Here is a 66,257-nt window from a genome sequence, read left to right on the forward strand (position 1 = left end):
TTATAATAGTCTTAATTATGCATGCTATTTCATGAGTTAGCTCCAGACGGCATCGTTTGCCCTCTTAAGTGCTTTCTTTGATGGTTGATGATGGAAGAGCAAGAGATGTCAAAACAGAGACTACCTTTCTACCTGCAGGTCAGATGGCTGAGAAGAGAAAGCATTCAATAGTGCTTCCTACTTTTCTCCTCAGGATTATTTCCTGCAGGTGGAACTTGGCCCAAAGTGGTCAATGGCTGACAGGTTCTCCAGGCTAGCATAAAATGCCTGGAGGCAAAACTATTTTCCAGGTGCCAGCCTAGCTCTAGGAGAGCAGAATACTACTTCTGCATTTGGGTTAGCTCTTGCACTGATGTTCAAATTCTAAAGAAGCTTCCCGTGCTTACCTCCCCCTCCAACCATACCCACACAGCGTTACTGTGGACTAAGCTCTTCTACTTGTGCAGCAGAACGACAGGAAGGGATCTTTTCCATGTGTCGTGCTGACTGGGTCTTCAGGTACTGGCACCCACAGTAGGTAGTGCCTCATTGCTGCAACAGGAGAGAAGCGAAAAAGAACGATCAATTCTTTTCTCAGAACATCTGGGGAAGACATCTGTATTATGTTAGATACTTGGTTTTGCTGGACACTTTATAGCCTTGACAGATTCAATACAGGCACATTAATTGCTTGTTTCTGTAAAGAGTTCTACAGCAGAAAACTGCAGATTATTTTCTTTATTATTTGAATATAATGGTCAGAAAGTAACAGCAGTACTTGGTGCTTTTTTTTTTTTTATTTCTTAATTCAGATCCAATCTGTCATTCTCTTTCCTTGTTATTTCTGTGACAGATGCATCGTACGTATTTCTTTAGACTTTCTGTGGAAGCCCTGATGACTCAGAAGCTTCTGCTGCTACGGCTGTTTTAAAACATGAAATCTTTTAAGTCATACTTTCTTGTGCTTCGTTACTTCAGAGACTGGTCCAAAGCCTGTTAAAATAAAGTTAAAGCTTCCTTTTCAGCTCTGAATTAGCTGGCATTTTGGTCATAATTTTCATTTTGAGAGGAGAAGAAATTTAATTTCGAATAACCACGTTGTCCTCTTTAGAGCATCTCCAAGAAGCACAGAAAAGTGTTAGGTGCTGGATCTGCCATTTCCCGAGCTCCAAAGACACCGAGAGGACCACTTTTATTCTACAACCTTTCAGCTCCCATCCAGCTGTCAACAGGTGAACGCAGTCTCCTGCCAGATTAGTTTGTGGCCAAGGCGACCACGTCCTCAACAACCTGGTCTCCTCAGCAGGTGTAACTTGGTGGCTGGGACCACAGCACTCTATGGGATATTGCTTGCTCATTGACCGTCACATACCCTGCATGAATTTTAATCCAGCAAGAAAGATGTGAGGCCGCGGGAAGGCGCATCCCAGCCTTAAAAACCAAAATGGAGCTTGCAGTCTGACAAAGCTACAGAAGGAGTTCACAACCTCCAGCAGCATCCATAAACTGTCCATTGGCAAATCCCTCGTGTTGTCCCAGGAGGGCATGCTCTGAGATGTATTTTCTGGTTATGTGGTGAGGCAGACAGGACTTAGAGTGTCAACTCCCTATCTATAAATGAATCTTGGGAAGCATATACAATTTGAAAAGCTACTGTTTTCTTCTATTTATTCTGAATATACGTATGTCTCTAATACTTAGAAAAATCAATAATGAAAAGTTTATAAATCTGAACAGGTTCAGTAATGGGAATAGCAATAAATTTCCTTCTGTGTGATGAAGAGATAAAGCTACTACTGCTCTGTGTCTATGGATGGAAGAGATTATTTGTATTTCTGGTTCTATTTTGGGCTGTTCCAAGCAGCTCTGCTGTACAGGGAAGGTGGCCCTAATCAGTGCTGATGTGACTCGAGCAAGGTCACTTCGTCTCTAGGACAGTCCTTAGGCCAATTTTATTTAGCAGTATAGGCACAGCTTCTGGATATAATGTCAGCTCTGACTCAAAGTTGCAGCTAGGATCAGTAATGACATTAGTCTAATTATACAGAGACAAAAAAGTCTGATGCAAACCCTAGTCTAAAGAACAGCTCCAAACGATTCTATTATTGAAATACTGAATCAGCAATAGCAACAGTGATAAACATATGGAGGCAAAGCGTATGGTAGACAAATGACAAAGACACATTACATAGTCTAAAAACACTTGCCAACTAAAAATAGGCCCAGACACTGCATTTGGATCTCTTTGGGCTGACTCTGGCATCCATGTGGAATAAAACTATCTTCAGATGCCTCCAAATTACACTCGTACAAGTTCTCTTTCTTTTTGAGAACTGTTTGTAAATTCAATGAGGGCTACTCAAGCACATAAATTACGGCAGAGCTGGAACATAATACTGCAGAAAAGAACGCTCCCCAAAATGCCTTGCAGTGCTCGACGATACCCATAAGCTGTGGAAAAAAAAACCTCAACCAACAACCCTTGAACTGTGAAGAAAAGATGAAACAGATGTGGGGCTGTGATCCAAAGTTCAGTGAAGATCTGGGTAACACCTTCTTTCACGGAGAAGGAAAGCTATAGGAAGGAACAAAACAGAGGGCACTGCTTTACAAGCAAAGGTCTCCGGCCGGTTTTGATTCACCTTTGCTAATTCTGTGCTCAATCCAAACCACTTTGACTATAAAAATGAAATGTAATATCCCTGTATTTGGTGTTGTCATGTAAATTTGTTTTATTTTTATATTTGATAAATACTGTTGGAATAATGATTCTTGAAATCTCTCTCACAACAGACTTGATTGACAGCCCCCTAAGTGCTGTGCCTTTTATAGCGTAACATAATTGACAACCCTTAGGTAGCTAGCGTATGCAGTCTACGAAAAGGAGTATGTTCGTTCCACGTTTGAAGAAAAGTAGGTGCAATTAAATAGTTGTTCTTATTACTAGCTTTTTAAAATAAAATTTATGTGTTTGCATTTAAGAAAGCATGATTTCTGGATAGATCAGCCTCAAGCCTTTCAATAGTGATGAAAAAGATCAATGCAAAACTATTTCTATGTCAAAAAGAACACACCTGCCATAAAATATCTAGAAATTACTTAACTGGAACAAAGTTAAAATACTGCTGAATTCTCTGCATTTTTAACATGCATTTTGTTTTTTTTCAAACACATACTGATCAGCTTCTGAAACACAAAGCTTTCTGGCAAGCCACCTTTCTCCAGGGCTCTCCCTAGTCAAAAACTCAGTTTTTTTGTTGAATGCTGGACCTGGGTGTTCCTTAACACCAAAAAGTGTCCCTGGTTAGGCTCTGAGGAATGTTGTCAGCATGCAGATGCTGTGTCTCGCATCCTCAGACTCTGCCACCCAACCAGGCAGTCCCTGGACAAGCACTGCTGATTGCTGTCCCTCTTGGCACAGACGCCCAGAACTTCAGCCAAAATACTTACAGCCTAAGGAAGAAAGGCACAGGGGAAAGAGAACAGAAAATAGTTTATAAAAATAACAACATTTGTTCAGAATTCGAAAACAAATCTACTCTTTTATTTCTGTTTAGGGAAAACCCTAAAAAACTCGGGTAGCTCTGCAGAAGTGAATTTAGATTATGGCATCCTGAGAAGTTTTAACGCTCCTACAACTATTTGCTTTGTCTTCTGATTCATGTGTCCCACCTTCTCTGCTGCAGGTTAGCTTGTTCTGTTGCATGGCAGCAGATCCTGCTACATCCTCCATGAAGTCCTGCCTTCTTCTGCATAAGTTTCTTGTGTGTCTAAGCCTATGATACTGCCTTCAGCTCACAGCAGGTCAGGAGACTGCATCAGGGAAGTGCCTCTGTATATTTGCCCTGTCTTTCTACTCTTCTGTAAGCATCTATCATTGGCCTCTGCTAGAGTGAAGCCATCAGGCTCAACGGACCTTTGGTCTGACCTAGTACTGCCATCCTTGCCATCTTCTCGTTTTCACCTATGAGGCAGTGAGCTGGAGATCCATATGTCTCCATCAATGCCACTGGGATACCTGTTCCTCAAGTGGCTGGTTTTTGCTCTATCCATATCAGTAACCTGAACTCACGCTATCTAAAAATCCAATCTCCGATTACAAAAAGACACTCTAAATCTCACTGCAGGACTGTCTGCATGTAGGCTGGTACTGTAAGCAATCAGCAAATTTGGACTGACGCTCAGCCTTACGTTTGTGCTCAAGAATTTGCACAGGCTACAGCTGTGCCCCTCAGGCTGTCCCCTGACCCATGCACATGGCAGGCTCAGCCTGGTTTCCTTATTTTGCATTCAGTGATTTTTCATTTCAGAAACTTCAAGCCCCATACAGAAGCACTGTTTTCTTAATGTCAGGCTGTCCCTGAAAGACAGCACTCCAAAACTTTTATCATCCCAAATAATATGCTTACCCTCATTACCTACTCTCAAAACAAAAGCGGGTAATGCATTGCAGGCAACAGTCCCCAGTTTTGTGATTGCACAGAGTGTTATTAGCAAGTTACAGGAGTATATGGGTGTCCTGGTTTTCGGCTAGGATAGAGTTAATTTTCAGAAGAAGCTGCGAGGGGACACAGCCAGGACAGCTCAGCCAAACTAGCCAAAGGGATATTCCATACCATATGGTGTCATGCTCAGTATATAAGGGGGGAGCTGGCCAGGGAGGAGGGGCCGCTGCTTGGGATTGGCTGGGCATTGGGTTGCGGGTAGTCAGCAAATTATGTTGTGTATCACCCACTTTGTATATTCTTTTATAAGTATTGTTGTTATTTTCCTCTTCCCTTGCTGTCCCAGTAAACTGTCCTTAGCCCAACCCATGAGTTTTACCTTTTTCTTTCAATTCTCCTTGCCATCCCACTGGGGCAGGGGAGAAGGGTGAGCGAGCTGCCTCGTAGTGCTCAGCTGCCGGCTGGGGCTAAAACAGAACGAGTAGTCAGGTTCACAATTTAAACAAGCCCCCAGAGTTGAACATTGCCCAGCTGGGCTCAAAAAAGGACATTCCTTCCACACAAGAGACTAAAGATCTGCAGAGGACTTAGTAAAGCATCAGGGTAGTTTGCATGGATTAGGTAAGCATCTACACTCTGTCAACTAAATGCAGAGATAGAAAGAGAAGCCCTTTGGAGTTAATCCTGGGATAAGTAGATTAAACACGGTTTTCTTGCATTTCCCTCCACCTCTGTCTTAATAAACTTTTGACAGAGGGATGGGGTTGCAGTGGGTTGAGCATGTAAATAACTTCTTCTCATTTTTATCTTACCTTGGCTTGTGCTAAAAACTGATTTTGAATTGGCAAACTCAGACTCCTGCCATTTGAGCAGGAGTGGCAATACTTCCACTAGAAGGAATCTTTTTGGGCACAATAGCCATGGCCGGCACAGAAGTACATTTTCTTCAAAGCATCCCAAGTAAGGACTATGTGCACTCGCATTTAGCTATACGACCAGTCTAGAAACCGGTTACCCAGGCATCTTTGTAGAAGTGTCTTCCAGGGAGAAGCAAGCCCAGGTAAACTCCTTGGCAGCAGCAGGACGGTTGGGAAACATACCTGAAATTTGTGCAAAAGTCTTCCACCTCAAAGGGGCAGTCATTAATTTCTAAGGGCTGACTGCTTTAAAGATTGAAGAGAGACACAACATGGCCCTTGTCATTAAATGCTGGACTCCACATAGACCACATACTACTCCTTCACCTTTGAGAGAATCGTTCATGAGAACAATTTTGACCTCAGATGGAAACCATGGACTGTATGAACTCTCATGTCATTGGAAACATGCTCCAGACTGCCAAAAGCATTTAGGATTTTTTTCACAGTGGGTATAGGAGTCGATAGTTTTAGGGAGTTAAGGGAGTTGGATTTACATTAACCAGTTTCCAAGTGGACAATATTTTATAGGTGGCCCTGCTCTTTCAGTTTAATTGATAATTAATAATATGTGGGGAATGAAAACTGCTCACTCCAGTGGCTCTGTTTCTGTAGAGCTGACAGGGACGAGAGGTGACAACTGCTCAGTGCAGTGAGGACCGAGGAGCTCCTCTGCCACTGAACAAAGCCAAGCCACGGGGCGACAGATAGCAGATGAGATTCACCACGGACCTTGAAGAGGTCGGACCATCTCAAGTTTTCTCCACCCCTTCAGCTTTGCTGGCTGCTCCAGGAGCTGAGTCAGTGGGACTTTGCCCCTAACCCAACCCCCTTTTTTTCTCTTTTGGAGAAACAGCTGGTAACCAAATGCCATCCCTATGCACCCTGTGATCGAAAGCATGGCTGCAGTTCCCAGTGCTTGGCCAGGTGTGCACAGGAGAGACACTCCACCGCTGTCCTTCGGTGTAGTGTTCATTGCATTCACTTGCATGTATCCATGTCAACAAAACTACTGACGTTTTCATTTTCACAGTTGGTAACCGCAAAAATAAATGCACCTTTCCAGGTGGCTTCTCCTTGACCTCCCTGTATGGGTGATTTCCCTTGCCCATGGGCAGTTTTCTTAAACCCTCTTTTATATCCCAGGGAGGAAATCATATTTACATCTGCATGGGGGGAGGCAAGAGCCACCTGTGAAAAAAGTGAAAAGAAAATCCTGGAAAAGCAGAGATTCCCTTCCAGAATTCCCTCTCAAGTAAAAACTGCTCCTAAAGAGAAGGTCCAAATAAGTCTAAAGTAGAGATTTTTTATATTAAATTTTTATTTAATTTCCACTTTTCCTGTGGTAGAAAACACTACTGCTAAAATCCAATCACCTCTAAGGGTATACACTAAGTAACTTGGAGAAACCATGAAAACTCTCAAGCTCTCACGGTTCAGCATCCAGATTAATGTCACGTTGGGAGGTGACAGAATTGACATCAACCTCCCCCTCAGCAAGAGACAACTGCTGCATTTCTAAAAAATGGCATTTTTTTCCATTGAAAAAACCCCAGTGCTAGGGTGAAATATACTTTTTGGTACAACTCTCCAGAGCAATGGTGTTGCACCAGATATGCTGCAATTTCCAATGCTACCTGCTTAAACAAGAGTCTCGATTTTAGCCTTTTCCTTCAGAGGTGGGGATCACCAGGGCAGAGCCCACCTCAGGTGACAGGCACACACCCGGGGCCTGTTGCTGACCTGGTCCCCAGCGCGACCATGATGCAAGTTATAAACCATCATTTTAAACATCAGTCTGAATTTTAATAATGCCGATATGTTTTACATTTCAAATAGATTTTGATAACCTGCCCGAAACACGGCCCCACGGCTCAAGAGCCACGCAGGCTGAGGGACCGGGACGGCACACAGCACACCCGGGGGAATGGGGAGCAGCGCGCAGGCGCAGCTTTGGCCCCGCCCCCCAGCCCCGCCCGCCAATCGGTGGCGCCAGGGCCGGCGGCGGAAAGTCGCGGCGCCGCGCCGTGCCTTCCTCTGGCGGCAGGGGCGGGGTGCTGCGGGAATGGCGGCGACCGTTGCGCGCGTGCTGCGGCTGGGCGGCCGTTGGAGCGCGGCGGCGCCGGGCGGGCCGTGCGCCCAGGTGAGAGCCGGGCCGGGCCCTTTCGTCGCCGCCCAGCGTGCGGAGGTCGCCTGCTGCGGTCCCCCGGGTTCTGCTTGGGGGCGGGAGGGGGTCCGTGCGGTGGCAGGGGGCGAGCATGAAGGTGGCGGCGGGGGGGCATCGCGTCCCCGGCGCGGCTACGGGAGGGGGCGGTGCGGAGCGGGGGTGTCCCTGCCAGGGTGACACCGCGCTCGTTTCGGAGGCCCCGGCTGGGCTGGGGTGTGGGGCTGCCCCTGCCCCTGTCCCTGGGCGGCCCGGCCGGCGGGCCTGCGGCCTACGGGGCGCCGGCGGTGTGTGCGCGGGGCTGGCGCCGAGAGGAGGCAGCGTTGGGGCGGGGAGTGCGAATGTAGAGAAAAAGCGTAGTTAAACCTTGACTTATTATAAATCCTACTAGAATTAACAGAACCATGTATAGACCAAAGCTATACACAAAAGTGAAGTACTTTAAGGTGGTAGTTTTTTGTGTTGATCATCTTGAATAGTGTTTGGTCAGCAGGTCAGTAGATAATGAAGTCTCCCAATTCCTGCAGTGGAGAGAGAAATGTGCTCCACAAGTGCGATAACTTCTGATTACACAGAATTACCCGTTTGTTTTGAGAGATACCAGTGTTCAGCTGACTGCTGTTTAATTAAAAAGCTTAGCTGCTGTCAGCGTTGAGGACAGCCACTGTGTTTGTGCAGTGGTATTTGATACACCTGTATATATATTTAATGAGCGACTAGCAAGTGGATAAAAAGGCATGCTGGTAACGCTTTCAAGTTACAGAGTAATTTAGGATAATAAGGGCTGAAGAACTGTTTGGTGACTGAACTAAACCAAACCATGGGGTAACAGAAGATAGATGCAGTAAGGAAATGAAAGGAAATACTGGAAGGAGCAATTTGAACTGTTTATATTTGTTATTTCTAGATTAACTTTGCCCATAATGAAAAAAGACCTGATTCCCGTGTTGTTAGTTTTTTATGCAGCAGTCAGAAATACAGGTGCTTAAGTTGTGCAAGGAATGAGAAAGAGGGTGAAAATACTCAAAGACTTGATTTTGTTCTCAGTTGGAATAGTTTGTGTTGCTCTGATTATCCTATATCAAAGGTATGATTATGACAGTAACTTAGATTTCCTGTCCAGGCACCTCCTTGAGTTTGAGCTGAAAATTCTTTGTATTGTAAACAAGGAAATGATCTCGAAGGAGGAGTCACTGTAGAAGGGGCCTTGGGGAGATCATCTGTCTATTCCTCTCACTCCCAGAGATGGGTTCAGTACCTGAGCCTATAGCTATATACAAATCATCTAACTGTCTGTGAACCAAAGGATATGAAGGGAACTAATGGGAGGCAGGGCCCAGGAAACTTAAGATACTCTTCTTTCCATTAGGTGTGGTTAACCTGTGGAACTGTTTGATGAGGATGTTCAGGATACTAAGCATTTATGTGAATACAAAAAGCAACCTAAGAAACTTGGAAGAAATTCCACTGAGGACTGTTAAAAACAAGATATTAGCATGTCTTTGAACTGCAGATTGCTGGAAACTGGTGAAGTGCCCTGGGAAAATTATCACTACTTGTTTGTCCTTTCCTTGTGCCTCTGATACAGGATGCTGTTGAGGGCAGGGTAATAAGTTGATGTACGATTGTTCTGATCTGGTATGACCATTTCTTACATCAAGCACTTATCTGTCCTTACTGTTAGGGAACTTTTTTATGATGCCTATCCTAAAAATCACTTGCTGGAGGGATTTTTATTTATTTATGTTTCTTATTTTTATAGAATGAAGTACATCAGTAGCAAAAGGAAGACTAGGGAAAATGTTGGCCCGCTGCTGAATGAGCAGCAAAGACTTTCCCTTGGTCAGGGAGGATTGGGTTAGAGATCATTTAGGCAAACTCAACACCCACAAATCCATGGATCCCAATGGGATGCACCCACGAGTGCTGAGGGAGCTGGCAGATGTTATTGCTGAGCCACTCTCCACCATCTTTAAAGGTCCTGGAGAACAGGAGAGGTGCCTGAGGACTGGAGGAAAGCCAATGTCACCCTGATCTTCAAAAAGGGCAAGGAGGAGGGCCCAGGAAACTACAGGCCAGTCAGCCTCACTTCCATCCCTGGAAAGGTGATGGAACAGCTCAGTCTGGATGTCATTTCTACACATGTGGAAGAAAAAAAGGTTATTGGGAGTGGTCAACATGGATTCACTGGGTGGGAAATCATGCTTGACCAATCTGATAGCTTCAGTAAGGCTTTTGACACCATCTCCCATAACAGCCTCACAGGCAAGCTTAGGAAGTGTGGGTTGGATGGGTGGACAGTGAGGTGGGCTGAGAACTGGCTGCATGGCAGGGCCCAGAGGGTTGTGATAAGCGGCGCAGAGTCCAGTTGGAGGCCTGTAGCTGGCAGAGTGCCCCAGGGGTCAGTGCTTGGTCTGGTCTTGTTCAGCATACTTATCAATGACGTGGACGAGGGGACAGAGCGTACCCCCAGCAAGTTTGCTGATGATACAAAACTGGGGGGAGTGGCCGACACACCAGAAGGCTGCACTGCCATTCAGTGAGACCTGGACAGGCTAGAGAGTTGGGCGGAGAGGAACCAAATGAAATTCAACAAAGGCAAGTGTAGGGTCTTGCACCTAGGGAGGAATAACCCCAAGCACCAGTACAGGTTAGGGGCTGACCTGCTGGGAAGCAGCGCTGCAGAGAAGAACCTGGGGGTCCTGGTGGACAGCAAGCTCTCCATGAGCCGGCAACGTACCCTCATGGCCGAGAAGGCCAATGGTATCCTGGGGTGCATTCAGAAGAACGTGGCCAGCAGGTCGAGGGAGGTTATCCTCCCCCTCTGCTCTGCCCTGGTGAGGCCACATCTGGAGTCCTGTGTCCAGTTCTGGGCTCCCCAGTCCAAGAGAGACAGGGAACTACTGGAGAGAGTCCAGCGGAGGGCTACAAAGATGATGAGGGGACATGAACATTTCTCGTATGAGGAAAGGCTGAGAGAGCTGGGTCTGTTTGGTCTGGAGAAGAGAAGACTGAGAGGGGATCTGATCAATGCTTATAAATACCTAAAGGGTGGATGTCTAGAGGAAGGGGCCAGACTCTTTTCAGTGGTGCCCAGTGGCAGGACAAGGGGCAACAGGCACAAACTGGGACACAGGAAGTTCCATCTCAATATGAGGAAAAAACTTCTTCACTCTGAGGGTGACCGAGCACTGGAACAGGCTGCCCAGAGAGGTTGTGGAGTCGCCTTCTCTGGAGATATTGAAAACTCACCTGGACGTGATCCTGTGCAACCTCTTTATGTGATCCTGTTCTAGCAGGGGGGCTGGACTAGATGATCTCCAGAGGTCCCTTCCAACTGCTGTCCTTCTGTGATAATTCATAAGTTTATTATAATTTATAAATATTTTATGTTCATTACTTCTTGTCTATCTTAATGAGGGAAACAGTTTAATTTCCTGGGATTTTTTTTTGTATTTGAAAGTATCTTGCATTGAGAGAGGAAATAGGAGAGAAACTTTGTAATTCCAGTTCCCTTAGCTTTGACTAAACAACGTTTAGTTTCATGTTCTTCTAATAAGCAAACCACAGAGATTTAGCATAATTTACAAAGAAAAAAAAATCTATTGTAGTTATTGTTTGTCACTTCCAATGTGATTGAATAGCTGTTCTCAACAGAAGAGTTCAGAGTACCATACAGGCTATTTAATTTGATTGGGTCAGATACCTTATCTAAATCACTGTGGATGGTGTATATACTGATATCAGAAAGAGATGGTAGCGCTTTGGTGACAGTCTTTCAGAACTGCGTACTTGGAATAGAGTGGCTTTTTCTGCAGTTGTTAACTAAATTAGGGTTGAAGAGCTCATTAGTGTGCCTAATCATTGTGCCTCAAGACAGCCGGATCTAAATTCTGTTCTCCATTATGCACATATAACACTTGCCATATATCTATACATCTAGAGCTATCTTTTAGTTCCATAGTACACAGTATAAGCAAAACTTAATACATAGGTTTGGTCAAATACGCTCAGAAAGGAGATTTTTCTGAGTGGAGGAGATGGAGTTTTACAACTGTCAAGAGGCTTCATTTTGAGAAAAAGTTTCTCCTGATTAAATACTTTGTGAAATCAGGTATAAAAAGAAATATAAAATCACTTATGCATATTTGCTGACACCTTGTGATACTTTCTGATGTGTTTTACAAAATGCATCTTAAAACATAAACCTGATACTGGTACACCTAAGTAGTTTGTAGGCTGACTGAAATCTGAGCTGATGTAAATATTGTTTAAGAAAATTAATGAAAACACATTTTTGTAAAACAGCACACTAGAAAGTCAAAACTTGCCTGTTGAACAATAAGTAATTCTTTAGAAACTTGGGATCTGAACATTTACGTTCTGTATGATTGCGACATAATAGATGTGTTTTCTTGTGCAACAAGTGACCAGAGGACTGCTGTAGGTATCTTGTATGCCTGCTGGGTTCAGCAGCACTAGCTGTGCCAGTAATCGGAGCAACGGACACAGGGCAGCTTTGGTCCTGCATGCTGATGGGGTTATATGCCTCCAGCTCCACATCTCCTAGTGAAGTTCTATCCCAAAGATAACTTTTTAGTACAGATTTGTTTGTGCGCTGCATGGTTTTGGAAAAGGAGGTGGTTGAAGTCTGCCAGCTCAGAGCATGGAAGCAGCATGAAAATAGTGCAACTGCTTGCATGCCACATCGTTTGGTGTCTTCTGTTTCTGTAACTATGTCATGTTGTAAAAAGGACAATGTTTTTTCTTGAATTCAAGCCTCCTGTCTCAGATTCCTCTGTCCTTCCATTCCAAAAGTATGGGAAGCTTGATTCCTCTGTGATACGTGTTGATTTTTTTATCCATATAACTCCAGTAAAGCAGAATGAACAGGACGAGTAAGCACACAGTTCCTGGTTATTTCTCTTCTTGGAAAAAATAGGCCAGAGAAATTGAAGTTGTCTGAAAATGCTTGCTTTTTTCCTAAGGCAAATTTTATGTAAGCTGATTTGCTATAAATTTATGGTCTCCCTGGAAAATCAGGATTTGCCAAAGTGTTTTAATGCTAGGTTGCTCCGGAAGGAGTCAGGAGGGGAGGGTTAATACCAAGGAATTGTGTCCAGAAGTAAAGGCTTTCCCTTCTCCCCTGTCCTGGTGGAAGAGCCTATTATTTCAGGAGTACTGTTAATAACCATTATTATTTATAAAATGATGAGGCTGCTGTCTGCAATAATGATTTATGAAATGTGTAAGAAGTGAATGCAAACCTCTGTGGTTTTCTCTAGAAAGCAGAGGAGCCTGCTTTCTTATTTGACTGAAATGCCAGAAGCATTTAGCTGTGCTTTGCAGCTCTTGCCTGTACCACCCATGAAATAGTATTCTTATCCCAGAAGAGGTACCCTATACAATAGATATTAATTTGCATAAGAGGCTGTTTTCTAATTATGAACAGTTTGTGTGTCCAGGGATTTTTGATTAGTGACGAATTGAAACTAGGGAAGAATATGAATAGCTTGAGGGAAGGAGGACAAAAATGAGAAAATTACAATAGAAATTGACAGGAATAAGATGAAAGCAATCTTTTTTAAAGTATTCTGTTTAAAGCATAGCAGAGAGAAAGCAATTTTGGGCCAAGTAATAAGGAATCATATGTTCATTAACAAGAATTACAAATAATTAGTTACTATTAAGACAAGTAAGACAGAAGATGAATTGAATTCTTTCCTGAGGAGCGACTAGGAGGGAAGAATAGGGAATATGGAGAGATACCTCTGCTTTCTAAGGAAATCACAAGGGCCTTGCCCATGGAAAATGTGTACATTTAAAATTTTGATTATTTTTCTTTTAATTCTGTATATATCAATGTAACCTTACAGAAAACATGAATATAAAAAAAAAAAAAAAGAGGCAAACCAGGACTAGCATTGTGTTTGATACATATAAGCTGTGGAGAAAACAAAGCAACAACAGCCTCTTCAGCACCAAATTCTGTCTTGGAGCTGTTTTTAAATCTTTTCTGGCAGAGGTATTGGTTACTTTTCTGAGGTACGTACCTCGGGGGCATATCTTTATCTATGTCAGGTTGTAAAAGCATAGAAGGTCTGTTCTTTTCATCTAGTGTGACCTTGTTATTCAAAGATTACTTTACCTTTTATATCAAACCTTATTGAATTTATAGGACCTATCCTGCAGCACAGGCATGTGTAGGTTTAAGGCAGGGTATTGTAGTCTTTATTCCAAATTAAAATTTTAAGTGAGGTGGTTAGTTTTTGTATAGTGAAGCCTTATTCAGTCACGGACAGGTAAATTGATCGTGAATAGCTGTTTACATATGTGCAGCAAATTGGATGCATTGGACCAGTCCATCCTGGGCTGCCAGATGTCGAGAATACCAACTGGGCTCTGTGACAATTTATAACAAGAAAATTGTACAAGAAAAGCTGTGTTTTGTTTCCAGTTCATGTAGGACTTGGCCATGTAATACAGAACACCCAAAGCTTCAAGTCACAGGAGAAGTTCACATAAGCTAACTCATGTTACTAACAGAAGGTGGAACTTCAGTTTGCTTTTGTGTTTGTCTTGCAAATATATCCATGTAATCTTGTTCTGGTGAGACACGTGTGTGTTTGTATCATTGTGGTTATAACTGGGTTTGAATATTACTGTTGTATTTGTATTAGTTACAGGAAGATAGCAAGTATTTTATGTTATTCATATTAGATTAACTCAGAATGGTAAAATCTGTCAAAATGGTCAGCATGTCTAAATTGCGATCTTGAGAAGACAATTCTCACGAGTCGGAGAACATTTAATCATTTAAAATACTAGCTTTATTCTGTTCCTCATAATAAGAACCCCAGCTAGCTCACTTTGTGCATGTTTGGGTTTTAATATTTGGCTAAAGGTAGACTGAGGCTGCAGCTCCAGGAGCAGCAGGGGCAATTTAATAATTTGCTCAAAGAAATGAAGGTAAAGAGAGGACTCCCCCTCTTCTTCCTTGCTTCTGGTTGTGCAGTTCAGCCACCTTCTCAAGTCAGCTTTGGCTCTTCTCAGAGTCTTCTCTGAATTGCTTGGACTTGCCAGCTCAGCAGAGAACTGCCCGCTCATTGGGAGGAAGCAGAAGTTAGTATTCTGCCACATTTAGGGAGCTGAGCTGGCTGTGGAAGAGTCTGAGTGCCAGAGCTGGCACTGGAGGAAAGAATGGGAGCAGGGGTGGGCTGTGAGATGGGCTCGCTTTGCCTTGTGAAACTGCACTGTCTGCTCACAAAGCCAAGCTGTGGCATGCTGAAGGGGCTAGAGAGAAGTGTTTCAGGGTACTGTCTGGTGAACAGAACTGGGCATTTTTCTGATTCAGAAGTGATTCTTTTTCTGTCTTTGCTTTTCTGTCCCACATGCTCTTTTTGCTTTTCTTGTGGATCCCTCCCTCCCTCTGCCCATAGAAGACCACACAAACAATCAGTTCTCATTCAGTTTGTGGCATAATTAAGCTGCAGAGGACTTTAATACTTATGTTGGAGAGACAAAATAGTGCATAATGTTGGCACTAGACCAGAATTGGGACATTACAGCTCTGTCAGCAAAGCTCCTGTTTGTCTGGCAGACAGCTTGGTTGAAATTAGTCATCTTAACTCCTGATCATCTTGATAGAAGAAAAGCCAAACCTGTATCCCACAAAGATCAAAAGGTAACTGTCCTGAGTTATGACTTCTGAGCTGGAACAATGCTCAGTAGTGTTTGCTGGTGACAACTACCCTACTAGTTTTCTGATTGTTCTGAGACAGTGAAAGAGCTTAAAAACCATTCTGGCACTGTGAACAAGGGAGCTCCATAGCCTTTCCAGTATTTGTATTTAGCAGTATTTGTGCAGCCACATGCTTTTGAAAGCCACGAGAGTGCTGCCCCGCAGATTCTTTTCATACTTTGGTATAGGATGCCTTTAGATGAAGGCAAAACCTGCTTATTTACTCATTGATTTTTATTTTCTTTTAAGACTGCATCTGTTCATTAGTGCTGTGTTTTGCTTTTGCTGGATGTTCCTGATGTATGATACTACACTTCTTTCCATCAGAAAAATCTTCTGAATTAATTGTAATGTGTGAAAATGTTCAACTTTTAGATTGTGTTTATCTGTTTATAGCATTAAATAATTGGAAGAAAATGGTTTCATGAGTAATGCTGCTTTTTCTAACTTACTACAATAACGTGTTGAATCTTGTTATAGGTATGAATGGCTTGTTATACTATTCATTTTATTTAGAACTCACTGTGTCAAAAATATAAAATAAATCTCTTGCTTTTCTTCTTTTTGTTAGACGTTAAGGCTAATCTATACCACTACAGCAGTGCAGAGGAAAAATGTAGGAGCCTCAGGACCTGAGAAGTACACGGAGGCATTTATTAAAAAACAGATTGAAGAGTTCAACCTAGGAAAGAGACATTTAGCCAACATGATGGGAGAAGATCCAGAAACTTTTACCCAAGAGGATATTGATGTAAGTACAGTTGCTCTGTTGGAGAAGTAATTTACCGTAGAGTTTCAGATATTGAAAGCACTTTACTTCAGCATGAGCCCCTCAGCTTTCTGTGAATTTTAATCAAACTGTCAGAATAAGAAAGAACGCTACTATACATTGCAAACATTGCAACTGTGACTGTGAATAGAGATTCTACCCCTGCTACCATGTGAGGTCAGACATCACAGTATAGAGCTGTATACCATATCTTGCTAAAGCACAGTAGGTTCTTTTTAAAAGTACTAATGGATAATCCCCTTGATTTGAGGTTATAAGAGGCACTGTAAAGGTTTATGTAGCACTTCGAAACGTTTACCCACAATTTGACCTGCTGTGTATATTTAGGTCAGGTTTTCTTGTACGATACTGTGGTTGCTGGTAATGCAAATTAAATTTTATAGGATGTTTTACAACTAACACTCTGATTTAGCTTTGGGATTTTAATATAGACGTGAATTTAAGCTCGTATCAGTAGCTCCAAACATACTATTTTATTGCCATTCCCTCTGACAACTGACAGATGGGTGGCCTCCTCTTTCTCTGTGTCATTTCGGCTCATGTATAGATACGCTCCCTTTCACTCAGAAAAAATGTTTTGTTGCATGGATTTATTTTTTTTTTAACATCCCACCTGGTCTTCAGTTCTGTCATTTCTGTCTTATTTTATCACACACCAGAGGTAGGGAGGAGAAATGTCACTTGGTGACATTCAGTCTTAGGTGAAGCTGTATGAAGTCTCATGGCTGAAGCTTTCTTTACACAGCAGCAGCACTGTTACTATAGCCATGGCAGCACAGTATATCAGCAGAGCCCTTAGGGTAGACATAGTAATGTGGTACGTGCCAAGAGAGAGGTGTGTGTGGTTTAGTTTTTTCAGGGTGAGGAGATTGTTTGTTGCCTCTCTCAGTGGCAAAATTCTGTCAGCATAGCTGTGTCCACATAAGAGGTCTTGACAGCATGCTTATGCTGAGAAAGAGCTACATCTGTAGGGTGGTGATACAAGCTGATTTCAAACACATCTGACAGGTTTCAAAACTAAGTTCTGAAAACATCTCTGAAAATAGACAGCAAAGTAGAGAAGAGACACATGGTTAATGGCCTGCTGAGAAAAAGGCTGAAATGAGACTCGAGTTTTATTGGGTATCAGAAAATCTATAAGGGAAGCTTGACTTTAAGTCACAAATCTGTAGGAAGTCAAGCTCTACAAGTACAAAGCTATGCACCAATACTGTAACAACTTTAATTCAGAATCATAGTTATCGCTTTGCTCTTCTACAGACAAATGCCAGTGTAAAGACCCTTCCAATTTCAGTGTAGAGTGGATAAGGTCCTGTCAACTGTAAAAGTGTTCATGGAGGCATCTGTGTCAGCAGTAATAGCAGACTGGTTCTTTACATTGGCTTTATTATTTTTGTACAGGCTACAGAATTTCCTTTTCCTGTATTTTTCAGATCTTCACCTTTAATGACCTTCACGTTTTTGAGTTACTTTCTTGTAAAGTATTCATGCACAGACCTGCCACCAGAATACCTCCCATGTTAGTACAGTATGATGATGATCCTAATAGTTCAGTTGTTCGCCCGAAAGGTGAATGGTAGGAGAATGCATTAATCTGCAGTCTGGCTTCCTTCCTTGATAGGGTGTAGGGGCGAAGGCTTACAGACAGCAAGACTGCAAGAAATGGAAAGTGACCATATCAGAAGTGATTTCTTCTTTATGAATCCACAGCACTATAATCATTTGCACAAAATTAACTAAGATCCATCAATAGTAAAAGCAGATTCATTCTGGAAATTAGCTTTTACAAATGCAGTGCAGGTGACAAGTATGGGACTGCTTTGCAGACTCCGTTTCTGAAAAGATGGAGAAATGGAGCCAAAAGAGTAGTGTTTTGGTGATACCAAGTATCTGTGGTACGTTTGATTTCTTCATATTCCATCAGGTGTTGGGAAATACTTAGAGTGTGTAATAGTGTCTGCTATGCATAATTAAATTTCTGTTATAAAAATATAAAAGCTGCTTAAGCACTGGCAGGAGAATTATCAAGCTTTACATTTCGAACGGTAATAATTCTTTCTGATGAGTGCTTATATACCTCCATGTCTTCTACTATTAATCAGTCTGTGCAGTGTATTTCAAAAGTAGACATCATAGGATTCTGTCCTTCACTGGAATTTTACGTATAGTTTAATAAAAGCTAAACCTTGTGAAGTTTTAAACATGAAAATAAGTTGACTTACTTGCTAATCCTTCTGGATGTTGTGGAAGCAGAATTGCCTCTTACTGATGCTTTTATTTAGGAATGAAAAGTTAAGCTGTGCATTACAACTGTATTTCTGGAGGAGAAAAAAATGCAGCAAATTGATATATAACTCTGCAGAAGTCTACCAATTGCTTTTTAATTGGTATTGTAGACCTCACTCTGAAGCTAGGATGTTTTATTCTCCTATGTGTGAATATGTGCTATGAAGTTTTTCTAATTGATTTGCTTTGCCCATTCCATTTGATGTATCATTTTTCACAATATTTCATAATTTGTGCTCATTTCTAATGAACAGAGTCGTTAGGACAGGCATGTCTAAGTACAACTGACAGCTAACATTAGGTGCCAGATGCAGTTTATAAAGCTATGTAGAACTGCAGAGAACAGTTTAAATAAATTAGCACCTGTACATTAGTCTCACTTGCTGGTAATTTATAAGCGAATCAGTAGAGATGACATTTAGGTAAGTCATTGATCAAGTTAACAGCTGCATACCCACTGCCCAGCTGGGATACCTAATTAATAGAGATTGCAGTCCTGACCTAGTGCTTTTCCCCGGTTGAGTCTGTAATCCTTTTATTTTGTGATTTAACTTTAACTTAGCGTTGTAGTAAACAGCCCACCTTCATTTTCCACTGTCAGTTCTGTGATATTCTACTTTAAAGCCTGGAAATCTAAGTAAGATTAATATAAGAAAATCGTGTTAATCTTCATGACCTATTTATATGCCAGTATTTTTATTATTCATTTTTATGCAGTCAGTAAATGCTCTCGCAGATATGAGCTCATCATAAAGCAATAGTCTTTCCCCATAAGAGTTAGTAAAACTCAAAAGCTAGAGATCTATGTTCATTTTCTCTTGTCTGCCTTTTGACTTAATAGATTGTTGTCAAGCAGATGGAATAATTTGAATCTAAAATATACGTTTATCTTCACTAGCGTATATATTGTTGCAAAAGTACCAGTAAGGTTGTTAACTATGAAAATGTTAAATGTGTAAAAACTTCATTCCTCATAGGGTAGTTTTTTTAATGAATTAAGACTTCTTTTAATAAAAATAGGTTGTATTCAGTTGCTTATAAAAAGTGGCTCAGCACATCTGATTTCTAAATAACATTCCAATTTTAGCAACACAAAGTTTTAGAAATGAGTCAATATTGGCATATGTGAAATGTCAAAAACATTATTTGGAACAAAATGCGTTTCTGAACTTTGTCTGCAAGAAGAGTGTGTTGTCTAGCATTATCCTTATAAGAAATATCGGATTTTGTATTGTTTTATAAATAGTTGAAGCTAGAATGTTTTCTTCTAGGTTTTTTTTTTTCCAATGGAGCCAAACTCTGCATTGATATTTTCTTCTGTATCAAAGTCCATCTGAACTGAAGACTGCTGTATTTTTTTTCTTTTTTAATATTGTTCAGTGTTTTGACAAGTTGAAATGAAGATAGAAATAATGACAGTTTCTTTCAACAGGTTTTTGGCTTTTTATTTTTCTCAGCAAGCTCTGGACAAGACAGTAATTTTTGTTTTGAAAATGATTAGTTAGTGTAAAAATAATGTAATATGAAAAGGTGGGTTTTTTCCATATAATGCTAGTGGGTGGTTGTGTTGTGGGGTTTTGGGTTTTTTTTTTAAATGATGAGGCTAAAATGATATATCACTGTGAACTTGAAATTTCTTTTTGTCCAAGCTAGAATTCAGCTTTAGATAAATAGTGACAAATGATCGGAGTGGTTTCAATAAATTTCAGTAGTTAGTTGTTAGAGGAGGATTTTGTTTTACAAGGTAAACTTAGGTGTGTCACTGATTTTTTTTCTTTTTTTTTCCCCCCGGTTAACCTGTTCTGTCTTGTTAAATTAAAAAAAACTATTTCAGAGTTAACATTTCACATCCCATTGTTTCATTCATTCCTGATTGTACCCCAAATATTCTGCATTTTGGATGCTGAAAACTTTTAAAGAATACTGCTAGTGTTGTTAGAAGGAAAACCAGCTGTTCCAGCAAACATCTCAGTCTGAAAAATGCTGAAGTACAGTGGCTAAATAATGTGATTCAAGAGTCAGGGTTTCAGAAGGGAAGTGGCTCTCGTGTGATCAAGTTGAGGAGTAGAAGCTGAAACAGCTATTGCTCAGGTGCGTCATTAAAATGTTACAGCATGAAGTGTCACTTCGCACCTCAGTGTTTTGATGATTAAAGTTTTGTGTATATTTAAAAAGGAATGAGCTGGATTCGTGAGCCCTCTGCTAAAAATGCATGCTGCTGCAAGGGAACATCAGGGTGGAGGTTTTTTGATTTTTATTTTTTTTTCTTCTTTTCTTGTTTTCTACAAAATACCTTTTCTTACTGGATGTTACTTAGATAACTATCTTTGCACGTGATTTGAGCAATGTAAATTAATGAAATGTTTTAGTTTTGAGCTGTAGATTCAACAAAAGCGTGGGAAGACACTTGGGCAAGATCAATTTGCCCTGCCAAACCTCTCCTACTTCTGGCAGGTTATTTAAGGACTGAACTGTCTCAGTCTCCCCCTATCCCAGTATGACTTGGTCAACTCTATTTGAATTAAAGTATTGAATTCTCAATTTCTCAAGACATAAAAAAAAAATAAAAATAAAGTAACACTTACTGACCCAGCTGAACTTATTTGATTCAGAGTTAGTCTCTGACATTCGAGAGAGTGAGCAAACAAAACTTCTTGGCCTGTAGATGGAGAGGAAGGGAAGGAGGATGAGAAGTCAGCATGTGCAACGTGCATAATAAAGAGGGAAACTGGGATCATGGCAGGGATACTGAATTTGCATGACATGTCGTGTGCAGTGCTGGACAGATTATTTAATGAATTGGTTTGCATGTTTGAAGGACTGCCAGACATAATTTTTTAAATAGGTCGTTCTCATTATTCCAACTGGCTTGAATTCAAACTTATAGCTGCAGGTGAAAGACATTGTGGTTCTGTGGGCAGTATATTGAATCATCTGGTCACTCAACATGTGATGATATAACAGGATTCCTTTTAATTTGTGACAGGAATGTGAAGTTTACCAAGGCAGTTTAAGAAATGTCTGATGTAAACCATCTGGTTACTAACATGTATTCATTAGGATCTGCTATTTTTAAAGGTGTGACTACTGGATATTTTTTTTTTCCTGCATGGATCAATGGTGGGGTTTAAAAACAAACAGTTTAAAATCCTGAAAGGAAATGGCTACAATTTTTTTTAGTAACTCATAGAAGAAGCAGGCTGTACCCATTCCACCTTGTTCCAGTAGTTTACGTAATTATTTTTGGAAACACCATTGTGTTACTAGGAACCAGGATTTTCAGTTTTGTTTCTGCTGAAAATAATTACTAATATTTCCTTTTTAGAAGGACAGTGGCAACAGTGTGATTTAACATACAGAATTGTCAAGTAGCAGCCTAGAACCTGTGAAGGCTAGAGTGGGGTGAATTAATCTTCTATAGTTGAAATGATGACCTGAAGAAAGTAGTTCTTGGTCATATTCAGCACATTTCCTTTCTCGTCTAGAGTTCAAGTCAAATTAAGCACTAGAAGAAGGATATGGGCCGTGACCCTTAAGCTGAAGACCCCTCCTGGAATGGAAAACTGCAGTTAAATCTAAAAGCTTTCTTGGGAACTTTACTGCTAGCATTTAAACCTTGATTGTAAAGTTTTAAGAGGGACGTTGACCTGCTTTTTGTATGTTCAGGAAAATGCAGAATGTGCAGTGAAGTCTCCACAAAATTTTGACTTGAGACATGGAGATTTCTGAAAGGAAGCCTGTGTTCCAAATCTGAAGACATTGTCAAAAGATTTCAGGAAAATATTTCATGGGGGTTTTTTATGTGCTCCAGCTGCATTCTCTCATTCTTAAGGTTGATCCACCGTCTTATTTTAATGCTAGTACACATGGGTATTGAGAATTACAGTTTTTCTGAAATACCCGTTTTCTATGAAACAGAAACATTTGCATAGACAAAATCAGCTTCTATACATGAAGCTTCCAAGATTTGTTATGTAGTTGCTAAAAGTACAGTCTGAGGACACAGCTATTTAAGAAGGAACTTTTGAACAGAGTTGAGCTGCAGTCTGTTGCATCTCAGGATAGTTCCTAATGGGGTGTAAAGACAAATGCCCCATCCTTGATTACATTTCCATAAAAAGGGTGAAGGTAGGAAGATTCTATTTCTTTCCACTTTAGAACATCAAAAAAGCCAACTTATTAAGTGGGCTATTATTCTCTGACTTGTTGTGTGGGGAGCTGAAAGTAGATGTTAGGATTTCTTAATGCAGGGTTTGTTTATGCTTTAGCGGGAAAGACATGAGGATACACTCAAGCAATATAAAATAAACTTTCTAGAAGTAGAAGGTCTCAGATGGCAGTCACTCACTTCATTATAAATGTTAAATTGTTATATTTGGCATTTATTAAGGTGTCATAGTTACAGTAACTGTTTTGACTGAGATTCTGGAAATGCTTGTATAAAGACTACGTCTTAAGTACACACACAGTCATCATGTAATAAATTCTTTTAATATATTATATAAGGTGTTTGTTTAACATCATTTGGCTCACAGCAGATTTCTCTATTGTCATCATAATTAATCCCCATTTGTTCATAAATAGGTGTTCACCTACTGTGTGTATGCATAAAATGCCCATTGACTAACAAATGGGAATACAGTAGTCACTAAGAGAAACAAAATTACCATTTCATAAAATCAAGTTAAGCCTTTTGTTCACTTCAGAATTCTCAAAATTTCTGTTCAGAATGCCGGTAGGGGATTAATGAAAGTAATAGGTTAGGTCTTATTACACTCCATGCATATTAAATTGGTTGAAGCACTGACAAACCACTCCATGTCCATGGAAAAAATTATCAGCAAGTTATAGCCCTGAGGTAGCCTAACCAACAAAGAGCCGTTCTTCTTAAGAGAAGATTTTAAACTCTGATTTTTGTTGTAATTCTTCTTTTCCATACTCTTTAATGGAAGTATAAATGAGACCACTGCCAGAGGGGTTTATTCGGTTAGTCCATGTTACTGTACAAGCATGAGATTTCTATTCAAGCTCTACTACCCACTGTCTGAAGTTGGCTACACTTGCCAGACCCCTACATCTGCGGTTTTTTGATGGCTACCATTTTCTGGTTTGTTTTTAAAAACAAATGGAAATAAGCAGCTCTCATAAATGCATATTTTTGCTGTATTAAATTATGTTTTAGTCACATTGAAGAGGGAGAGTAAGATGATGTTGGACAGAAATGCATGCCATTGGGCTTAACCTTACATTTTGCCATAATGATTTGGAATATTGGTATATGTACTTTGTTGGAGGCAAATAATACGAACTGTATACATCACATGAATAGTGGTAGATATTAGTTAAGTAAAAGTGAATGATATATCTTGTATTTAGTGAAAACAGTGGTAAACAGTGAGTGTGTAATGAATGTCATACTTTTTTTACATTGTTTTAGCAAACCTTTAGGTATCTGAGGAGAAGAAAGATGGCTTTTAAGAGTCTTCTCTGAGCAATTTGTTCAAGTTCAGCAAAGGTTGTAATGATTCACAGTTGTGTCCAAATGCAGTGATCAATGAAATGCTTATTTAGGCTATGTAAAATATCTTCTACTGCTACAACAAACATGCTTTTAGACTTGAGGAAACGATGTCTGTAGAAACTGGGATTCTAAATGTGTAAAACTTTTTGCTTTGTCCAGTTGCTTTAAATAAAATTTCCATGCTTGGTCTGTCAGTAAGCACTGTTAACAAACATTGATATTTTCAGAAAGATAAATTAAATGTTATGATTTCCTCTAGAAGTCGCAGCACTTGAAATTTTAGGAGAAAATCACTGTGTATAAAAGTGGTCTTTGCACTTGAGTAGTTCTGGTAAGTTACGATAAATGCATACCATAAAAACTAAACTTTGCAGAAGAACATTCACTTACCCTGATAAAGTGCAGCCTTCAGAATGAGGCTTTACTTTTCCTGAGGAAATGATCTGCTTTTCTTTTCAACACAGCACATATGCGGCACTCTTTCTTACTGATTTCGTTGCCTACTGTACTATGCTATTTTTCTCTACAAGAAAGTACCTAAGAAGTGTTTTGATAATGCTTTTGTGGAAAAAAATAACATATATGATCTCTTTTTTTTTGTTTTCAGAAAGCTATTGCTTATCTCTTTCCTTCTGGCTTATTTGACAAACAAGCCAGGCCTATGATGAAGGTAGGATTTTTTTGTTGCATTTCTGAATAACTGTAGCATGATATTTAAGTAACTTTTTCCTTTTGCTGATATTTGTTTGTTTATTTACAGCATCCTACTGAAATTTTTCCAGAGCAGAGGAGTAAGTGTTCATAGTTTTTTTTTTTTTAAATTACTATTATTTCTATGTATTAGAATTTTTGCATATGTAAAATTCCTTATTTTCAGATTTTCTTTTTTCCCTTCTGTTCCTAATAACTGCTAAGACATGAACAATAAAAGCCTGATCTGATATTTGAGTTTTTAGGATAAAAAATTCTACCGGATTCTGGAATACAAGTGGTCTTTTCAGACATCTTCTTAACTGACTATAGAGAAATGTTTTTCATTATTTAAAAATAAACAATGGGTAGGGTGACGTGCAGAATCTGTTGAAGTCACGGGAAAACCTTTTGTTGAATTCAGTAGCTTTTTGTCAGAGCTGTCTATCACAGCCATAAAATATTCATTAATACTATTTTAAACCAAAAGTTTTCCTGGTAACTTCATTGCTCTAAAAGTGCAGAAATTCCAGCTTTGAAATTGCCAGTTGAAAGAATAGGGAGAGTGGAAACTCTCCCAATCATGTCTCAGTTTTGACCCGAAAGTCCAAACTCTGCGCTTGCATCCATACTGTGTCTGGTCTTGCTCCTGAGATGCCATATGAAGTCCCAGTTGTCATTGATATGCTAGTATGTTGGTCAGTGGGAACTTTACTGAAATCACCAAATCAGTTTTATGTAGAATATTTAAAAGAGATGCTAAAACTTGCTGTCCACTTTGGACTCACATTTAGTATGAGCTAGTAGCATGGGTGTGAAATTCTACATTCACTGAGCTGTCACGTCTGAAGTGGACACTTCTGATTGTCAGCAAAAGCTTATCATTTTTCTTCCTTTTACTGTTCCTGGAATTAATTGATACTTGATGTTTTTGGGGCTTTGTGTGTCTTTTAGAAAGCCGTCTGAATTATCTGAAATTTTGGAATTTCAGCTTTCAAATAGTATCATGCATTATTTTTTAACTTCACAGTATTGTGAAGTACAAAGTAGAAAGCGTGAGAGTTAATCATTATGCAGTTTTAAAATGGAAGGGCTGTTTTATGGCAGAACTAAGCTACTATTCCATATACTTCCAGGACTAAAGAATTTTTTTTAAATGCTAGCTATGTCCTGAGAAGTGTAAGAACTAATTAGTATAAATGTATATCTTTGTATTTACTTCTAAAAATAACACTTTCATTAAGTATCTCTTGTAAGGCAGCTTTGTCTTGTCAATGCGTTATGTCTTTGATAACTTGGAAGTACAGAAATGTAAATTTATGCTTCAGAATGTTCCCCGAACAGTAATTTTAACAAAATATGCTTTCACAGCTGCGTACGTGGAAATTCACACATTCCACTAGCAGTATGCATGGGTAAAAGCCCCCTGTATTCCTTCTGTTCTAGTAAGTTTTGCATCCTTCCATTCAACTTCTGCCGTATTATGTCTTTATGTTCCAATGCAATACATATTGTGCAGATTAGGTTCTTGGAGTCTCATCTCTATCTACAGCTTATAGATTGCTTCATTTGAACTTCACTGGATAAAATGGCTGGCAGTTTCTTTACAGTTCAATTTGTAAAAAAAACTCTGAAGTTTTTATTTTTGTCACTTCTTTATTTGGAAAAGTTCTTTGCCATGTTATATTTAAGCTGATTTTTTTTCTGAAGTTGAAATTTATTTGTCTTTAGATAACATTTTAAATGAGTAAAACCGGATGTGTTGAATGATATGGAATGTATGTTTTCTTGCTGAGCTAATTATGTAAACTATAGCATAGGTCTTTTGTATTTAAATATCCCAAATGTATTAACATGAACAAGTCCTAAAATCACCCAAGTTCTGAATACAGTTATGTTACCTGCGAAAGACAATTGTATGAATACTTAGTTTAGTTTAGACATATTATACTAACAAAAAATTTGCTCTGGGTTTAAAGTACTGTTTTCTGGAGCTGTTAATCGTTCATCTTTCACAGTCATTATGTAGATTTCAGTTGTCTCTTCATATGTACTTCTTCCTATTCTAAAATGGATATTTCTGTCTGTAATACCAACTATACAGTCTTTGAAAGTTTATTTAAGATGTACATGAGGGATTCCCTCATGTTAAATGCTATTTAGAAATATTATATTAAATATTTGGTTATAATTGCAGATGGAGATTAGTTTTTAACAAGGTAGTCTAAATCATTAGACTTCCAGACAAGTTGAATACATGTAAAATGTCTTTGTTCCCTGATATTTAAAAAGGTAATCAATATTATGAAAGAGGTTTATAACTGCAATTAAATACAAGGTGTCTTTCTTTAGTTAGTGTATATTGCTTTCTTGTCTAATCTTGCTTTTCATTAGAAATCCAGTGGGGAGAAGATGGCCGACCACTTCACTTTCTTTTTTATACTGGCAAACAGGCATATTATTCATTAATGCATGTAAGTATGTTATAATCTGTAAGAAATAATGTGTATCAGGAGCTCCTGAGTTTACTCATGTTTTCATGGTAGGCCGTGATATCACTACTGAAGCTAAATGCAATGTATATTTTTATGTCACAATATCTGTTATTAGGGGCATTTTTATGTCACATTTAAGAGAGCGGACTGCATAATAGTTCTTGCTTTAATTTTTGGTCTATTTTACAGTTTTGGCTATGGACTGGGTTTGAATAGTCTGAACGCTTTATTGTAGGCTGTATCTTCTTAGTGGCATAACGTTAGTAGTGGACAATGCATATACAACAAAAATGGCTAGTTCTAGGAAAATTCATTGTAGAATAACAAATAGTTTGGTTTTGGTGTTGGTTTTTTTTTCCCCCTTGAAGGGCAAAGCTATAGGAAATGTTATTTGTGCTGACATTTAGTGTGAAGAAAATTTGCATTTAAACTGCTTAATTGATTTTTTTCTAGGACTGTTCCATTCATGCAAACTTAAGGCTTTTTCTGATTGGTATGGTTCCAGGAGTAAAGGATCTGCATCTGTTTACCTTTATGAAAAAAGCTGTATCTAATAGAACATCACTAGACCCTGAGTCTTAACATGGATTATGAGCAGACATTTCATATGTATGACCATCAATGGAGCAAGCAGTATCTACCTCTTTAGAAGAGTTTATAGAAAGATGTGCACGTTTCTTACCTGTACTTACAGAAGACAAAAGCATTAATAACACATGCAGAAATATTTAATTGGACAATCGTGTCAGATTTTGTTTCGTCATTAGGTAGTCTTAAAAATTTAGTTCTATGGTTAGTCTGTTGTCAAAAAAAATACATTTTATGTTATCAAATTCAGTGCACAGCGTTACTGAGTGTAGTGTTTTTATTAGAATTATCTGATATTTATTTGTGTTCTGTGTACCCAAAGGACAAAATCTCCACTTGTCAGGTACATTTATTTCTTTGGGAGAATAAAAAAACACCCCTCCCCTCTTGGTGTGGGGTTTTTTTGTTTTTGTTTTTTTTCTGTTGTTGTTGTTGACCTTGGGCAAATGAGCTTCTTGCCCTGGCAGAAATGAAATGAATGATAAATGTAGAGTGTGTCTTTGCTGAGTAATGGAGCTGCAGCATAGGCTTTCCACAGAGGTTTTCTCCTGCACAGCCTGAGGCAGCCCGAGGACCCCTGCTGTTCATTTAAATAGGTATGTCAAATCTGCCTCGAAACGCCGCTGGTTTGATCTGTGGTAATATTTGTGAAGGTTCCATATGGACTTGAGCCCCCTGCAGTGCTAAGAAATAATGTACAACGCTTCATGGTGCAGACGCAAATTTTCTCTGAAAAGGGATGCAATGCTGCGTTTTAGCTGTCGGAGAGGATGATGGAGCTGACGCGCTAGGCCTGTCAACTTGTTACACGGATGGGTTGCACGCAGCGAGGCTGTGGAAAATCTGTGCCTTTTAACTTTTCTACTTAATCACGGTTGTAGCATTGCCTTTAGACTGTATGCTACATTAATTCTCTTCCTGCCTTCTGCCTTTCATCCCAAGTTTCACGGAAAAAAGTAAAGCATGCAGGTCTTGTAGAGGAGCCTTATCAAACAGCTGTCATCTGACAAGCCATTTGCATTTGTTTTGGCTGAAACAGAGCAACCCAAGGGCAAGATGTTTTGTTGCATTCCATCATAATGAAGAAATTACAAATTTTACAAGGAGCACAAGTTTATTTTTAGCTTTTCCTAGCAGTTAGGAAGAGTGTGCAAGCTTGCCTTGGAAATCTCTAAAAGAATAGTGTGCATCTTGTTTCAAACAGCATGGCAACCACCTTCAAACAAATCAGTTTCACAAATGCATTTTTCATTAGTATAGGATACTTTAGTATTTGACTGTTTCTAAGTATTTTCATGAAATGGGCTTCTCTAAACCAAAATCTGTTAAGTGAGGTTTAATAGGGCTTTTTTTAGTGAGCCAGATGAAAGCTGAAATTTGCATTAAATTCCCAACATTGTTTTAACCTCTTATTAGACTAGTGTGTATTTAAGAAAATGTGTTTTTAAGTCTCAAAGCTAATTAATTTGGCTAGGGTTAAAAAAAAAAAAAAGTTGTATGTTAATACAGTCCAGTGTAAGTCATCAATCCCATTTGAGGATGTCCTTTAAATTGCTACATTAAGTCTAATAAATGGATAAACATAATATTTAAGTTAAACTTGTACACCATTAATTACTATATAGACTCATGTGGAACTTGAATTTTATTAATTACTAGTAATATAACTGGTCACAGCATTATTTTAGTTAATCCTAATAAATAGTATTATCCACTTACTAAAAATAGACTATATTTACATGTATTATAACTGCCAATATATATGTTGTTATGACTTGAATATTAAATGAACTTTCATAAAGGATATTTGCTTTACACTCCATTGTTGTCTTTGTTCTGCCTGTTGAATAAAGTTTAGCTGGAGGGAAAAGGACAATTTTTTTTTTCTTTCTGACACACAAAAGAATGTTTATTGCATGAAACACCATGAAATGTTTGATAGTATATTTGATCATCATTTAACTTAAAAGTTTTTTAGAGTAATGTCATATCTTTGTAATGTGCAGAACAAGACAAAATGATCTCTTCATACCATTCTGTCTAGCAAAATAGTAATTTTGTGTAATTGTGCTTCTTGTACTTCTTTAGAAATATCAGAGGCTGTAGATGTGAGGTAAATGCTCTAACAATAGAGCATTTTAACTCTTAAAAACAAAACTTAAATACTCCGAAGTATATGCCGAAGTAAAAAACACATAAGAAGCAAAGACAAATGCAAACTGTCATGTAAAATGATGTAGGCTCTACAGCATATTTTAACCAAAATACTAAAATCAAGATTTTTTCCCATAAAAAATCTCTTCTTCTAGGGTTCCATTTGCTAATTTCTTCCCTAAAATTTTTATGCAGGATAAAATAAGAGTTCTAATTTTTATTTTAAAAGAGAGCATCCTTGTAGAGATCTGAAATTTGATCTCTATTAGGAATGGAAGTGTTTCAGTACGTAGCCAATCTTGTAAAATCAGCTGTTTTGATTGTGTAATAGCTGAGTTTACAAGACACACAGATGTGTACATTCATGAATTGGACTATTGAATCCTGAAGTGATTAGTAAAATCTTCACCTGCCAGCTTTGAAAAAGCAAGTGTGTCTTCAGAAGCTTTCTTTAGCCCTTGGGGAGTGGAGATTTGTCAGATAAATTATTGGGCATTACATGGGATTCCTGATTTTGCAAAGGCTCATCCGCATACTTTTTTCACCCGTGAGTGGTTCTTTTAGTGTGTTGACTTCATCTCTATATAGAGATTAAGTTCATGCATTGATTTTTTTTAATACTTAAGACCAAAATTTTATTTCATGAGAGATGCAAGTCCACTTTCATTGCCAGAAATATGCAGGAAATTATATTTAGTGTTTCTCTAACACTTCGAAGTATTTTAACATACTACTTTTTAATGTTGCTTAACTTCATCTCCTATGTTAAGGGTTCTTTGTATGAATGGACACGATTACTGTAATTTAACCAGAACAGTTTAAAGTGATCATTTTAATTCCTAGAAGTGCACATTCTTAGAACTTAAACAGGCTGTGGAGTGTTGGTGTTCTTTGGGAATGCCTAGGAAGGGTCCTCAGGAAATTCTTACCATTCCAGCTGTTGTAAATCTTTCTTTGTAGCTGTAATAATGAATTTCTGAGGCCAAAAAACTGGTGGGTGGTAACCCACACTTCATTTTATTTGCCTGTGTACGCCAGTAGTTTCTGAATAATGATGACAGAATCCTGAAGTCTACCTTTAACTTGTGTCATGCCACCTGAAAATAACCTTGGTTGCTGTTTAGAAGCAGCTCTGACTGTAGTCAGTCTGCTCTAAGGTAACAGCTGTGGTTCCCTCCCCTTCCCCTTTTTTATTTTTTAAAGAACTGTGATACAGTTGTGTTTTTGTTGGGCTCCTGGTTCATGTATTTTTTGCTGCCAATTCCAATAGATAAATGTATATGCCAGAGTGTGGTGAAGATGATGGGTATTTGTGAGAGACAGACTGAAGGCTGCTTTTGCCAGGTAGGAAGGTGACACTCAGTGCTTTATGAAGGCAAAAGGTAAGCCAAGAGGCTAGCAGTGAAGTAAAAAAACCTCCTTATACATTTAGAAGATCTGTTAACCCAGTACTACTTCTGATCATCTAACACCAAAGTATCTTCTTCATGCCTGGTTTGACTTCTTCCAAATGCAGAAACTCGTGGAGCTCACAGGAATCTCTAAGCCTGTTCCAGCTGAGCTCTCTCCCCAGAGGGCTGAGGGGCAGCCACAGGCCTCCTTCCCCTTCTGTTCCCTTCTTCGACAGTCCAGAGCAGAAGCTTCCATACTGATTCTTTTTCATGTCCAACTACAGATGTATAAAAATTGCTTGGTGTCAGGCACATCTAACCCAAACCGTGTCTGCACTTTTCCTCTGGTCAGTAATTTTTACTCTGAATGGAGCCATTGAGATTATTAGAGTGATGTGACATGACTCTTGCCCAACATAGTGCTACCATATCTTGTTATTTTGGCGATCCATGGATATATTTGTGAGGTTCGGAAATATTTGAAAATATGATTTGTTGTGCTCTTGTACATGATGTTTCTTTTGTTTGAAGATAAATTGACTTCTTTTAAGTTGAACAAATTTTCCTAGTTCCTATCTGCTACAGTTATCTCTATGAAAAAGAAAGGATTTCTGAAAGGCATACTGCTAGAATATATGAGTTCTTATGCTGTCTCTGAGAAAAGTGGACAATTTTGTACTTCAGGATTTTATACTGTGGAGTTTTCCAAAGATATTTTTGTTCTGCTGTGCTGTTAAAAATGTCACCAATGACCTGCATCAAAGACTTCAGTGTATTGTCCCTATTTAAATGCTTTGAGTGCAGCTCAGATAACATCTGTTCTTAGTTCATACACTTTAAGTACAAATATTTTTAGTATATGTGCGGGTGTATTTTTATATTAGTGGATAAATCAGCTTGAACAGTAGGTGTTTATAATTAAGGAAGGGTGTGGGGTTTTTTTTTAAATGTAAACTTGCAGAAATTTCATTGCATCCTGTTGTAAATCCCAGTATTATGTTAAGAACTAGTATTTTATTGGTTTATTTCTGACAATACTGAGCTGTCTCACATTTCTTTTACTGTTTTTTGTAAGTAATGTAAAGGAAAAACCCCACCCAACCGTTGTTCTTTGTCCCCACTGATTTTTACACTGTAGTTTTTCTCTGGTGTTTGCACAGACTCATTATATTAATAAGGCATATGAAAGTGATTATAAGATTTCTATTTTCACTTGTTAATAGAAGTAAATTATTTGGCATGTAAGTATTTTGCTGTAGTACACCAATCCTGTTTTGTTTCAGTATAATTTATAATTATTTCTCCAAATACTCATATTTAACTTGTGATTTGAATCACTGTTGTAATTCAGAGTATTAGATGTTATATTTTAGAACCAAATAGTCTCCAAAAGTTTCTGAACTGAAAAAAACCTGTCAATACTTTATTAAAAAAGTGTTTCTTCTGTAATATTTTTAGTGTGACTTTTTTCCTTTTGTTTTTCTGAAGTGGTAAATCACTGTCACGGCATTGGTTGAAAATAATAGCATAGCTAAGCATTTTGAGAAAACCGTTTAAAAAATACTGACAATTCAGAGTAAATATATCTGTAACATTTGAAAGAACAGAAATTCTGATTATGGTACCATACAATTTTATGTGTCCCTATAGACATGCCTGGGTAGGAGGGAGTTCTGACTGATACAGACCTCTAAATGTACAAAAACGCTCTAAATGTACAAGAATCTAACTACATGAAATGATTTACAATCTTAAACCTTGTGAGTATTTTGAAGAAGTCGAAGTAAAATGTAGATGCACTAATGAAATTATTGTGCAGTATGTTTTGGAGTTACATGCATTATACAAATGTAGTTGCCTTTCTGTATACATTTGAGAATTTTTTTTACAAGCATATGTAAGAAGGCAACAAACACTGTTGAAGAAAACTAGCAGAATTCAAAATTAATTACTTTGAACTGCATATGAAAATATTATATATACTGTCTAAATGTTTGTTGGTTTAGATTTAACTTGCTATATTTTTTTTTAATTGGCAGAGCTCTGCTCATTTTCTGACCTCTGCATTTGAAGTGTTTGGAGAGTAACACCACATAAACATGTTTTAAATAACAAAATTTAAATACTAAACGGGAAAATGCATTTCAATACTTTTTCCATATATGTTTTAGGAAACATATGAAAAATTGCTAAATGTTCAGAAATATCAAGATGAACTGACAGCTCAAGACCTTCCTCCTAAGAAGGAGAAAAAGTAAGCTTCCAATTAGAACGAATATTTATATTAGTTTTCCTAAAATGCTTCAATATGTTGTTTTAGCACTTCTTGTAGTTCGGCATCCTACCTGCCTTGTATTCCGCAAACACACTTTCAGACTTTTTCCCTATTCCTTGTCTAATATTTGTATGGTAATTTCAGGTTGAAAAGTCTTACCTGTAGTATGTACATGTGGAGTGCTCACTTCTCACTGTAAAATATGGAAACCCTACCTATTTCTCTTGCTCTTTGATCTCTTCGTGCCCTTTTCAGTATTCCTTCCTGTATAAAAATTCTGAAGTGTGATTTGAAAATAAGTAGAGAATATCCAGGATTGTGTGTTGCTGTATGTGAAATTTTCTAATTATTTTTTTTTTAAAGGTTTTGAAAAAGGAGGTAAACTCTTTGTAAGACAGTAAGGCCTTTTAAAATACCAAATGAGTGGCTTATCTGTTGGAAAAATCCTAAGGCCTTAAGCTAAGCTTTTTAATAGTCTTTCATTAATTACAGTTCTTGAATACTTTTACTTAGCAGCATTTAACTTGGAGTATGAAAATACTTAATTTCACTATTTTTCTTCTAATGGCTTTGAACAGCTAAGTCATCAAAAACTATAGTAATTTCAGAAAAGCTTATTTGGTTGGATTTGTTTAAATATCAACATTATTAGTAATTGAACTTAGTTTCTCTTCTTTTTCCTCTTTAACTTTTCTGGTAGGCACCATAAGCTCTTCAGCTAATTAGCCACTGGACAGAAAAGATACATGTCAACCAGAAGAAGCTATGGGAGATGCTACAGTTGTTACTTTCTTTACGCATACAGTCAGGGTTGTCTTTGAAATGGGTCTATGCTTTAAGAACTGTTTGCTTCTCTTAGGCTATATTCTTGATTTTATGTTTCGAGATTTTTTTTTTGCAAGGATTTTACGATACGTTAGTATGTTAAATGAAGCAAGTCTTCAAAAGAAATGGATACAGCTAGAAAGTTTTCATTTTGGCATTTACTGCTTTTCTGTATGGTTACTTTTTCACTGTCCAAGTTGGTTTTATCTCTGTTCTTCCTGTGTATTTTCTAGCCAGATTTATATGCTGTTCCAGTTGCACATCATGTTGGTTTGTCATTTCTTAATTACAGCCATTTGTTATTTATGTTAGGAAGAGAAAGGATTAATTTGCTGAGATTATTTCAATTTCTTAAATAACAGAAGTTCATGTTTCTTCGTGATATAAATAGTGTCCTATGACCCACAGAATGTTTTATCATGTTAGCTTCTGAGCAGACAAGAGAACAAATGAATTTAGTTTCTGGTGTATGCTGTTGAGAAATAACCCGACTCCTTACAGAGCTCAGTCAGTGGATTTACTGATGTGAAAAATGATCTCAAGCTAGTCAGAGTTGAAAGGTTTTTTCCCTGTTAGGTTTATAAAAGCTAGGAGAATTTAAAGGATTTCTGAAACCTTTTTTTTGACAAGGATTTTCCACCCTGGATATGGTACTTCCTCTGAGATTAGCCTGGATAATTTATCTCTGAAGCGTAGGTAGAGGATGGGTGGGAAGGGCTGTTTGTTTCCGCCTCTTCTAGAAAATAATCTATTGTGGATATGTTCTGTAATATTAACTGTAGCGTTAGGAACTGATCTTGAATTACTTAAAGTTTATAGCTTTTCACATGTAAAAAATTTCATTGACTTCACTGGAAGTAGCAATATGTAAATGTAAGTATATACTTGAGTCTGTCGGGATTGGAAAGTTTTAAAAATTACTGTTAAAATCAGCGTTGTTTCTAAATAAATGTTTCTCATGCCCTGACTCAGAAAAGCATTTAAATACATACTTAAGAAGAAGTACTACTTAAAATCACCTTCAGAAGGAGTGCTTTTCTGAATCACAGCTTCCTTAATGCTGCTGAAAACACTCATTAAGATTGTTTCTAAAAAACCTAAGGAGGTAGAAAGTGGTTGCAGCTTTGCCTTAAATTTACCTGATAACGTTGGCCATGTATATTTATGGTAGCTTTTTGTTTTGTTGGTTGCTTCATATAATATATATTTCACAAAGATTTATTTCAAGCATTGTTTTTTTCTTTGTGCTCATGTCTCCGTATGAGGCTGTTTTCTTAAAAATTTCTGCTTTTGCTATCATCAGTGCAGTTTCTGTGCTGAGCAGGTCAAGATTACACAGTAGATGAAATACAGGGTGTCATTGCTGCATTAGTACTTTGACAATGCTAACTGCTAGTGGAGTTTTTTGTATTGATCAGAAAAGTAAAGACCAGAGACAAAATTCTGTTACTTTAGAATTTGATTTTTAACGTTCTGCCTCTTAATTTTGTTCTTTGCTGCTCTTAAAACAAACTTCCTAGTAGCAGGCTTTTAAAACTAAGTCCTAAGTTGTGAGGAAGATAGCTTACTATTGCAGTATTATTCTAGCTCAATCTCAAACTTCAATGATATGAATAATGTATAACTGATACTCGTAATTTTCATGTGGCTAATTCAATACGTGAAGTTACCACCCCTTTCAAAAGACCTTTTAAAATCAACATAGGCCTTCTCATGTTTACTATAGGAATGTGATCTGTATTCATTTATGATGGAAAATGTATTTCTGAACGAAGACTGACTGTATGTGTGGTCCTTTGTGATGTAACTCTAATTGCATGGTTAATTAAAGGGAGAATATATGTGATATTTTAAACAGAAACCTGGGTGGCAGCAGATGGCTGACTAAGATTGAATTGGAAGAAATGTTGTTAGAAAAACTGTCAGATGATGATGTAAGTAATTAATCTTTCTAATCTTAAGGAGGCTTGTGTCTTAAAAATACAGACTCTGGGTGCATTTTTGGATACTGAAAAGGTACTGTGTAGAAGCAGGTGCTCTTTATGAGAAGGAAGAAAATTCTTCTAAAGTCTATATGTGCTCACAGCACTGTCACATTCATGTTGTCTTGAAAAGTGCCCTGTGTCGCTTTTTTTTATCTAGCACAGTACAGAACTATTAAGGGTTTTCCATTGTTACTAACATAGTTTCATTTTTCTCCTGATAATGTTGTGAGGCCTAGAGCACTTGTTCCTTGTCATCTAATTATGTAGTCAGGAATGGAGTGTAGTAACGTTTTATAACAGAAATAAATAGTCATTTATTCTAGTTACAGATGAAAACCGGACAGGGCTACAACCTCTGTTGCCTGTTGTAGAGGAGGGGTAGATGTTGAAGATGGGAGGCACAATGGATTTGTGTAATGGTAAACCTGCACAGAGTTTCTGACTATTTAATCTTCAGAAGGACATGATAATGTTAGAAAAATCACAGAGAAGGTTGATCAGAAATAAGGAGTCCTTTTTCTTAGTGGTTGGCTACAGAATCAAATATCAGAAGCAAGATGCAAAGCTACATAGATCCGTGGTCTGATACAGATATCTCGTTACATTTTCCTTGATATGAATAAGGTGGGAGAGAGGAGGGTTTCGCAGTTTCCCCAGTACCTGCAAACCGTATCACTGTCTAGATTTGGAGTCCTTCTTTACGTGCATCTCTGGGAGTAGGACTGTTCATCCTGATAGTTGTACACTTTTTTATCACTCAGAGCTTTTTCCTACGGTCCCCTAAATAGCATTAGCAGGTTCAGTCTGTGTGGCCAGCTTCAGTTTTCTTTTGGAAGTTTAAGCTTGAATGTGATAGTACCAGAGAATATAATGCTCTTTGCCTGAGCTTTCCAAGTATTTTCTCACCTAGAAACAGCGTTCTTCAATCTCTTCTGTCCTGTGGACAGCATCATTGCAAAAGTAGCATAGCAGCAGCAAACATGCCCTTTGCTTGCTTGTCTTCCAGCACGGTAACATTCGATGGCTTCCTTGTCTATGCGCGATGTGAAAAGGTCTCGAGCGGATTGTGGTCTGTAAGCATAAGTTAGAAATCACTGTTGTAAATTCTCCATCCTGGTATACCCAGGAGACTTCCTCTATCTTGCTATCTTGCTTGCAGTGGAAGCAGTTACGATTTCAGTGTTTGCAGTAGCTCCTGCATTTGGAATGGCTGTTTTTCCTCTGAGTGCCAGCAGCTGATCTAGTTGTACAACCAGTTTGGTGTTATTCACTGCTTGCTTTTTGTACATGCAACATCTGTAAAAGTAGACTGCAGTAAACAGAAAACCCAAACGCAACTAAACCCCAAAACCTTCTACATACTGGCCTCTTGCATGTAAAACCACAAAGCCTCAGCCTATAGGAACAAACATTGTTTAAATGTATTTGAAATGTCTTTGTATGAGCTTCCAGTCTTACCTGCTCAAATTCTTATATTTTGCCGTTGCAACAAAATTTTCTGTGGTGTTTGCATTAGTAGAGAAAACCAGAGCTATTGAGATTTTTTTTTCCTTTGCACTCTGCAAATGAAAAGTGTTGGAAACTTTCTTCACCTATAGCCTCTGTAATTTTAAAATTTTTGTATTTTTATATTTCTGCTCTTGAAAGGCTTTACCACACACCTGTGTCATAACATTAAACAGAAGTAGCTAAGTGATGTCAGAATTCCAGGAACTATTGCTAGGTTACAAGTAAAGTATTAATTTTGTGCAGAAGACTGGTAACAGAGAGAAGAAAAACTACTTTTAATAACAGCTTGTAAGTAAAGAATACTTCAAAAATAAGGTTATGATATCTCTATGAAAAGTCATTATAGATGATAGCATACCTGTATATCCAGTGACTGGCTGTCTAGTGCTCCTGCCAGTTACACTTCATACCAGGACATCCCAGCTTTTAGCACAAACGGGTTAACACAATGGTGTTTACTCTTTAATCACATGTTGAAGAACTTTGGAGGGGGGTGTAAGGGGGAAGGAGAACCACACAGTAGCAAAAGATAATTTATTTCAAGAGGTTGCCCTTTAAGTCAAGTATCTCTTGAATTTTTAAATAGCTTGATTGTTCGGTTTTAAAGGAAATCATAAACATTAAAGTAACTCAGCTTGAACAGCCAGAGATAGATAGATAGGTATTTCCTGTATATATTATAAAATATAATCATTTAAGAGGTTCAGTTTGGTGAAATAAAATTATTTCCAAGTCAATGAACATGCTGACTTACTGAAAGTGAGGTGAAAATCTTTTCCTTTTGCCATTTTAATAAAAGAATGAAGACCCCCCTCAATGTTTTCATTTCAAAAGTGAGATGAACTTCATTCTAATACAATAATCCTGTATTACAAAGGGTTGGTTATGCTTTGAATCAAAGTTTCATTGTTGCCTGAAGAAAGAATTAGATATCTTTAGTCACACAGAAAATGATGCATCTGCATGGTGTTCTTAAATCAGCAGGTAGGTGCAAAAGTGTCATCTTGTCAAAAATCATCAATAAAAGTGAAGTGGGAAAGATCAATTATATAAAAATAGAAAGTTTTAGCAAATGCAATTACACTTGCATCCTTTAATGAAGTCTTGTTGTCTACAGTATGCAAGATTTGTTCAACTCTTAGAAAAATTGATGATGTTTCCATGTGGTGACATTGAGGAGAAGTATATACAAAAGTTTTCCAGAGCAGTTCCTGTGCAGTTACAAAAGGTAGTTATTGAGCCCTTGAAGTACGATGAGCAAGGAGTGGCCTTCAGCACTGGTGAAGGTAATAATTTCAAGTTGGTAATGATGCAGAATTTTTTCCTCTTCACACTGCTTTGCTTTATCTTACGTACAACACTGCTGAATGTGTCACTACTTCATTTTATATGCTTCTGTGTATATTGCATGTATAATTGTTAATTATGTTATAGCACACTAAGTTATGACGTGGCCTGGTAACAAAGTGGAAGTTTTTGTCACAGAGGCTATAAACTGTTAGTTTTTTATCTGCATTTCTATACAGTAGCACCTTTGTAGAGAGGACCTGTTGTGCTACGTGTTGTAGGATACAAGAGGACTTCATTGCTGGCAAGAGCTGACTGTTAAACGTAAAGGACGGGGGACTGGGGGAGCACAAACACATAGGGAGAATTCCATGGATGTAACGATGTTGTTGCTCACTATAGAAGTGGCATGCTCACGCCATTGAGTAACCTTCTCCATGACTTTTGTCATGAATTGTCCAGCAAAGGAGAATTTTGAAGGTGCAAAGAATAAATAGCAAGGCATTTGGATATTTACAAACAGCCTAGGAAAATGCAAAGAGGGAATTCCTAAATTTTTCAAACAAGTGGATGAACCACAGCTAGCGTTATGGGACAGAGACAGAGGGGTTGTTAGAGAAAAGCCATGAAGGTCTCTTGTATCTTCTAAATACAGGCTATTTACGTTTACAGTGGAGGGACACACAGTGGAAGAATGATATGATATGATATGAGTGCCTAGAAAAAGTAACATAGCAACAACATAGATAAGAAAGTCTGATTTCTGGATGAAGCATATGCACATGCACACACTTTGTGCTGTACACTTAAGAGGAATCTTAAAGATGATGCAGGCAGCAGGTGACAATATGAACAAGAGTCACTGAGAATTTGAGGAGCAAAATGGCTAGCGAGCTCTGTTCTAGCTGGGTTGGCTTCAAGATGACATGATAACAAGGAGATGCGAGAGCACCAAACTGGGATTTAATCCACACTTGTTTTCAGTAGTATCTTCAGAACAGTCGTTACTGAAGTTTGATAAACATGCAACCCGCGTTATTTAAGGAAAGCCATCAGATTTTGTAAGTTCAAGAACAGTCTCGTTTGTGTCCTATCACCTCCTTAAATTAAGAAAAATGTCTAATTTCTTTCATGATTGCTTTATCAGAATGATTGCTTCCTTTGTGCTGCGAAAGATTGGTCTTAGGCTTTAGCACAGAGTTTGTCATGGTTTAACCTGAAGCTAATGCACTTAGAACTAACTGTAATAATTTCTGAGGAAACTATGCTAAATCATGCATAGGTATGGCTTAAACCAGTGTAATTAGTGTTAACCTTTTCCATGTGAATATTCTTAAACTTCTGTACCTTTGTATGATTTTATAAAGTATTTTAATATTACTGGAATTTGTACTTATGGTAAATGTATATGTTCAGCAAACTGTTTATTTTCACATACTGTGACATCACCAGGTCAAAGTGTCCTAATCTACTGAAGTTATAGGAGGTAGGGTGTTACGTCTACTACCTCCTTCCAATACACACTTCCTCCGCCCTTAATAGACATAGATTAAAATATATCGAAAGCTAGTTATTCATTGTATGTATTTACTTCCTTCTCAATTTTTTTTTTTACCTCAGCCTCCAAAAAGAAACAGCTGGTACTTATGAAAGTGTTGAGATTTGCTTAACTTCTTGGGCACTTGAAGCTCTGTAGAATATTGAAGCCTCATAACAGATTGGTTTTAATTCCTTTAAGGTACAAGAAAAACTGCAAGAGCTACTGCAGTAGTTTATGACAATGGGACTGGAAAAATTACAGTGAATGGAATAGACATTTTACATTACTTCCCAGTGCTGCAGGACAGGTGAGAGCATGATGAAATGCTGTATTCTTACTGTACTTAAACTATTCCAGCAAAAGTCATGCCATGCAATTATCTTTTGGTGCTGTGTTCCACGGAGTTGATGCTATGTTCTTATTTTTGTATAACTTACCTGTTTTATGAAAATTGCTCTTGCTTTTCCTACTAGTTTTCAGGAGTCAGTACTGTAAGAACTGATGGGTAGGCCTTGCTCTGTGTTTCTTGTCCCTCCCTTTCTGGAGGGATGCAAAAACCAAGAGCACAGACTATTTGGATAGTTGAAATCTTTGTCCCCTTAGAAAGGGCTTGCAGTTTATTTTAATAAATAAATAAATAACAGTGTCTTTAAGTGTTTCCTGAGCAATTTGCAAATTGTATGCATGTGTAATTACTCTAGCATACAGTAACATGGTGGAAGCAAACGAGGTGAGACACGTCATGTAAAGCTTCAAATTTTTGGAGGATGTGCACAGTCTGATAAACAGAAGACTTCTCATAAGGCTGACATAAGGTTTCTATCCATTATGTGATTTTTATTTGTGGTTTCTGAGCTCAAGAATAGAGTGAGAGATTGCTCAGTTTGAATAGCCAGAGCTGACGGATCTTGGCATCTATAGATAATTAGTGAAACAAAAGTAATTGTAAAACTGAACTTAAAATATTTAACATTGGCTGTTTGAATATTCTCCTAGCTGCTCATTTCCTGTTGATTTGGTTGATATCAGTAGGAAGTTAGGAGATATGAATGCCTTTCTGGATCTCTGCCTGAAAGTTAACTATGGTCTTGTATATACTATGATAAGAAATGTACATAACGTGTGTCTTTATATATGTGTATATATTTCCTTTTTATGATTATTATTTTTTATTTTTAGAGAACAGTTGTTGTTCCCTTTCCAGTTCCTAGACAGAGTTGGAAAACATGATATGGTTTGCACAGTCTCTGGTGGAGGAAGATCTGCACAGGCTGGAGCAATACGTTTAGCCTCTGCAAAAGCCTTAAGGAGTTTCGTGACAGAAAAGGAGGTGGAATTCATGAGGCAAGGTAGGAATTGAAAGTATTTCAGTGTTTCTTAATGTGTATCTGGTAATTAACGGAATGAATACAAGGATCATTAAGGATCAGATAGTGTAAATTTGAGTAAATAATCCCAGTGAAACTTTGTCTATTGTATGAAAGGGATCTGCACTTATTTATAAATTGTTTTCACTTGTTTCCTAGCATCCTTTGTGTTCATTTTGGATGACTTCTTGAGTGCTTTTCCATCTGTTCGTGACCTCTCTGAACCCTAGTAACCAGCTTATATTGCCTCAACATAGAATCACAAAACATGAATGTGTATTCACTAACAAATAAATCTGGATCAGGCATTAGTAAGCTGTAAGGTACTAAGATTGTGTTTTGTTTTACGTGGTTAGTTGCATCTTGTTCATGTTTAATAAAGTTTTATTCTTGAACGTAAACACTAGAGGGTTAGCTTTGAAGGGATCGTAATAAGCATAAACATATTACCTGCAACTAGCCAGACTGAAGGAGCTTCTTTCCTCTCTTGATCTATTTAGAGTTTACAAGTTACCTAGGACAAGATAGACTTATTTGGATAACTGCAGTATTTGATGCTTCTCAGTGATGAGATGCCATACTGTTTCAACACATACAGAATTATGAACAGTGAGCTTTTAACTATGCGCTCTCTGGACAAGTAGGGGGAATACCTCTGTGTGTTACTGGCAGAACAGCTGTGTTTTTTTCATTCTATTGCCATCCATGGAAGTAAAGCTATTTCCATGCTAGTATCTTTGCAACAAGTTTCTTTGATTATAGCTTTTCAGTACTGACAAGTGTGACTTGCTAGGAATACCCCTGTAAACTGGCATTGTAGTGATTTGGGTATCTGTAATGAGATCAGCATAATTCTGAACGTGTTTTGGACGTTGCCAAATATACTTTGCAAACACTAAGTGTACTTTAAAGCCATGGTCTCCAAACTGAGGTGTATGCATCCTGGTGTTGTGCAAGATCATCCACTGGGGTGCAGGAAGAAAATCTTAGAATTTCAGCATTGTATATAATTAATAAATGAATAAATACACATATATTGGGAGCGCTCAAAAATATTTTACTGATAGAAGAGCATGATCAAAAAAGTTTGGAGACCACTGCTCTAAAGGCTTAAGCAATATAGATATAAAACTCTGTGGGATTTTATTTAGTAGTTTGTAAAGTAAAATGTGAAGGAAGTTCAGTTTCTAAAGAAAAGTTAAAATGTTAGATAGTCTGATGAAATTCCTTTCAGTGTGTTTTATACTGAATGATTATCCTTCTAGATGTTACAATTCATACACAAAGTTATGGGCTGCCTTGAATCCCCCACATGTAGTATATCTGAAATATTAACTAATAGCAGTAAACAAATGGATACTTTTCTGTGTTTTGTAGCTGGACTACTAACACTTGACCCACGTGTGAAGGAACGAAAAAAGCCTGGCCAAGAGGGAGCCAGACGGAAATTCACCTGGAAAAAGCGCTAAGTCTGAGTATTTAAAGAAGGACAGAATGTACCAGAACTTCAAAACATACTGATGTATGATTTAAAACTGTTGTATAAATATATTTGGTAATAAAAACATTTTCCATTATAACTACTATGTTTTCTCTGTTTAAAAAGCAACAAAGCTTTCTTTAAATTTATTGAAAATTGTGTTGTGATTTGCCGTATTGCTAAATCTGAAATAGCAACTTTGAGTGCCAGCTTTGCATCTTTGCTCCACTGAAGTCAATAATGATTTATGAAAGTGTTGGTGGATTATAACTTCTAAAAATCAATCCATTTGTTCAGTGACTTGAGTGTCTAAATTCTGGAATTAGGCAGCTCCTCACCAGGTATTTGGACAACTTTGACGTGCTTCCCTTTCTGCCTGGCAGGTGTCTGAGGATAAGTGACAACTTCCCGCCTAAGCTATGGTGGAGTTGAGAAACTAGTGAGGACGGTACTGACAATTGAGGGGATGTTGAGAGGGGAGCAGTCACAGAGGATAACCTTTGCCTATGGAATCTGTTGTCTCCAGGATGCCTCCTGGAGGTTAGGTAGGGAGTGATTCAGAGCAGGTACCTAAATTTAGGTGCTCTGAATCACTCTCTGGAGGAGTCAGTTTTTCTCTTCTTCCCCCAAATGCAGAAGGAGCTGGAGGGATTAAGCTAAAGTTAATCTTTTAGAATGCTCTTCTCCACCCCTTAGATCTCAAGGGGCCTGATCAAGGAGGCGTGTTCTGAATATGGCTAATGCACAAAGATAGCATTGGACTCTTTGCCAAATACAGTCATAACTTTTCTTTTTTAAAATCAGAAGCAGGAGGTGATGACAGTGCTGCCCACCTCCTGTCTATAATTGTAGCCTTCCAAAATAGATTAGTGGTTACAGCACTCACCCAAAAGTGCAAGGTGTTGGTTTATTGCCAACTTCCTTGCTGGGACAAAGGTCAGATACATAGAGCTTCCAAGGAAGAGCATATCTTTCATCTTTCCTGTAGGAACTGGGCTACAGCAAAAAAGACTATAAGGTTCATCTCACCAGGAGAAAGTAGAAAAAAATTAATTCAACTCGGTAGTTTTAACAACAGGGCACCTTCCAACTTTTCTTTTAATTTAGAAGACTTCAGTACTTGGAATTCTTCCTCTTCAGCCAGATTTTCTGTTAGAGTACCTGCCCTGCTTCTTACTTGCTGTAGATTATACCAAAAATATTATACCTCAGAGGTAACAAAAGGTGCTAGCAGATCACCACAGGTGATAAACAACTAAGTGATCTGTATGGGTCATTATTTTCCTGAGCACCATTCAAGAGAGGGGTATCAAGTAAATAGACCTCTTGAACTGAGTAAACCAAAGGAGGTCAGAAACTGGGTATACGTTCTGATGTGTTTCTGATTCCTTACTCCCCAAAGGCACTCTGTGCTGCTTGTTAACTCTTGTTTCATGAGAATGCTCAGTAAACTTGGGCAAGATTTCTCATTGCTGAGGTAGTTTGTCTCATTCAAAAAACGTGACTCTGCACCTACCTGACAGGAGGTTGTAGCCAGGTGGGTGTTGGTCTCTTCTCCCAAGTAACAAGTGATAGGATGAGAGGAAATGGCCTCAAGTTGTGCCAGGGGAGGTTTAGATTGGATATTAGGAAAAATTCTTTGCCAGAAGGGTTGTCAAGTACTGGAACAGGCTGCCCAGGGAAGTGGTGGAGTCACCATCCCTGGAGGTATTTAAAAGACACGTAGATGTGGTGCTCAGGGACATGGTTTAGTGGTGGACTTGGCAGTGCTACGTTAATGGTTGGACTCTGATCTTAAAGGTCTTTATCAACCAAAACGATTCTAAGATTCTATGACTTTAGTTGAATTCAACAGCTGAGGCAATTCACCTAACTCTTTGAAAAACAAACGGGGGTTATGTGAGACATGTTTTACACGAAGGCAAATAGAAAATGGTTTAATTAGTATTTCTGCTAATTTATCTGTGAATTGTTTATGTGTAGAAAAATAACTCATCATGTTTCAGTAAAAGCTGTGATTTGAAACGAAAGCATTCAGTAAATATCCATGCTGGGACAGGTACCTAAGGATTCCTCTGACGTGCTTACATAACAAAACATACATAAGCACATGAACTTAAATGAAGGCACTAGCTGAAGATGATATTGGAGGAGATTAAATAGTAGAATTTTTATCTTAAGACAAATGAAAATTGATCAGTTTGACCATATTAATTTTCCTACCTCATTATTAGGCAATAAAGCTGAGTGGAACACATATCGCTACTTACAATATACAAAGTCTTTTATCATGTTTTAAAGGATTTCTTAACGTTTTACCTTCCAAAAAAGTATGGGCACAGCCTTTGGTGTTTAGATCCAGCAAAAATTTTAGACAGGGTAAAGCTTTAGAATTTATCACAACTTTTTAGGGGAGTCCATAGAAGTGGTTGTTGTGCAACTGCATCCCTTGCTTCATAGCTACTTGCTCAGGCTTCCAACTAGTTCTGAAACAGCCAAAAGAGAGAAGTATTTTGAAAACAAAAAGCCAGAATTGTACGTATTTTTTGCATTTTTCACTTGGATGAGGTTCCTCTCAATCATCTGCAATACATGTCAACATTGAGGAGTCAGGAGATGAAATAATTAAGAAGGACTATTTCTGTGGTGTTAAAGCTGATCAAAAGGTGAGACAATTTTTTTCACTCATTTTTAAAATTCGTCAGAGCCGAAGTATCTTATATGCCATCAGTTTCTGGTAATTGTCACATTTCTTTTAGTGTGGAAAGCAGTCAGTCAGAAGATAATGCTGTAAGGATGTTTCTGTTTTGTATTAATACTGCTATGTTACCACAAGATGGAGCAGTTTGCAATCTAATGAACTGTTTTCAGAAGTGGTATGTAGATACTTGGGAAATAAATGATGATGAATGTTCCTTATAAATACTGATTTTCTTTTTTTTTTTAATAACAACAGGTAATTATGAAAATAAATGTATTGGATTTCAAAAGGGTAGATTCAGATTGTCTTTCCAGGGATTGATTTTTTTTTTCTCCTGATAAGATAAATTTTAGTGAGAAATAATAAATGTCAGTTAATGCTAGTTTTCAGCAATCTAATTTCAGTACCTTTAAATTAATATTATGATACTGTGCTAAGAAATGCCAGCTGATGTGTGAAGCTTGGAAATGGTACAGTAACATTGTGCCAGTCATCACAAAGTTAAAAAAAACAGAATCACAGAATGGTTTGGGTTGGAAGGGACCTTTAAAGGTTATCTAGTCCCAAGCCCCTGCCATGGGCAGGGACATCTTCAACTAGATGGGGTTGCTCAGAACCCCGTCCAGCCTGACCTTGAATGTTCCCAGGGATGGGGCATCTACCACCTCCCTAGGCAACCTGCTCCAGTGTTTCACCACCCGCATCATAAAAAAATTTCTGCCTTATGTCCAACCTAAACCTACCCTTAGAAATCTCATACTAATCATATACATAACTAATAATTATAATTTAGATAAAATGCCAGAAATTGGTTTTGGCTGAGGGGAGGGAGATTTGTTACTGAAACTGCATTTTATCTGTACAGTTTAATAAAATCCTTGTGCATATACAAATATTTTCACAGTATTCTGTGATATTTTATGTAAATAAAAATTCATGGGCTGGAATTGGAAGCAAATCTGTTTTTTATGCTCTGCTAGCACCCAGCGGGTATTGGTTGCGATAGCTTACTAAATGTCCTGCAAAACACGTGAACACAAATCACTGCCCATGTACCTGCCCATGTAAACAAAGCAGTGTGGGAGAAGAACAAAACATAAACAAATGGGCAGTAATGGTTTTAGACCTCATATTGCTTAGCATCCACCCTCAACCACTATGTCAGAAATCACCTTCACTGTTAGTTTTCATTATTAATTAACTGAATATTGAAGTCTTTCTGGAATTGCACATCAATCCCCCCTGCCATTTCTCTCCTAGTTATCAGTGCTCTTCTGCTTGGCTTGGAATTGCTCATTGTCATAGAATCATAGAATCGTTTTGGTTGGAAAAGACCTCTAAGATCATCAAGTCTGACCACTAAACAAGTGAAAAAGCATGGGGGGCGGGGGGGGGGGAAGGAAAAAAGCCTTGGGCACTCCACGGAGGAGGTCTGTATTTCAACACTCTAAATCTTTAAGGCATTCAGGATGTGTGCTAACATTTTCTTCGTCATTTCAATAAATGTCATACTTAGATGCTGACAATACTGACATAATAAATGACATAAGCAGAGTGGCATGTGCTTGCCACGGGTCCTGAGCGGACTAGTACATCATGGAGGCAATTTCAGACTAACAGATGATTAGCAGGAGATACAAGATGATACACTGATGCTTTCTTCTGAGATCAGCAAAAGCAAATTCTCCTCTCTTCCAGGACTGGTCCCTGATACTTTCCTGCTTGCCTGGTTACGCTTTCCATTAGTAACTGCTATTTCTCATAAGACAGGATGATGCCAAGGTAAAGAGGATTGCACCAGTCAAGAAACTCCAGCGTGTCTTGGTACAGTCCTTATTTCAAGTCTCAGAGCATCCTTGCAGGATTTTGGTGGCCCCTCTAAAACTTTGACCTGATATACCTTGAGTGCTGGATGGTGTATAGGCAGTGGCAGCTGTAATGCCTTTTAGCTGCTGGAGGTATCAACAGGATTATTTTTTTGTTTAAACTTATGTTCATGTAATGTAAGAGAGGTTTTAGACGAAAATACTGTGCAAAGCAAGAGCTGTATAGATTATTCATTGTCAACAATAAAATGATAAGAATATCATTATACCCTGCATAATGGTGGAAGAAGAGCTCATTGCTTTGTAAAGGACCTTGTGACTATCTTATATACTGCTTTTTGCACTTGGGCTGAGCACCACATACCCATCTCTGCAAGCGTGGGGTTAGCCAGCAGCATCCCCACTGAGGGTTCTGCTGCAGGAACACCAATGCCTGAGAACGCTGTGACGTGCACACTGAACTTGCGATGTGAGACAAAGCACATGCTTCATTCAGCTCCATTGTGGAAAAGAGAACGCAAGCATGCGTTACACAATATCCTCCCCACTCAGCTTACATACAAAATCATAGGGCAGTTGGGTTTTCAGGGTCTTCCAAGTTTCTGCTGTGTGCCGCCTTTCACACTCAACCTGCGTTGGACATCCCCATCTCAGCAAACAACTTTGGGGATAGCTTGAGGAAATGCTCACCAGCAGCTGATGTGGTGGTGCGATGCAGTTGCAGAGCCAGGTTTGGTGCTGGCGTGTGGGCGGTCTGCATTTACTGCAAGAGGGAAGTGAGACTCGGAAAGATCGTGCTGAGGCTGTGAAGTTCTTGTGGGGATGGACCCCAAGCCAGGGCTGCCCTTTGTTATTTGCCCCTGTTATTTAGTATACGTTCACTCACGGATTACATCACCTGCAAGGTAGAGAGTAATTTGTTTTTCTCCTCGCCTGGCTGCAGTTAAATTCCTAAGAATTAAAAACAACTTCTTTAGTGAGACCTTGACACAAGTGCTGACATCTCTTGGGTGTTTATGAGCCAAGGCCACAGGGGTCCCTCCTGTGTCTTTCACCTGAGGCAGCTCTCTGGTGGCTATTGCTTCTGCTCGGAGACCTGATGAGAGCTGTAGGCTTTAACAGTCAGCTTCCCTCATAGAGTTTCTGTCTGTGAGAAAGTCACTTTGAGACCTATTCTAAATCCCCCCCAACATTACCTCTGAACTCCGTTTAATTTCAAAGGTTAAGCAAGCAGGCAGATTATTTTCTCCTCTAAGTGCATGCTTCCAAGGCTGAAGGACTCATTTGTACTCAAGTTGCAAAGAACACTTAATGATTTTATTTGACTAAGGCAAAATGAGAAAGGAAAACGATATTTAGAAAAATTCATTAGAAAAACATTTGCTGCTTTGTTTCTACAACAGCAAGATTACTGGGTAATCTCTGCCTTAACTCATCAGGGATAGCTGATTGCATGAGGTATGCTGATGGAGCTGATATTGATGGGCTGAGCGTGCAAAGCATACACATGACCCTCTGGAAGACTCGTTAAGATGCCTCAGACCAGGAACACACAAAACAGCTGCCCCGTAAGGATATCCCAAGGTACAACCCAAATACTAGGCAGGAGGCAGAACAGCTCAGAGTAGTATCAGAGAGTCAAGGACATCTGGACTTGGTAGAGCACCAAGCTAACCCCGCTGGCTGCTGAAGGCTGGGGAGGTCCCGGGAGAGGAGCCAGCTCAGGCAGTGAATCGCTGCTCAGTGCGGAAGCTGCGGCACCGACTGATGCCGTGATGGTGTCTTGCACTTCGACCATTTGGGATGTCAGCCTTCATTCGCGAGGGATGGGGTCCCGGGTCACCCCTGCCCACACCCCTGCCAGCAGGTCAGTAGGAGGCCGGCAGCTGGGTTGCCCCAGGTAGGCAGGACAGAGGTGGGGAAGGGCTTCGCCGAGGGAAGGAGGAACCGATGGCCGGAGCTCTCACACCGTGCACGGGCAAAGGATGTGCCTCTTACCTACATGTGGCTGGTTCAAATTCTGTCATTTACCAATAAAAAGGGGATGCTGGTTGTGTTTCATAATCCACTGTGAATTTGTTTTTACCTTAAGGAGCTTGTAATTTACAAATATAATTCTTTACTTTAGCATAAAGTTTATCAAATGTTTATCACCAAAAGTCAAGACTTCATCCACTGCCTGAATCTGGCATAAATCTGATTGGTTTCTTTTGTGGAAAGCCAATTTAGGAATCAATTATATTTTTTAATGGGCATGAAAACAGCTCCTCTTTGGTCATTGTAGTAGATTACAGCTTGTAGTCTGACATCACTTAACTGCGTAGCAAGTTGTATGAAAATGAAAACTCCTATTAGGACACTTAAAAAATTTCTGTTTCAAAATGACTGCTTAACAACCATTAAAGCAGCTTTATAGAAATTTCACTACCCTTGTTACATCTGTACCTTTGGTTAGTTTCTTTCCCCTTTTCCAATTTTCTCCCAGCATCTTGCAGCTTGCCTATTATTTGGGTGTATAATTAGAAATCCATTATTATGTTTTATGGAGATGTAAAGAGTAGGAAGAAAGCTGCGTAACTACTTCTTACATGCAGCATGCAAATTATCCACCTTGTGTATTTTGGCTCTGAATATTCCGCAGATGTAGTTTCATTTCCCTTGGATCTCTGTTTACCCATTTTTATTGCTAGTCATCAAGTATAGCAGCAGAAAAATCAAAATAGGAGGGGGGAGGGATCTTCCCGTAGAAGCAGCTTCACATGCCCCCATTGCAGAGTGATATTGCCATTAATGTGCTTCACCTACGCAGTTCTGTACACGGCCGTTATTTATAACAGATGGTCATGAAACGGTAGAGGTAATCCACATCGCATGAGAAAATGGTCACTGCCAAAGCTGAATAGTTGGGAAAGTGCTTTGAAGGATATGATTTGAAATGTTCTATCCAGATACTATATGTACGGAGAAAGGACGCAGGATGGGGCTTCGGCTGTACCTCACAGCTCTGAACGAGGAAACGCCTCTTTCCTCAGCCTGACTCTTCCAGCTGACATTTCCTCTTGTTTTGGACCTGATCTGAAGTCAGTAGAAATCTTACTGTCTTCACGGACCTTCACATCAGGTCATTATGTTTTTAAGGATTTAAGATCTGACCTTTATCCTTTGTGAAATCCCACCAATGCAGATGGCACAGTGCGGTTTATAGGTTGCACTCCTGCCATGGCTTCTTCAGACTTGCCAGTCCACCGGGGAGTGAATGAGGTGCAGGTTCGTCCCTTCTCCCTCTCCCTCCCACCAGACAGAAATGTCCTGAGTCAAGAGGCTCCTCCACTCTCTGAGGTTTGTGACCAGAAAGGTCTGGCGATGCTCCTAAAGTCAGCAAAGCCTCTGGAACTGTGACTACCCCTTTCGGCGTGGCATTAAATGTCAAACTCCTTGAGAGAGCCGCGAGCTTTGCCGTGCCTTGTGGGGGTCTCTTGTTGGATCCCTACCTCTGTTTCCCCAGGTGACACGAGGAGGAGAAGCAGGGAGAAGGCTCAGCGCAATGGCCTTAAAGCAAAGATTACTTTAAACTGGCATTGGATGTTGGGTCTGATAGAAGTGTGTGGAAGTGGCTCTTGGAGGGAGTATAAAAGCACATAATCTTTCTTTTGTGGGGGGTAGGAGGAGGGTGCCAGACTCTGAGGAGGAGCTGGCTTCACAGGAAAGAAGGAGTCTCCTCAGTGGGGGTCTGGCAGAGCTGTGATATGGGAATTATGATTGCACACAGCCCATGGTGGTGTTCTGTGGTTCAGTGGCTCGCTGTAACTTTATGAATTTTAAATTTTAAAAAGGAAAAAGGGCAAAGTGCACCCAGTAGGTATGCATTTAAAAAAATATTATTTTTCCTGAATACTATTTTATCTAATTCCTTTAGCACTGACTGGACAAAACCGGCTATAATATCTCTACAATATACAGATTTTTCCCCATTCTGAATTGCTGCTGGTTTAACTTAGCTTTTAATTTCATATAACTGGCAAAATAATATGTTGCCCAAGAGTATGATTCTCTTTTAATCATGGTAAAAGTAGGAAGCAGATTCTAGTCAACCAGACATTACCACTTAATAATAAAGTAGTACGTGATAAGTGTATTATAGGCATGTATATCTATATATACACTCACTTATATGCATCAAAGTGTTATACACATATATTATATATATTAGAATTAGGGAGGATAGTTTATTCTTTCTGATAAAAAATATTTCTTGAGCTAATTTGATAACTATGCTATAGTTATGACTTTGGGAAGTCATATAGCTATAAAGACTGGAACAATTCAGAATAATATTGCAATTAAGAAGAAGTTCTTACGGTGCTGGGCTAGGACATGGGAGATAGTTCAGGTCCTGCTCCTTTCCGGAGTTTGTGCATGACTGCAGAGAAATTGCTTACCGCCTGACCACAAGCTGCAGCAATTTGGTGCCACTCGAACGGTGGGAATGGCACTGGATGTCTATTTAGCTCTTGGTCTTTCTGACAGTGTCCAGTCTTTCAGTAGAGGATCCAAATAAGACAGTGCTAATGCCTGGCACCCTGACCTTGCCTGCCCATCCTTAGGGCTGCTCGCAGGCAGCCTGCAGCTCGTGCTGCTGCCCTCGTGCTGTGTCCTGAGCCACGTCCTCATGTCTGGTAACACCAGAGATGCTGCTCTCGGAGAAGAACAGCATCGCCTCCTTATCTGCTCCGAGTTGGCCAGCAGCCCTCCAAGGGTTCAATTCAACAGGCTTTTGGGGCTTTTGGAACTTAATATGGCTACAGAAATTTTAGCTGCTGGTCAAAACTCGCCTATGGCTTTTTGGAATTATAGATGAAACAGAATGATGTTTCTAGGACAGGAGGCTGGGCTGGGCCATGGGAAGGAGGAAACATGGGGCAGGACATCAAGTCAGACCTTTTGTTTCTACTGCCATTAACAATGCTGGAGAGGTACGATGAATGACTGCTGCTTTGGGGTGGCAGCAGTCCTTCCTTGAAAACGAGTGATTTTCTTTCTCTGTGTCTTCACCTCCCCCTTGATGGCAGCAGCGGCAGCCACACCGGCTCTCCAGGAGCCTCGTATGAGCGGAAGAGGCAGTCACGCTACGGCCAGGTTGTTGCACCCAGAAGTTTGTTCCCACAGGCGATGTGCTCACTGTGCCTAAGCCAAGGTTGTCCTGCTCACCAGGCGGGAGAGGGAGGCTTCGTCCGAATGGAACATCCACCATGGTCATAACCAGGCATGACCAAAGCGTGACTAGGCTGCATTTGTGCAAACCTACAAGCATTTCTTATCTTAAACAAGGAGGGCTGCCCTAACATTTCAGCCTTACTTGACGCAGAGAGTGGGATTTGAAGAGATTGGGGTGGTTGTTTGCGTATCACCATGGCTGACAAGAGCTTTATCCGAACCTGCGGCTGGGGACTTAGGTCACTGCAGTGATGCCGTTTGGCCAGGTATGGACCAGAAAGTCTCCAGCTCAATCCTGTCGCATTTATGGGTTGTGTCTTGCAGGTTCAACAGCTGTAGAAACTTTTTTTAATCACTAGTTTAAGAAGATATATCTCTGGATACATCCAAGGAGTAGATCTGTTGAGGAAGCAGGTGCCAGTTTTCCATAGTTACTTTTAAGAGCCAAATTGTGCTTTAGTGCTGATTTTTAGTTTTAAGGCAATATTGAGAATTTAAAAACCCTTCTTTTTTTTTAATTTATTTTTTATTTGATCCAGCTGGAGCTTGTACTTCCTCTTTAACTTTTCTTTTATTATTTAAAATCCTTAATTATCTGAGACAAAATTGGTAAGGAAATCTGCAGAATCTAGGGATTCCACAGAGCTCTCTCTCTAAACACTCAGGCTATTCACTGTTGCCAAATAGACATGTGCCAACTCTGAAACACCCACCCACTCCCTCCTTCTGCTGCAGCAAACTAATAAGCGCATTGATTACATTCATTTAAAGAAAAACACTGCTCTTTTAATCTTTACATTCCGCGTGCTTTAGATTTCTGATTACAAGAGATATCCTGTTTATCACACATCATGTGGTGAAAAAGCTACTTGACACACCTCAACGCATTAGATATTTTAAAAGAATATTTTATAGGGTACCAGCAAGTGGTAGTAGGAGATAATTATCATTTCCTGCAAGCTGTTGTTGTACTATTCGCAAGATGAACGAGAGGTCTCTTAAATGTGATTTTTTGTAAAGGTCCCTTAAATGCCTTCAATCCCCCCAAACAAAAATGTTCACATGCAGTTTCTCTCTTCCTTCCCTTCCCTCTCCCTCCTTTCACCCCCAAAATCTGGAAGAACTTTGTTATAATAGTATGAGACATGATGCCTCTTTCACTGCTGTATAGACATCAGTCACTAAGAACAACAATTATTTAGTTATATATAGGTGGATAGGTATATGTATATATATAAATGCAAATACAAAATCATATGTATGTGTGGAACATGCATTGATAAAACAGGGCATATTTAAGCCAAACTTGAAACCCACTGCTTTAAAGAGTTGAAGAAATTCTGTGATTTGAAAGCCAGCAGGAATGTCCCAAGTTAGGTGTGAAAGCCTTTCCAGATGTCCCGCGCAGGTATACGGACGCACGTACATAGACAAGCTTTCTTTCCTCTGGCAGACCCTTGTGGAAGTCACCCACCAAACCCCACGGCCATGGGGCAGGCCACCGGTGCTGCCCCCGGCCAGGTGTCCCGGAGGTGCCGGTGCAGGGAGGAGAGGAGGGCAGGTCCCCGGCGGGGCAGCTGGTGCTGGACACCAGCTCCGAGCAGCTCAGAGATCAGCAACATGGAAAACCTTGTTCAAAGTCCTCCTCTGGGCCCGTTTGAGTTTACCGCAGGGAATTTTGGATCACAGCATTCAGCTGCAGTGAGATGTTGGCTATGGCACATCAACTCTGCTGCTGCCTGTACCCCTAAAGGCAACCGGCAATGCCATTCCCGATTTCTAAAGCTGCTGATGCTCCCAACTGTGCAGAGAGGCTTCTACAGCCTCTTGAAAAACATCTCAAATCCAGTATCCTGGACCAGGTTTTTGAGTTATTTACTATTTGGCGAGTTCAGGTATCCAAGCATGACCCCTGTTTGGGATGTAACGTTTCACTTGTCCTTGCTTAGGGCCAGTCTCCTACTCACGCTCAGTGGGAGCAGAGCTCCGCTCGGTCAGCAGTCCCGTCAGCACCCAGCTGAGACCATGCTGAGGAAAGAAAAGCCACGGGAGCTGGTTCTCGCCCTCTGCTCAAATTCACTGGTAATGAATACACAGCCTGTGTCCTTCTTTACAGGACAGGCTGGCCTTGCCCAACTCTCCTGGTTTCTTTGAGGTGTGCTATTCCCCCACTGCAATTCTGATGCAATTATAGCATCAACATTTAAAGCCTCTGTTGGTAATAATTGCCATAATCTAATGCCAGCCGCAGTTTTTAACGGGAATTTCAGAAAGGAGCTGGGAAGTGCTGGACAGAGAGTCCCCGTGGAAATTCAGCTCAGTTCCCAAACTGGTTGTCAAGAGCAATACGTAGCGCAGTCCGCGTGACAAGCGCAGTGGGACGGGGAAACAGCACTGACCTGCCGATTGAGAGCAGATAAAGGGAGGCCCTTCTGCAAGTATCATACATGGATATGAATTAATAACAGAGATCACGCTCTGCAAGTTGGTGAGAAAAGTAGCAGCTGCCAGCGGGCCTTAAACACTTGATTTTGGAGCCTCAAAAGGAGACTCGGAGGGGGGTGCTGTAGAGCAAGGCAGAGCGTGAAGGGAAGCACCCCGGAGTTACGGCCTGCTGCTTGCTCTGGCATTAAACCCACAGATTTGGGGAGGTGGGGAGGGGGTTTATTTGTTAAATGGGAAAAACAGTCAGAACCTAAGTAATGAACCAGAATCCTGATTAACTCCCCTCGCTTGAAATAACATACTTCTGAAGAGGGCTGATGGCAGGACACCAGCCGCGTTTGATGTCCCACAGCCGCGGTGGAAACAGCGCTCTGCCATGGCAGTGCTGCGGTTAGATTCTGAGTCTCAGTGTTTCGCACTCCTGAAGCTCCCTGAGCAGACCTTAGCCTTTAGGCTGGCAGTGCCCCCTGAGAGCTCGCCAAGAGCTCAAATCGTTGGTAACGATGCAGAGGGAGGTTTTCTATAGACATCCTGGCGTCAGCCTCTGCATCATACCTGCATGCAAGGCTCATCCCATACAGCTTTGCTTTTCTTTTTCTGTAGAAAGGAGAGGATATCTGCAGGTAGCAGAGAAATCTGTTGGGACCTGAGCTGTCTTTGCCTCTGTACTTCAGCATTTGGGTTTCTGAACTCGATGCTGTGCGCTGTTGTCATACAGAGACTTGTGTGTCTGCAAAACCAGTTACCATAACCCAAATAACTTGTGGGTATGAGGCGCTCTGCTCGTTCCTCGCCCGGAGTGCAACCTTTAGCATTAAAATTTGTTTGAGGTCAGAAGTCCTGTCTCCACACCATGCAACCATACTGCTACGACTGAAGTTGGATTGATGTTTCCACAGCCTCTCATTCTTCAGGCTAGTGCCTGTTCATATTTCTCAGTATAAGCATGTATCCTCAATTACCGATTCATTTTGCGAGTTACCTTTAACACAACTATTTATTATTGGCCAAAACCATGAATACTTCTAAAAAACCTGTATCTTTTTCCCCCTGTGTTCTGTTGGCCTATAAATTACTAAGGTAGATTAAATTTTTCAGTTAAAGCCAGTTAAAGATTGATATTAGTATAAAACTGGGTTGGTTTTTTTTTTTTTTTTTTATTATTCCATATATGTGCAAGCTCCATAGCTATTCTAGTAGACTTTTAAAGGCGGCATTTACTAAGAACTCTTCCTAATATTTTGACTGCTAACCAGTTTTTTTTTCCCATAAGAATAGCTTTTCTAATGGAAAAATTCAGAAGCAGCACTATCATCATATCATAATGTACTGTGACAAGGACTGTTCAGCTTTACATTTTGGCATTTAATGTGTTCTCAGCTCTTCACTGTGGCTGGCAAGGGTGACTTTAAGCAGCCAATATTGTAGAGAAGTAGTTGAAAATATTTTTTGTAGTAAGAGATTCAGGACAAATTGTAGCAAATCTTCTCTTGCTGTTTTTCAATTGTTTTTAACATGGGCATGTTTCTGTCTGATATCTTCCAGATGACACCAGCTGAAGACTCCTACAACTCACCTTTGCAAAGTGTCCTTTCCAAGTAGACCGCAAGTAGACTTTCCAAGATTTAGTAGAGACCGTCCCTGTGCTTGGAAAGAAGGGAGCAACTAGCTCACATAGAAACCCAAAACACACAGAATTCATGGCTCTCAGTAGAGGGATTTTGTTGGTAAAACCTAGTTTGCTTCCAGAAACTTAATTGCGTTGTTGTCCGAATATGACCTACTTCGCTATGGGCTTGGATTGTGTGTCACAAATAAGGAACTTGTAAAGTACACCCTGAATTTTCAAGTGCTGAGGAGATGCCCTCTGTAGGGCTCAGTAGCAGTTATAAAAGCATTTCTCTCAGTCTAAAGGACTTGAAAACAGCTGAAAATATAAATTTATGCTGGAGAAACTTGTTCCTCTCGCTGCATGTTTTCGTTGCTGTTCCTGTTGAGACTTTCTGCTGTAGTGATCCTTCCAGGGAGGATTCCCAGAAGGCCTGAAACCTTTCAGATCTTATTGCTTATACATTTTCTTTTCTTGACAGAACAGCATGAAATAGTTGACCTTGCCCAGAGCAATATCATTAAAGCTAAACAAGATGACACTTGTACTGTGTCTTGGTCTGGAGCTGTCTAGAGCACTTTCTGAATTCTTGTGGAACAAGAAGAAAAATTTCAGGCAATTGAAATACCTGTGATGCTAGCCAAATAATGTTTCTTGTTTTAACATGAATTTATGGGTATATTAATGTGCATATTTCAGAGGAAGAAATCGAGTGTTTTACACCTCAGAAGCTCATCCTGAAATATTCATTTATTATAAAGTAAATGAAATTCAAACTTAGATTAAACATTTTAAAGAAATTTTGTTTGAGGATCTACTAACATGCTCTGGGCTAACATCTGTCCTTGACAGGTGACCAGTGGAGGTCTGTCAGGATGTTTTACCCCTCATAGCAAAAGCTGGAGAATAGATGGAGCCCCACTGACATTAGCTACTGCCAACTGTGCTTCAGTCGAGGTGAACAGGGAGGCAGAGGGGCTGAAGTGCAGAAGGGGAGTACAGAATCATTTTCTGGATTGAACGTAAGAAGACAAAAATGAATTTTTGACAGACAATAAATCTAGTCTTCCTTTTTTTCCTTTAGTTGGGAAGGAACTCAGCACATTTTACATATGGGTCCCATTCATGCAGCCTTTCTGTCCACAGGCTTAATTGGGCAAATATTTTAAAGCCATCACTCTCTCCACCTCCTTCTCCCCCGCGCCCCTGTGGCAGTGCTTCAGGACCTTACGCCAACGCTGCTTCTGCTGCCATGCTTGTGCCAGCCGGTGACCTAGGTGAGCAGTAACTGTTGGTTTAAGGAGCGAGACGCTGACACCCATTCACAAAACCATGCAGGCAGCATGGGCGATGCGCTACTTTGGGCAGAGTTGTCCTCGTCCGCCCACTAGCTGGGTGGAGCTCTTCTACTTCGGTTCTCCTCTGTGCATGCACAGTATGGATAGCACCGAGGAGGGCAAATAACCTCATAAACAGCATTATTCTCCTTTCTGGATCACCTTTTCCCATGATGTTCTGGCTGTTGTGTATTTTTCCCCATACACCAGAGCCTTACTCGGCTGGAGTGCCATTCACAGCACACTTCCCGTCCTGGAGATTGTAGTCAACACAGATGGCTCTTTGTCACTAAGTATTCGTGAGTGCTAAATTGAATGTGCGCTCTTGTCTAATATTTAACAAAGCACATTGAGTTAATGACTAATGTTTCATTATTGCAGGAAGCTTTTAGTACCAAAAGGTTAAGTGGTTCATTTGAATATTGCCCAAGTATCTTTGCCCTGTCAGGTTGTTTTGTTTTGTTTTTTGTTTTTTTTTTTTCCCCCTGAAGTTAATTTGCTATTGTTGTGATCATGTCTGACAAGTGGTGGGTAAAAGCAAAGGCAGGTTGTGGGGGTCCGTTTCCATGACATAATTTTACTGGTATTTGGCAAGCTGGATGTTACTTAGCTGAGCATCTAATTTGCATGGACCCTTATTCAGTGATGAAAAGCCAGTTTTGAGCATAGGCCATCTTCCGCTGGGAATTATTTGCATCAGAGGCAAAGGACATGGGGGGAAGTGATAGAAAAGTGGGCAAAGTTAATGGAGCTAGAAGAGGTTACCAGAGCTACCAGAAGAGACTTGCTATGCACTCACACAGGTAGAGGAGTAGGCTTAGGAATTATTGTAAAATACAAAAATTACAGTGGCTGAGTACTCGTAAAGCACCATGGAAACAAGTTTCTGCTGCAATGACATTAATGATATAAGCTGCTTGTGACATGGTGATAAAAATGGAGAAAAAAATATCTAAGGAAAAAAGCCTCCATGTTACTTTTGTTTTGCTGCACTCTCAGTTCTTTGAGTTTTTTCAGTGAAAAGCAGATTTTTAGTACACTAGCTCACCACACCTTTTTCTGGTTAAATTGTTGAGCAGGGAAAGACACATCAAACCCGCGCTGCCCTGCTTTGCTGCTGTCCTGCATGGGAACAGTTCGTGAAGTTGGCTTCTGAACCTCACAGGAAAAACATGGCTGTTGCAATTACTCTACCTTTTTTTATTCCATGGTCAGAGTGGTGACTTTGCCACCCTACAGCAGAGCGTAACGCTAAATGTTCACCTGTGGCTTTGCAGCACTGGTATTTTTAGCGTAACTGATTCTCAGGTCTGTGTGCTCCAGTTGTCTTTTGAATAGATTTGGATACTTTTTATTCTGAATCTTCTATTCAAAAATCTTTTTTGCTTCTGATTAATGATAGTCCCCTATAGTCTCATCTCTCTGGAAAAAGAGATTTAGCTTAGTACAGTAATATCAAGAAAAAAGCAATTGGAGAGGCTTTGCTTTTGAGACACTGTGCATGGGGTTTTTTTAACTAGTTCATTATTACAGTTTCTATATCAACTCTTTAAATCGGGCAAGTTTTTTTTCTATTTGAAAAAAAATTAAGATGGATTTTTAAGTAAAACTTGCTTGCATTATAACTGAACCTGAAATGTTGATAAATTCAGGTACCTTCTGGTTACATATTATTGTTTAATATGTAAGACAGAAATGAAGCTTCTTCGCAGCTTTCAATTTCAACAATCTGATCTCCCATAAGCCTTGGTAGGGAGAGTATCCAGGAGACAGGCTGAGAACAGCTACATCTGTGTACTAGTATGGGGGATCTAAATTACCTGTCATCAATTAATTTGACACACGACTTATTAGTCCTAGCACAAAAAAGTTTAAAGTTCTTTTGAAGATACTTTTGTGGGCCTTTGAGCAGCCCAGTAGGTGTTCCTGCGGTGGAGTGATGCTTCTGCCCAGGAACGCGTTTCTGCAGCGTTAGAGTTAAGGGAGAATTACTAAACTACTTCTTCTCCCAGAAACAGACAGGATTTTCTTTTTGTTTACTTTGCAGTCCAAAGCTGGAAATGTTCCCTCAAATGGTTCTCAATGCTCCCTACATGTCTTTCAAGCACAGTAACTAGCTTAACAATAAATCAGCCTCAAATTTTTCATGTTTTAGGAGTCCAGAGAATTTTGAGGTCAAACATGTTTCATCTTGCATTGCTCAAAGTACTTGAAGTGAATACTTGCTGCAGGAAAAAACACTGATTGCTCTTATGACAAAGATCTTCCCTTCCCAAGTCCAGACCTTTACCTCCCTTGTTACCTTACCTTTACCATGGGCAAAATTCTCCATGACCGTTATCAAAGCACTGTAATATTACACTGCCTTTCTGTGTAAGGGCTTTGCTAAATCAGGGTTCTCTGTCCATCTCAGCATCGAGATCCTACAAAGCAATCAGACCACTTATTATGAGCTTAGATCAAAAATAGGCATGAGGAAGTATTTTTGTAAATGTGCTCTAATTCATCAAAAGATATTAGTCTCTAAGACCTAGCAAACAAGATCTTATGGGAATGACCTGATTTCACTCCTTCTCCAATATAATTTTTTTTTTTTGGTAGCTTTTTTTGTCTTATTACATTAGTAGATCCCTGCTTCTGATGGTATCTTGTCACCCCTGACATCAAAAAGCAAAGCACCTGTTTTAGCAAGCCTCCCCAGAGCAGGGTTAGGCTGCCAGGCAAAGGACACGCATACAAACAGAAGACGTCCGTATTGAGCATCATGGCGAGTGCATACCTCGAGCCAAGACACTGTGTCCTATTTAAATGACAAGGGAACAACCCTCCCTTCACGCCCTCAGGACCACTTCGGGAGAGACACCAAGGAAGGGTTGACCAAAAGGTACACCCACAGTGGAGCACACATCTCCTCTGCTACAGAGAAACATAAAAGAAAATGTCTGATTTGAACAGACACCCCAGATTTCAACACCTGCCTCCCCCGGCGGTTATGGCTGAGGGATGCAGCAATGCCCGTGCCAGGGCAGCAGGTCTTCCCAGCTGCGGAGAGTGAGGTGCGAGAGAGCTTCTCTTGACGTGCCCATCGCTCCCTGTGCCTTGTGGGGCCAGACGATGCTGCGCTGAAGCCTGAAGCAGCACTGGAATCTGTCTGCTCCACCGATCTCAAAACGTTTCATAGCATCATAGAATCATAGAATCACAGAATGGTTTGGGTTGGAAGCACCTTAAAGATCATCTAGTTCCAACCCCCCTGCTGCGGGCAGGGACACCCTCCACTAGACCAGGTTGTCCAAAGCCTCAAAGTTGCCCATTGGCACTTTTCAGTACAAGTTGACACAGGAGGAGTTGCTAAATTTGTGTCAAAAGCCAACGCTTTCATGCCTCCGCAGGTTCTTGCAATGCTTAATTCCATGTACCCTGCAGAAAAAATATTTCTGTGTTGTGTCTCATCCTCTAAAACAGATTTCCTCAGAATATTAGTGCTTTTTTTTTTTTTAACCTTTTCTTGATCTATTTGACTATGAAAAGCCCAAAAGGTTGGAGGAAACCTCAGAAGCCACTAATGCTTCCCTTGCGTGAAAGTAGACTCTCTCCTTGCAATGTGAACCACTTGACCTTGCACTCGTGGAACGTAGGGAACTTTGCAGTGCTGAGTAGCTATGTATAGTTACTATAATGTATTTCCCTAAGATTACCTCTCTGGGCTCTGAATCAATGTCATGCTCCTCCAAGAGACCTTCTGGCTTGAAAGTTCCCTACTTATGTCTTGTTGTAGATGTTTTCTGCCATTCTTGGGTGTATCTGAGATTTGGTAAATCTCTTTTAATTTTGGCTGTTTCCACACACAAGATGTTAAAATACTGAACTCAAAAATTTTAAAAAAAATTTAAAAAAACTCATGTGCCAGTGCAATTAGCTTTTAAAAATAAACTAAATGGACTACTTTGGCTTAATAATTGTGACAGCAGAGGTTTCTAACAAAGAGTGTGAAAGGAATGAACATCTGGGATAGACATAGCTTGTTTAATCCAGGCCAGAGACATGTATATCACCTCTTCCGAGATAGACTACATGTGCTCATCAGGAGACCCTTCAGCTTATAAGTAACCATCAAAGAACAGCGGGGAAAGTGTCCTAATGTGAATTGTTATAGTCAGGGGAAAAATGGTCTGAAGACAATACTGGGTAACATACCTTCTATGTGAATCAAAGTAGGCTTCAGTGGTAGCCTGGGATGGATTTTGGCTTCTCCAAGGCTAAAATCGTGTGGCCTCAACTCTTCTGCCAGCAACGTGCTACAGCTCTAGGTCCACTCGTGTTTTCTTTCTCAGCTTCAATTACTGCACAGATGCAATAGCCATTGTACGTGGTGGGTACCGTGCATTTTCAAGGTATTAAAACTGTCCTGTAAGGACTGCTGCGCCAGTTTTGTTTTGCTCTGGTGTGTGTTGGGTTCATAAGGTTTTAATGCTGTGAATAGAGAAGCCCTGTCCTTACTTGTGTAGAAGCTCATAGGAACTGCCAAGGTCCTCACCCCGTTCCCTGAAACAAACACAGCATCTCACAAAGCCAAGGGGCTTGCACGTGGTGAACCCCCATCTCTCTCTCAGAGAGTCAGGATAATACATTGGCTGGCTAAAACTGCGCACCCACAGCAGGTCAAGGCTCAGCCACATTCTGAAGACCTAAAAGCATTTTGGTCATTATTTATCTCTACAGACCTAAACCCCAAACTTCACCAAAGTGAAGGCAGCAAGCTGCCTTGAACTGTTAACCTCAACGTAAAGACAACATCCTTCTTTTTCATGGACGTCAGGGCCCTGCCAATTTTTTTTTGCAAGAAGGAAACTGGAAAAGGTCGGTGATGAAGTGAAGCTGCCGTGTCAGTGCTTACAAGGCTGGCTAACACTCCTTTGCCTGCAGTTTTCACCATTGCACTCGCGCTTGATTTTCCACAGGCATTATGTCTAGCCGTAACCTGCTGAGTTTTGTCTCTTACCATATGCTTCTCCCGTTATAGCAGAGCATTTCCTACAGGACCTCTGTCTAGTGCCTTTTTCTAATTACTCTGTGTCAGCGGTCTTTCCCTGTAGCAGGTGATGGACTGGGCTGCTGTAGGCAAAGGTGCTACCCAGCGCCCGCGGGGCCGGGCTGCCGTGCTGGCTGCTGCCGGGTATCGCCTTCGCTGCTCTGCCGCCAGACGAGCATCTCAGTTGCTTCAGCAGATGTGCATGATTAATGGATTATTTACCTTTTGCTGCCTGATTATTATTTTTTCTGCCTCTAACCTTTTCACTTTTACAAATTTATTTTGACTTTGAAATTCTGGGGATTCCACTTATAACCTTTATGTTTATTGGTGAAGTAGCTATTATTAGACTGTTTTCCCCCCTTCTTTCTAATTCTGGAGTTTAATTATATTTTTCCTTCTGCCTTTTGGTACAGGTGCAGTAATTAAATGGCATTAAGTCTGTTTCACAATCATTAAGTAGGCTCATTATTGTCCTTTTTGTATATATTTAAAGTAAATAAGTCACCTTTCTAATGAATCCGCCTGGTAAAACTTTGCCATATCACTGAGATGGTGCTGTTGGGGCTGTACGAAGAAACGTCTGGAGTTAGGTGTAGTCCCCGTCCCTTTGCGGCACAGAGAGGTCGGGGTGAAAAGAGAACCGCTGCATTTGAGAGTGCAGCGTAAGACTCGCAGGCGGGATGAGGCAAAGGGAAGAGGGGAGACCAGGAGGAGAGAGCAGGACAGAGATTTCATTTGTCTCTTAGGGGCACCATTCGCAAAGCCCCAGGGCACGTGTGGGTGACTCCAGCTGGAAAGGTGGTCCTAACAGCTGAGTGGGCACTGGGCGATACTTGCATAATCTTATTTTCCCTCTGCCTTTCCTTTTCTTTCGCCTTGGCTTTTGTTCCTTTCCCCATTCTGCCAGCCACCTCCAGCCTTATCTGTAGATTTTTCATACCATTTCTATAATTTATCTGCTAAGGCACATTGTGCTGATTCCTTCCTTAGTTTTCCTTCCGAGTGTTTCTCCCCCTCTGCCTTCCCGATTGACTGTGCACACTGAGCAGGCGCAGACGCTCCTGGGACTCTTGCTCTGTTGTAGCTGGTCTCTTGCATTCTCTCTGTAAAAGCCAATATCTTAATTGTGCTGAACCTTAAATAATAAATATGAATTCTTAAAATATTGAAATTATTCGGGGATGAGTTTGTTTTTAAACTGAGGCTTGTGAGTTCAGGCCACTTGGATGAGGTTCCCGACATCTTCTGTGAGTGTAGAGTTTTTTCAGTCTAAAATACTGTTAATGAAAGAATGGAATGTGACCTTTTTCAAAACACTATTTAAGGGGTGAAACACTAGACATCATATTGATGCAGTGTGCATAATTTCAGGAAAGGTGAATTAATCAGCTTTACGTGATGGGTGTGCAGGAATGGAGCTTGCATGAATACAGACCACACACTTTAAAATACTGTAGTGGGAGACAGCAAACATAATAGAAATGTCCCAAAGGTGAACTAGCGTGAGGAGCAGAGAACAAGAGAGGCTTCTTGGTAGCACAACTCCACAGTGTTAGCGTTCTTTTCAACGCTAGCAAAGGCTGGAAATTTATTCTCCATGTTTATACTAGAGGAAAAATGTACCCATGTTTTGGAAGGCACACAGGTTTTAAAATTTTCTTGTAAGAAAGTACGAGGAGTGAAAAGCATGGACCTGAATAAACGTTGCCTCCGTGTGGTACACTCCTCTTTATGCTGCGAAAGATAAAGCTGTCAGTCTTTTTTGGATTGTGTGGGTTTGTTCAGTGACCTTTACCGGTGCCATCAGAACAAGCAGAAACGTGTTGTTCCTGAGGCCAGGCTGGGTGACTCCACGGAGCAAACAGGTCAAGTGCAAGAGCAATTTTCTCAGGGCATCACCAAGTAGGCTGAGAGCCAATTTTTTTTTATATATATATACTATTGATACTGTTCTGCTCTAGGGCGTGTGGGGCTCTGAAGTTTATATTGGTCTTCTGTGGATCTCCCTCAGTGTGCTTTAAGAGCAGCGTATTTGTTCCATGGGTCCCCCCTCGGGTGTCCTGCCTCTCACCTGCTGTTGGACTTGGCTGAAATAAAACCTCCTTCGGCAAAGGCTGAGTGATGGGCAGCCTCGTAAACATCGCGTTTTGCTTGCAGCTGAGGATGTGGCACGGCTGCCTCCAACTCAGGTGCCCACCGCAGTGCCGGAGCTGGTTCTGCCCCTCCGCAGCGCTGGGGACCCGCAGTGGGCAAAGGTGTACTGGCGAGGACTTACACTCGTACTGATGCCGCCTGCTTTCATTACAGCGTGGTTACATCACCTACTGGAAAGTACGGTCGGCATGAGCACAGTTTTAGCACCGCCACCGTCACTTCGCCGGGAGAGCACGCCAGTATTCACGGAGAAATGAGGTCCTCTTCTACCTCGGTTACAGTTTTCTTCCCTTCAAATATTACAAAGAACAGGACAAAAAGCTCTTTGTACGCCAGAGCGTTTCCAGCACTCCAACAGCAGGAGGACAGTTGTGTAAACCAACGGCAGGTAATGATGCATAAAATGAGCATATCAAAGTTGCTGAGTTTTTTATGATATCCATTGCTGGGACTACCCAAACAAGACATTTTATAAGTTTTCTGTGATGGGTCTGACCCCACGCTGCA

General features: G+C 39.9%; 1 protein-coding gene across 5 annotated transcripts; it reads left to right on the top strand.

Annotated features, from left to right (window-relative positions):
• The first annotated feature begins 7,338 nt into the window (after positions 1–7,338).
• On the top strand, positions 7,339–46,419 carry MRPS9 (mitochondrial ribosomal protein S9). 5 transcript variants are annotated; one of them, XM_054825663.1, is made up of 11 exons: positions 7,339–7,484; positions 15,818–15,997; positions 24,451–24,513; positions 24,604–24,634; positions 26,928–27,007; positions 33,333–33,415; positions 36,120–36,195; positions 38,873–39,041; positions 40,781–40,889; positions 41,762–41,931; positions 43,327–46,419. In XM_054825663.1, exons 1-11 carry the CDS (start codon positions 7,407–7,409, stop codon positions 43,416–43,418), a joined length of 1,131 nt encoding a protein of 376 aa, XP_054681638.1. In that variant the 5' UTR covers positions 7,339–7,406; the 3' UTR covers positions 43,419–46,419. The 5 variants fall into 5 exon arrangements, with proteins under 5 accessions (XP_054681638.1, XP_054681665.1, XP_054681655.1 ...); XM_054825690.1 differs by lacking the exon at positions 7,339–7,484 and adding an exon at positions 9,254–10,315; XM_054825680.1 differs by lacking the exon at positions 7,339–7,484 and adding an exon at positions 13,383–13,550.
• Positions 46,420–66,257: the final 19,838 nt, after the last annotated feature.

Source organism: Grus americana, chromosome 1 (assembly GCF_028858705.1).
Source record: "Grus americana isolate bGruAme1 chromosome 1, bGruAme1.mat, whole genome shotgun sequence".
Taxonomy (NCBI): Eukaryota; Metazoa; Chordata; class Aves; order Gruiformes; family Gruidae; genus Grus; species Grus americana.

Coding starts and splice junctions, on each gene's coding strand:
- MRPS9 (XM_054825690.1), top strand. CDS start 10,088: ATGAAATTCAACAAAGGCAAGTGTAGGGTCTTGCACCTAGGGAGGAAT. Junction 15,998..24,450: donor TTACCCAAGAGGATATTGAT/GTAAGTACAGTT, acceptor TTTTGTTTTCAG/AAAGCTATTGCTTATCTCTT. Junction 41,932..43,326: donor GGTGGAATTCATGAGGCAAG/GTAGGAATTGAA, acceptor TGTGTTTTGTAG/CTGGACTACTAACACTTGAC.